Here is a 70,302-nt window from a genome sequence, read left to right on the forward strand (position 1 = left end):
GCCAGGCGCTGTGCATTCAGATCAGCTCAAACTCCAAGAGCTCCTCATGCACTGGAACAGCCCTGGGCAGCCAGGTCCTCCAGCAAGACTAATCAGGTTGGACAGACAGACCAGGATATCGATGCAATGAACTGTAGCCAACGCTATGATTGGCACGAACCTCGATTTATGCATAAGGAAAAGCCTGGTGAGGGGGCTACTTTAAATAAGCCAGAAGGATGGTATCAAGCCCCCCTTACCCTGGTAAGCAGGAGATGGGGCCATCTGGGGAGGTAAGGGATGGGTGTATGCTGGTTCACCATGGCACAGCCCTCTCTGTATAGACCAGAGGCGCTTCCAAACTTTCAAGTGCATACAAAGCACCTGCGGATTGTTCAAATGCAGCTTCTGACTCAGCAGGACTGAGGAGGGGAGGGCCTGAGATTCTGGATTTCTAACAAGCTCCCAGATGATGCCGATGATGCCAGAACAGAGGAAAGCCTTTGGAGGGGAGGAGAGGCAGGCGGAAGCAGAAGCAGGATGAGAATCAGCGTGTGGGGGAGGCCTGGTGGCAGGAGGCGCTTTGACTTGCACGAGGACAATGGCAATGAGGACAGGCAAGGAGAGGCGGTCTCCACTGCTGCGCTGGATGCGCCCCAGCACCACTTACACAGTTCCAATAAAAGGGCTCCATTGTCTCTCCCCACCCCCACCCCCCACACTTGACCTTGAGTTCCTCTGGGCAGGGACTGAATCTCTGTCATCTGGCCACACTTGAAAGAGCCCAGGAAATCCTGGTAGAAAGGCTTTTTAGGGATTCCGGCTTCCCTTGATCAGAAGTGGGAATAACCTTGGTCTTTCTAGGAGCAGAAAAAGACTTGGGGTGAGCATCCACTGACAGAAAATGTCCTCTCCCATCCAGCTGGGGTCTGCAAGCTCCAGCTCCAACCCTACCTCGACACTAGAGATGGGCAGTCCCCCGCAAGCGCACACAGAATTTGGTCCTGGCCAGAGCTGGCCACCCGGCCCTCCAGGCCTCTGCTGCAAGGCACAGACCTGCAAAGATGGGAAAAGCGAGGTCTGAAGAGGTGACGCTTTGTTTAAGGCTGGGACAGCCAGAGGACAGGGCCGTGACGTGCCCTGCAGCCTCGGCTCAGGGCTCCTTCTACCTGCAGGAACCTTTTCCTTTATGAGCCCGTGTGGAGTCTCAGTGTGCTTTCTAGGGGGCAGAGGGTGCTTTCTTCTGAGATCACCCCCCCCACACTTTATGTCAAGTTCCCTTTCTTGAATGAAATGACAACAATTTAAGTGTTGGAAACAGTGTCAGTCACAGTTGCAAGAGAGATTCTGTTGATGAGTCTGTGAAATCCAAGCATCTGGGAGGGACCCCTGGGGCTTCTGCAGACTCCAGCACCCTCCTTTTCCTTCCAGAGTGGCACCCCCTCCCCAGCCCTGCCTGCCTCCCTGGGGGCACCAACCTGGGTTTCCTATCCTGCTCCGCCTGCAAATCCCTCATTCCTAGTCGTTCAGGAACACACGCGTGTGCACCTGAATTTGTTAGATTTACAAAAGAAAAATTGATACAGCTTTTAGGGCCCAGATGTTTCAGCCACTTAGAAGTTTCACTTCAAGTTCATTACATTTAATTTTTTTCCAAAATGTTTTGCATTAACTGAACAGATCCTTTTCTGTTAAACTGTGCTGCTCCCCTTGGCAGCCGCTGTCCTGTCCATCTGTCCAGAGGCAATCCTTGCTCCCAGCCCACAGCTCTCTGGTGCTTAGACTGAGATGGCCACGCAGGTGAGACTGTGTGAGACCTTCCTCCTAACTGTCCTGCACCGTCTGACCATTTAGGGGTGGGGGCCTCTCGGGGTGGGATTTTAAATGAGCGGAGCTCATGTCCAGGGATGTGGGAATCTCGTTGTGACAAAGGACTTGACTCAGGCGCCAGAATGGGATGCTAATGGTGACCCAGCTTTTGTTCTTGGGGAGGACTGGCAAACTGAGGAGGGAGGTAATTAAAACACAACAATCAAACCAACCTTTAAATAGTAACTTTTAAAAATATAAAAACAGCTCATTACAATGACTTTTCATTTTCTTTTTTTTCTTCAAGAATTAACTTTCTTCTACCCTGCCCTCTCTCACGGCTAAAGCCTTCCCAAGAGCTGGGAGATGAACATCTGATACCGAGAGAGAGTCTAGAGGCCCCCGCCCCCGCCTCAGAAAGGTACAGGGCGCCGCTGGCCTGCACACCTCGTCGGGGGGCTGCTCGGCCATGGAGCAAGGTCACTGAAGGACAGGCAGTTCCACCAAAGCCCTCCTTCCTTCTCACCAGACAGAATCACACATTATAAAATAATCCATAAAAATGCGGTATAAAAATTATCTTCCATATGCTACATCCACCGAGAGCCCACCACCAGGACTCACGACAGCCTTTAGCTTTTCTTCAAAGGAAGAAAAAAGACCAAAAGGGGAGAAACAAACAAAAACAACCCTAACGCCTCAGAACATTTTGGTACCAAAACGTGGTACCTGCGGGAGACGATATTCTAGCTGTAACCTCTTTGGGCCCCGAAGAGACTAAAAGAAATCACCAGTGTGACAAGCCCCCTGCCTCCCTCCCCCAGGTGTGGGGGCTTATGATCCTTTCAGACTTGCAACCCTGTAGGTCAATACACTTTCCCCCCATCTAGGGAGAGAGAAAGGGGTCATAGGCAGGAAAGGGGGGAGAAGGCATTTTATAAAAGGATATCACTTCTAATTATTTTTATTCAAATTAAAAAAAAAAAAAAAAGCACCCACATCAGTTGCTATTTTTCTCTGGTAGCTCCCTGAGCTGAGTTGCTATGCTTTCCTCTAACTTTTTTCCTTTTTAGGCTGTGTCTGAAGATTAAGAAGCCGGAGAGGGAGTCCCTTTGAACTTCCGTTTCTCTTTACAGTAGCCAAGTGTGCACCAAAGAGAGAGACTGAGGCCGAGAAGGAGAGAGAATGAGCCTGGGAGAGAGAGACAGAAAGAAGCAAGTGACAGACAGACACCTGAGAAAGAGGGAGACCCAAGAGAGGGCAAGAGGCAGGCAGTGCCCAGGGGGCCTAGAAGAATCTGATGGCCGCTGCTGACATTCCCCCCGGGCTGACACTTGTCTCAAGCACTGTGTGTCTGTGCTGACGATCCTGACACGTGTCAGACAATTCCCGAACCCCTGCGGAGCTGCAGGCATTCCGGGGGTGTCCGGTGGTCAGTCTAGTGACCGGCTGCAGTTCCCGCCCCACCCCAAGTTTTCCTCCCCATTCCACTCCCTCCCCATTTTGCTCCCCTTCCCAGATGGGAACGTCTGTTTAAAAAAAAAAATAGCCACCACCATGAGTGGATTACAAATACAGCAGGCGAAGTACACAGCGAGGGTTTCTGGCGGGAAGGGGCCTCCTCCCCCACTGACCAAGTCCGAGTTAGGAGTCTGTTATTTACATTTTTCACAAATCTTGCGCGCTGCACAATCGGGAGAAAGAGAGCCCTCCTCCCCCTGCACAGAAGTGTGGTCCACTCCAGCGCCCCCGCCCAAGGCAGGGGCAAGGGGAAGAAAGAGATTCGGGAGGGCGCCTGTGGGAGCCGGAGCCACGACCTACAAATCCGTCTCTTCATAGCGTCTGCCAGGACTGTTGAGGAGAAGGAGGAAAGGAAACATCCATCCGAGTCTGTGAGACACATCAGTCCATGCCCAGGAGTCCAGCGCAGGACAGGGCGGCCTGCTCAGCCCGCTGGGGTGCAACCTGGGAAGGCGCGGCTGCCCGTGCCCCCTTCTCCGCCATCCGCCGGGGCCCTGGGCCCGGGTCTCACCGTCAGAGCTGAGTCTGTTTCTCCCAGAGTCTGACAGCCCTGTTAGAGTCCTTGTTTAGTAGATGACCTCATAAACTGTGGCCTTCTTGTCACCAGAGCCTGTTACAATATATTTGTCATCCGCCGAAATGTCACAACTTAAGACAGACGAGGATTCTTTAGACTGGAGAAGGAAGCAAGGAGGAGAAGCAGGAAGTCAGGGTGGGTGATGGGGGAGAAGAGAGACAGGCCTTCATTTTTTCAGCATTTCCAGACTATTTGAGCTAATGATCTCTCCCTCTTTCCAGAGCTTCAGCCCTGAACCCGCCACGAGAGACAAGGCCAGGAGGTTTAAAAACCCAACCTCAGGGACCCCCTTCCACCTGCATTTCCATAAGGAGAGGCTCACTAACAGGGCCCGATGTGAGCTTTAAAATAAGTCATAAAGTTCAAAAGAGAACAATAGAGATGAGCTTCTCTTCCCAGTGTGAAAATAGGAAGTGTTTCTGAGCTGAGAGTTCTGAGCAGGCCAGATGGCCAGCCCGGTGATTTAATAAAAGGATTTGCTCTCCGATCCCTGACGCAGCCAGTGTGACTAGAAACACTCCGAGCGTTTTATGCCTGACGCTGTAGACACGAGCCATTTCTAGCATGAATCTAGGAAAACAGTTTGCTGGCTCTGTATGTGTGTGTGTGAGAAAGAGGGAGTGTGAGTCTAGGAAGGAGTGTGTGTGTGAGAGAACGTGTATGAGGGGTGTATGTGTGTGAAACAGCGTGAAGTGTGTGTGTGTGAGAGGGTGTGTGAGTGTTAAGTGTGTGTGCAGGGGGAAAGAGTGTGTGAAAGAGGGTGTGCGAGTGTAAGAGTGTGGGGCAGTGTGCGTGTGAGTGTGACAGGGTATACTATGGTGTTGGGCCCAGATCTTGAAAAACTGTAAAATGCCTCTTCCTTGGCTCCCGTCTTTCTCCAGGCCCATCTTCTGCTGCCCACCCGTCCCCGCACACTGAATTGTAGCGATGGGGATGCTCACTTATTGAAGAGTTAACACTGCCCTGAAAAAAGACCTGCTTGACCACCCAGACGACCTCCTGTGCGTGCTCAGTGCACAGGCCAGAGCGAAGGGCACGTGCCTCCTGCCCTTTGCTCCTTGAATCTAACAGTAGCTCCCGCTTCATTGCCAACAGCAGCAGAGGGTCCTCCTGACACCCCACGGCCCATCCCTTGGAGAATCTGTCCTCTCCCCAGAGTGCCATCAGGTGGGGCTGGGACGGGGCCAGGCCCTGCTCCTCCTACCTTGCCTCGACTGCGCCAGCACCACCCCCGGCCCTGACTCTGGGTAGAACAAGAGGGGGAGGGGGCTGTGGTGTACCTGGAATATGCTGGCTCCATATGGGGTTCTCCAGGCGTTGAGCAGGTTATCCTTCCCAGTGCTCACAAACCACTTGCCTGCAGGGAAGGGAAAGGAACCCTCAGTGTGTGGCCAGCCGCCCTCCACAGCAAGACTGGCCCCAGCCTGCACCCCGGCAGCTGCCCCGGACGTGACCGGCTGCCATGGAAACGCAGCGTGAGCTCCTAACCAGTGCTTAGCAGGAACATCCTCTTGCAAGAGGCATTTTGCAAGTGAGACACTTAACAGGCACATGGACACCCAGGGAATGGCTTTCTCTGTAATCAAGGGAGTGGGAAAGAAGAGGCTGGGATGAGAAAAGAGGATGGAGAGTTCATTACAATGCTTACATCCCCAAGATTGTTTTTAAAGCCATCAAGGTCAACTGACCATTATAAATTCTACTGCCAGAACGTGGTAGGAGATATTGGAAATAGCCAAGCGCTGAGAACCCGGGCACCCAGCTCAACACAGAGTTTGCAGGACCCTCCCCCTGGGCAGGGATCTGCCGTGGCTCTACATGAGTCAACTCTCTGAGGCTTCCCACAGCCACATAGCAGGTGCTATTTCCTGTATACAGAGAAAATTATATCGAAGTTGAGAGAGGATGAGCTGGGCTCAAGGTGGCTCAGCTGGTCAGTGAAGGGGCAGATACCGGAGCCCGGGGCCACTGGCTGGCAAAGCTGTCCTCTCAGCCCCTGGAGGAGAAGCCTGCGCTGCTGCAGGAGCCATTCCTTTGCCCCAGGCCAGCAAGGACTGGCTTCCGGCCTTGGCGTACTAAGTGCTCAGCACCCTCTATGCATCTAGGGACGAGGGTCGGGGGATGGGAGCCCCAAAGGGTGTGGGGGTCACCGGCCGGGGAGTCAGGGTGCCTGGTTCCCAGCTCACCGCGAGGCTCTGCCCGCTTCTGAATGCCCCGGGCCCTGCTTCTGCACGAGGGCAGGGAGCCGACCCATCCGGCCAGGCTGTGCCCCGCTCCACCCCCCTGACCCCACCCCTCACCGACACTCACCGCAGTAGGCGAACTTGAGGGAGAGCACGCAGCTCTCGTGCAGGTGCAGCTGGTACTTGTCAGGCTTGGTGTGGTGCAGCACCTCCACGTTGCTGCTCTCCATGCCCACGGCCAGCCACTCCCCCGTGGGGCAGTAACCCAGGGAGAAGATCTGTGGGGGGGGGGGGAGGGGGAGAAAGGCATGGTCAGCCTCCACTGCCCGGAGAGCGCGGCGGCCCTCCAGAGGCCTGCTCAGCTTATCGGGGGGCTCAGAGTCCCCGCCATGCCTCCCCATCACCTCCCTATCCTACCCCTACCCTTTGCAAAACAAGGACCCCCTCACCTGGCTTTATAATCCAGGGGAATGGGATGATATTTTTAATCTCCATTTTATTATTTATAGAAAAAAAGGAAGTAAATAATACATGTAACATTAAATATTAAAGTAAGCAATAGAATGATAAAGAATAATAATACGAAAGGATTTCTCTGAGCCAGGTTTTTGGATAAGGCCTTTAGCAGGATCACATCAGGCGTTCACGTAAGACCCACGACGTAGCTACTACTAGTCCCCTTAGAGGAATGAGGACACCGAGGTCAAAGGGCTTCAAAGCAGCAGAGCCAGGAATCCAAGACTCGTCTCCTGTGTTTCATTGCTGCTTCCTCCAGGAAGCCGTCCATGACTGCTCTGGTGGGTGCCACGTCCCTCTGCAACCACCCCCTCGTGAGGGCCCACTGGGGCCTGGGGGGAGCAGGAAGCATGCTGCTCCGGGCGGCACACCTGGGAGGTGAAGTCGTGCTGCTGCAGCTGCCGGCCTTCCCGCAGGTCCCAGGAGCGCACAGTGTTGTCTAGGCCCCCTGTCCACAGCTTGGTGCCGTCGTGGGAGATGTCGATGCAGCTGGCCCCATCCGTGTGGCCCTGGAACTGCCTACGCGGGCCAAGCAGGGAGGAGAGGTGAGCCCCAGGCAAGCCCAGCTCGTGATCACACCAAGCACCTGGTGCCAAGGCAGGCTGAGCGGTCTTTTCCCCCGGGCCCCCTCGTCCACGCTTTCCTGGACAGGCCACAGAACCTCAGGCAGGGCCAAGGTCAGGGCAAACCACGCCAGGCGGGGTGGGCGCCTGCCCGAGAGCGGGCGCAAGCTGGCCGAGCCCCGCGTGGTCCCACTCGCCTCACCTGACCAGGGTCTGGTTGTGCAGGTCCCAGACGGCGATGTTGCCGTCGCTGCAGCAGGAGAAGCAGACCTTGGCGTCCGGGCTGATGGCCAGGGCGTAGCAGGCGGGGGCCGAGGACGTCAGCTCCGCCTTGATGCGGGGCGTGGGCGAGGCCAGGTCCCAGATGGTGAGCGTGCTGGCCTCGCCACCCACGATGAGCGTGCGCCCGTCGGGGAGCAGCTTGCAGGAGCGGATGTAGTTGTCCCTGTTCTGGGGAGGGAAGGGGCGCGTTGGACACGGCCCGCCTCCCCTCCTAAGAGACACGGCGCGCCCTCGCTGGCCCTGCGTGCAGCCTTCCCTCTGAACGCCGCGGCTGATGGGACCTCCCCACCCGTTGTTCACAACCCTCCAGGTGCTCACACATTCCTTCACGAACCCCAGGAAGGATTGTCCCGCTGGATGGCAATGCTGAGGCTCAGGGAGGTCACCCTGCTGGCCAAGCTGCTCAGCCGACCCACGGCTAAGCCAGGCCAGCGCCACGGGGCCCTGGACGCCAGCTGTGGAGAACCCCTGCCCCCCCGCTCCTCACCAAGCAGTCCAGCTGGGAGATGGGGCTCTTGCTGCCGGGCTGGCTGATGTCCCAGATCTTCACGCAGCCCTTGCCACCCGTGTAGACGTGCCGCGTGGGGTTGCTGATGGTCACGGCGCACACCACCTCCCCGTGGCTGAGGGTGTTGATCTGGCGGGCATGCCTCGGGATGCCAGGCCCTGCCAGGGCGTCGTGGGGGAAGGGCACGGGCTGCATCTGCCCATCAGCGCTCACGTGGAAAGAGTATGCTCTGCAAGGGCAAGAACCATCACTTCAGCCACCCCCGCCTCCTCGGTTCCCACAGGTCCCAGTTCAGCCCATACCGCTCCTGAACTGGCCTCCTGCCTCCACGCTTCCATCTCCTCGCGTCTTAGGGAAGCACTGCTCTGAGCAAGTTGTCTCCTACCCTGGGTACCAGAGGCTACTCAGTGTCTACCCACGAATCCCAAGTCCCCTGGCCTGGCTCCCCTAGGTGGGACAGCCTGATTCCTACCTTGACTTTCGTTTCCATTTGGATACCCTTGCTCCAACCCAGTCACCAGCTCACACGTGCCCCTGGAATGCCCTTTCCTGTAATCTACAAATTCCCTACTAGGCTGACTCTGAAAAAGGCCCAGCTTAAATGCCACTTCTTCCTTGAAGTCTTCCCTCCTACCCCAACTCAAAGAATCCTACAGAGGGGTCAGCTCTCAATTCTGCAGGTTTTGCTCTGACTTTATAGCAGAGTGGCAAGGTCAAACTAGGAGCCTGCCAGGTCAAGGAAATGAGTGGGCAGGCCTTGGCTTTTCTTTTGATAGATGAGGGGAAAAAGAAGTGTTAGTGTAAGGAAAACAACACAGCAGGTGCCCGACCCTGGGCCTTAGGGCAAGGCAGGGAATGCTGGGGACCGCCTAAAGTGTCCCATGTCTTAAGTGTTAGCAGTGACTCCACCTGCCGACCAGGCACTGCCATCCTAACTGAGGGTTCTCCTCTCCTACGGCCTCCTATCATAGGCATTTCCCTGTAGGCTCACGGCCTGTCTAGGGTGGGCTCCATGGCCAAGCCACCTCGTCACCCACCCGGGAAGCCCATGATAGGCCCTGGTGAAAGCAGATGAGAAAACCTTCCATTAACATGGTGGTCAGGAAGGCGAGCCACATCGCCTGCCCACCAGCAGCTCTGGAGGCACCTAACGTTGCCACCGACTCGTTGCTGGGGACGCCTCCCTCCAGAACCACCTTCCAGGAGGGCCCAGAGATGCCATCTCACTGACAGCATCGGGAGCCAGCACTAGTAGGGAGGGAAGCCTGCTTGCACCCGCCCCCCTCAAGGAGTCATGGCGCCCATGTCAGAGCCAGGGGTGAGCCGGCTAGTTCAGGCTCCTGTGGGCACCCCCTCAGCTGACGTCAAGAGTCTTACCGAGGACAGTGTATCCCGTGTTAAGTATCAGGCACTGTCCTCAGTAGTGTAGGTGTTCCCATCTTTTAATCTGCACAATAACCCAGGGAGGTGGAGGCAAGGGAGGGAGCACGTTCTCCAGGGAAGGGAGAAGCTAGACACAGTGCCTGAGGGCAGCGGTGGGGGGATTTCCTGCAGGGAGAACCAAAGCCGAAGGGGCAGACGGGGCCCATGGGAGCTTGCTGTGCTTGGGAGTGGGGGGCCTCAACGTCTGAGGTGGTGGCGCTCTCCTGGAGCCCACGTGTGGACGTCACCGTCCGATCCCCGAGGCCCGCTTTGGTCTCCCTTGAGGTGGAGCCCTTGGGCTGTTAGCAGTGTGGCTAGGCAGCTCTTCTGGGGTTGAAGCCAGGCCTCTCCGTGCCTCCAGAGGGCCAAGACCTCTTCCCCAAGGCGACGTCCAGCAGGGCAAACCCGAGGTGGGGGGGGGGGTGCGCAGGGGTCTCTTGCCCTCCCACGAAGCACGCAGTACGTATAGGAGGAGCTTACGGTTTTCCACCAGGAATGGAGGCGAGGCTTGAGGGCAGGCCCGTGGCCCGCATGGGAGGGTGGGGGTCAAAACCAACCTGCAAGTCAAGACAAGGCCAGCCTCACTCGGGTGCTGCCGTCCTCCCCCACCCCTGGCCCGCACCGCCTCGCCTTTTCAGGACCCAGGAGACAGCAGAGCAGGGCTCACTGCTTCAGAGGAAACGGCGGCCCAGGAGGGCCAAGTGCCTTTCCCAGGACAGTGACAGCTCTGGGGTCCCCTCTGAACTGGCACCCTCCACCCCCAGCCCCATGCGTCTCCCTGATGTACCGGCAGAGCTGGCCCTGCCCTGTTTCCTCCCCTCCACAGGGGTCCCAGTGGGACTCTCAGGTGGAGAAGAGGCCTCCCCGGGTAAAGGAGGTAGAGAGAGAAACTGTCTCCCGACAAAAGACCCTTCTCTCTCTGCCTACCCAAATACTAACTGTTCATCAATAATCATAAAAAATAGTTTTCACAACCAGTCCCACTGACCTAACACCTGCTGATGGAGGTCACTTAACTCATCTGGGGATTCCCACCCCCACGACAGCAAGCCTCGGGCCACTGTCCCAGCCAGAAGGGGGAGCTGGGGGTGGACCGGGCTTGTCTGACCCTCAAGTGCCAGTCCTTTCCGCAAGGTCTCCCCCACTCTGGACAAGTGTTTCCTCCACGACGTGGCTGTCTGATCGTGAGACCCCCTTCCATATGGAGGGAGTGCCACCCAACCCCCACCCACTCCCCGCTCGCTTCCCAGCCCCCAGAAAAAGGAGCCAAAAAGTCTACGTACAGCTCCAAAGCTCACCATTGGCGATCGGCCATAGGCGGCGGCGGCGGCAGCGGCAGCGGCGCTCATCTGGGGAGGGATGTTGTGCAGGCCGGCGTAGGCACCAGGGCTGGTGAGCGAGCCGTTCATCTCGTGGTGGCTCATCATGGCAAAGGGCGCCGCGTAGGAGCTGGTGATGGAGATGGGCGTGCGCAGGGCCGAGGCTGTGGGGAGGCGGGTGTCAGCGGGGAGCGGGCCTGGCTGCCTCCCCACCCACAGTGCTCCTCCCTCCTTCCAAAGCTGCCTGCTCCAGGAAGTCCTCTCAGACTGAACCCACCCAACTGGGACCCCCAGCTTCAGAGCCCAAGGAAGTGAGAGCTGGGGGACGTGCCCACCGCTCTTTGCCACAGGCCATGGAAGCCAGGGAAGGGCTCTGCCGGTTCAGAGCCTCCCAGAGCTCGGTGCCCTGACCTGGCCCATGCTCCTTCCATCTGCCCCCCCACCAGTGGTCCCTGGGAGCAGGGCCAAAGTACCATCTCCTCCTCCTGCCTGACCGTGAGCACCCAAGGGAAGGCCCTGGGGGAGCCCCAACTCACACTCCCTAGGGTCCCTGCCCCACAGACCCCCGCCTCCCCCCCAGTCAGCCCTATCATGCCTACCCATTATACCTATCGGGTCCATGCCCTGCGGTTTGCCCGGCATTGACCGGAGCCCTGGGGTGGTACTGGTGCCTGGAGTCGGGGCGTCATTCCTTGGAGTGGGTGTGTTGGACTTGAGCCCAGGGGTGGAGGATTTGTCATTCTGAAAAGGGAAGGTGCAGAGACCAAGGGGCGGTAAAGATTCTTTCCTGCCAAGAGCTGGGCAGCAGAGCCGGCCGATGCCCTGCGCCCATCACCACATGAAGCGCAGCCAGCCCCTGTTAGGAACCTTCTGTCACCAACTACTCCATCACTCCCCGAGATCACTCCCACTTGACTGATGCCATAGCCAAGGCTCTGAAATGTTAATTAACCAGCGCGGGGCCCAGCCAGTGAGAAGGAAAGCCACGATTTCAACCGGGCCAAACCCCAAGTCCGTGTTTTCTCACCCCACCCTTCTGTCCTCCGAGAAGCACCGTGGCCCATCTCTGGCACCTGCACAAAGTTCTCTTCCACCCCACCCCACCCTGCCCATCCTAGTCCCTGCCCCAAGTGCTAACAAGGTCTTGAGGCACTTTTCTGGGAAGGAAAGGAAATTTTGGCTGTTCCACCCTCCCCGGCCTCTGCCGCTCTGGGGGCAGCCCCACATACATGACCAAGGTCTTTGGTCTTGGAGGAAGGCGTGCTGCTGGATGAGGCCACCGAGGCGGGGCTGGTGGGGGCGTCCTTTTTCAGGCCACGGGCCTTGTCCAGCCCATTTTCAGGAGGGGAGTGTGCTGGGCTGACCCGGGGCGTCGCTGGGTCCTGAAAACACAAGTGATGCAGAGACGCGCTGAGAGCACCAACTAGAAGCTTCCCTGCTCTGAGGATGGGAAGAGAGGGTGCAGGGGGTTGAGGGTAGAGGGGTAGGAGAAGGGGCTTGGCTGAAGGACTGGGGACCCCAGTGTGGGGCCAATTGGTTCTAAGAATCTAGTCTGTCCCTTTCACTCTATAGATGGAAAAGCCGGGGCCTGGGGTAGGGCAAGTGTCCTGCCCAAGATCCAACACAAGCTTAGCCCTTGGCCTAGCAGATTCTCTCCAGATCCTCCTTTCCTTCTCAGGCTGATCATCTGGTTAACTCACAGTCCTCACCCCTAGATCCCAGGAGGGAGAGAGAGCAGAACTGACTTGGAGGACCCTGGGAGCAGAGCTGGCCCTACCCTGGGATGCCTGGGATCTCTTTCTAGAGAAGCATCCTAGCAAACCCTCGGTATCCAAGGGTGCCCAGCCCCTGGCAGCAAGGCCCTGCCCTGCTCCTCCTGAAGGCCCCAGACCAGAGGCTGCATCCCCTGGCTCAGGCGGCTGGTAATGCACAGACGCAGCTGAAACACAGCAGCTCCCACCCTGGGAGAAGCTGTCCTAAAGCACCGCAAACCAGGAGCCTCCCTGCTATGCGGTCCTGCCCTTACCTCGTTGGAGACATCCACCACCAGGTCATCACTCTTATCCCCATCACTGTCCTGCAACCAAGAGAGAAGCCAACTGGCCGATGAGGGGCCACACCTTCCCCACCCCACACAGCCCCAGCCATCCCCTCCTCCACCAGCCAGCGAGTGGTAAAGCCTGGCTGTGACTCTGGACCACAGCTAACCCCAAAGGCCATGTTCCTTCTGTGCCACCCTTCTGCCCTCCACTGAGGACCACCCCAGCTCAACGGCAGCCTTCCTCCAGGGGGTGTCCCCTTGCCCCCCTCCCCAGCTCCCACAGCTTCTTGGCAGCCTTGCTGAAACCGGCCTCATTAGATTTCTAAGTGTCCCGCCCCCACTCCCTCCCATCATCTGCCTTTAACTTTCTCTCTGAAGCCAGAAACTTCACTCCAGCTCATTTTACATTTGCCACTGTTTGCGAGTGAGGGTGCTAGTCTCCGCTAGTCCTTTCCACCACTCTGTGAGATGATGACTGGCCTCGTCTCACAGAATGCAGCTAAGGCTTCACGTGGGCAACATGCCCAAAGCCACAGAGCAGCCAAGTAGCCCAACAGGGCCTGGCGCAAGCCCAGAGCCCATGGCCGACTGCTTCCCCCCAGTACCACATGGTCCCTTCCCTCTGTCCCAGCTCTCAGGCTCCACAGCCTGGCACAGAGCAAACACAGGGCTGGCACTGCCACTGGAGCCTCGTGTACCAGGGAGCGTCACTACATATGTGACAAGGCAATGGCAAGCTGTGGCTGTGGGGCCTAAGTGGCTGAGGAGGTGCATGCAGGGGGCAGACTGTCAGGGCCACAGAGGTAATGCATGGGGTACCAGAGATGCCCCGAGCAGATGGGATTCAGGGAGGGTCCCCGTGGAAGTGCGGACAACCTTCCTGCCCATGCCTCCCCTGCCCGTACTCACAGGGGTGTGCGGCCTCCCCCAGGACCCTGCCCAGCCCTCCTCGGTGGGGCTGCTGCTCTTCCTTCCACCATGTCTGACTCACCGCCCAACCCCAAGAGTGTTCAGGCCTGGCTGGGCCCCGCGGACCCCCTGCCTGCCCCAACGTGCCCTGCCACGTACGTATCGGCTCAAGCTGTCCTTCTCCTCCGCTTTCCGCTTTTTGGCTTCCATGCTGTAGTCTGCGGAGCCCCGGTGCTTCTCGCTGGCCCGGAGACTTTCTGAGGGTGACACCGAGTTATTCTGGAAGCAAGAAGGGGACTCAGGGTCAACACCTTTGGCTGAGTGTAACAATTCAGAGAGACACAGCTAAGTAAGTGTGGAGGACAAAGAGGGTCACACACGTCCTGCAGATCTCGGCTCAGAGGGAGCCTCTCCAGGGAAGCCTTCCCTGGCTCCCGGAGATGCCCTCGGAGTATGCCCAATTCTCTTCTGCAGCAATGCCACCCTTTAATAAAGAATCTTGCCACGTCAGCGACTGTGGGCTCACAACGGCAGGGTCACACCTGTTGCGTTGACCATTGGCGGTGCCCGCCACATATATCTGCTCAAAGAAGGGTTAAGTGGAATTTGCACTGTGTCTCACAAGATGGATCTGAGTTGACAAACTGGGGCCATGAGCACTACTTCATCTGCTGCACCCAGGAGGACCTAGGAGACTGGTGAGGCAGGAGCACCAGGCTGCCAGCAGGCCTTCCTGAGTGTGGGTCAGCATTCTGCCCCCTCACCCTCTTCTTGTGTGGCCTCCAACTTCAGAGAAACACCAAGGTTATAAAGAAACAGAATGTGACCGCAAAGCCTCTCTCTCTGCAAGTTGGGGAAAGGCATAAAGGCAGGTGGAACTAGCCCCTTGGTAGGTGCCCCGAGAGGCTGGAAAGTAGAACCTAGGTCCTCCAGCAGAGAAACCCAAGCTTTTCAGGCCTGGAAGAGCCTAATGAGTTTTCCCTTCAACTATAAAGCAAATTTGGATGAAAATGGTTTGGATCTAGAGGCCTGGGAAGATGAGCAAATGGCCCAGGCAAGAGCACTTGCAGGCAGGCCGGGGAACAGAGCTGTCCGAGAAGGGCCTGCAAGAGGAAGAACTCACTCGTGGAGGCCCTGGTGGCCCCAGGACAGAGCACATCATGTGGACTGGGGAGCAGGGAGCGGGGAACTGCAGGCGACCAGATAACATCAGAAACAGTGGCCCTCGGGAGGCTGCTGAAACCTGCTCTTTGTGGAAGCCCAAACTAGACCTTTGCACACCCACTCACCCGCCTGCCCCCAGCCAGGCCTGGCGCTGGAAGCCAGGGTGAGGAAGAGGCAAGACACAGGCCCTGCCCTCCGGGAGCTTTCAGTCTAGCTTTAGGGAAGGAGAAGGCAGTGCATCAACCATGCCCACGCGGCATGGGCAGCATGACGAGGGCAAGCGGAGGCTCAGAGGAGAAGGGCGTCAAAGGCAAGTGGGATGAAACTTCTCAGCTCCCCGTTTTCCCGGGGGGCCAATGCTGGCTCAGAGGCAAGGGTCACCGGGAAGGGAGGGGGCTGGACTGCGGGTGGGCGGGGCGCTCAGGGAATGGTGCAAGAACCAGCCCCAGAACTTAATTTCCTTTCCTAAGCTGGTTTCTGAGCTGCCCTTCCCTGCCAAGTTTCTGCCTGGAGCAAATTAAAATGGCAGAGTTATCAGCCTTGAAGGAAAAAACGGAGGTTATAATGGAACTGCAGCTCACCCTTCCCCACAGCCGGCGGAGCGGGGGCGATGCGCCCAGCCGCAATTCAATTAGCCGCTGCGAGCGCCGCAGAAAAATCACCGTCCTGTCCTTTCATTACCTCCGACGGTGGCGGCCACCCCGCGCTAAGCATCACACGCCCAGCCCCTCGTGCTGCCCCTCTCGGGAGCGGAGGGGAGGGGGCGTGCCGCTGCTCGGGGCTCCCCTGGCGGCCCAGGGCGCTGCTCCGGAGAACAGCGAGCTCTTTCTTCGCAGGCAGTCAGGCTGAAAACCCCCACCGCTACCGAGAGTCATGTCAGGCATTTAGCGGCATCGATCCAGCCCGCCTCTGGCTGGCAGGCGGCCAAAAAACTAAGTATTTTTTATTGCTTTGGCTAGGCAAGGAAATATGAATGAAGCTACCTCTAATTGGACTCCGGGCTAACCCCTCTGGGACAGCTTCCAGCCCCTCCACCCGTCCCTCTCCCACTCTGACACAGCCCCGTCCTTCCTGCCATAGGCCTCATCTGTCAACAACCCAGTTTCCAAAGGGCTGATTACTTCCGTCTACACCCGCCTGGAAATCACCACACACACACACACACACAATCCCGGAGCCTGGCCTCTAAGCACCCAGCCCACCCCCCCCCACCTCAGGATGGACTCTTGATTCATTCCCATGTGGTCCCCCAGTGGCCTGCGGGTGCCCCCTCTGCTCCGACGTGCGTGGGGACAGGGACCACTGCAGAATGGAGATCTCGGCTCCTGGGGCTTGCTGTGGGTTTCTTTGAGCAGGTAGCTTTCATAGATTGGGGCACAAAGCCAAAAGCCCATAGGAATGATGATAAGGATGGTGCCAGGGCTCAAACACTCCTTTCACTTTGCAGCAGGTCACAAACCCTTGTGTTCCAAGTTGTCTTCCTAATGAAGCGGAGAGGTTGGCTGGGCTAGGAATTATTCCTGGATTAAAGGAACTGAGGCGCAGAGAGGCCAAGCAAACGACCAATGGCCCACCAAAGCTGGGGCAAAAGCCTGAGGGTCCGATCCAGCTCTTCTACAAACCAAAACGCCACCACTTGAGGTTTAAACCTAAAGCATTCAAACTGGATTTTCAGCTCCAATTATTCCTTTCTTATGTATACGGATGTTCCTGGGCCCAAATGTGAACCTGGATTTCTGAGCACATAGGCAAGTCGAGGGGAGGCGTGAGAATAGCTTAAGGGGGGACTTAAAACCAAGTGTGGGCAGAAGGCTGAGAAGGGGAGGCAGGTCGGGGTGGAGCGGGGCTACCTCAGGAAGCGGTCTCGATGGTTAGTTAACTGCCTGACCTTCCGAGTCCTACTTAACACAAGGTAATAACCAAAGCCATTCTAACAGATTAGATGGCCCAAGATACAAGGATGGCCATGAGGAATAAAATAGCTTTGCTAATCGCCGGAGGATTTTTTTTTATCCAGACTCCACTGTGCTTATTCAGAAGGCTTATTCATTTGAAACAGAACCTCTGAGCCTCAGTGTGATCCAGAAAGATTTACAACAAATCTCAGAGCTGGCAGCCACGCAGGCGGCCTGGCCTTAATGCTTGCTTGCTAGCACTTTTGTAAGCTGAGTTAAAGCCCAAAGCAGGAGGAGGGACCTCAGGTGTTCAGAGGAATTGAAGAGGATAGCTGGGGGGTGTGGTACAGCCCCAGCCCAAGACACCTTCACAAACTGCCTGGGAGGACCCAGGGCTGGCCCGGTGGTCTCTCTGGTTAACCACCCATCAGATAAAAGGGAGTTAGTGCTCACTGAGCCCAAGCTCTTTGTTGAAAACTGACAGTCCTAATGCCTGGAGGGAGACCCAAGTTCACTCTCACTATGTGTCAGCCACCCTTATTTCAAGATGATATACCCCCTCCCCTGGTTGGGATAAAAACATCATCAGCACTGAAGCCAGGTCTCCTAGGTCAGGGCACAAGTTAAACATAACAAAACCTCCCGGGCTTCAACCCACAGAGTAGAACATAGAACCCAGAAGGCAGGTTTGCAGTTCTGGGAGCCGGCCCACCGCAGGGCCACGAGCCCACAAGGCCCCCCCTCCCAGCACCCATACCCATCACAGGGGGGCCCAGAGCTCCAGCACTTACCGCGCTTGATTCTCTCTCTTTGGGGAAGGCAGGCCAGGTCAGGAGGAGGGTCAGGGTCCCCAAGACAAAAAGACAAAAAAAAAAAAAAAAAAAGAAAGGAAAAAGGTCAGTCTCAGTCCCTTGTGGTTTGCCAGTTCACAGGTTTTAAAACGGGCAGTGGGCCTTGCTCTCCAAGCCGCTGTGGGTCAGCCCAGGCAGGGAAGTCAAATCTAGTTTCAATTTGGAAATTAACTTCCAAGTGCTTCCCCGCCCTGCTAGGCCTGGCGGAGTTGGGGAGGCCTTTGCCCTAGCTCTCCCTGCCATGCCAACCAAGAAGCGCACCAAAATTCCTGCTTAGCAGACTCAGGATTCTAAGGCCCCACGCTTGGAAGGGATCATGCTATAGGCAGAGAACCTGCAGGATCTGGGAAAGCTAAGAAAATCATGGCTTAGGGGAAAAAAAAAGGAATTTGGGAGTGTTTTTGTTACACTTGGTCTTAAAATTAATGCTGTTCTCTGCTTTACCAAGAAGCCCCTGGAAATGAAGCCTTTGATGATTTGTTCAGCCACGTACGAGCTCCCTGGTTCTCATCTCCTGCCTCTACCATGAGGACCATCCTGCCGTAGGGACAAAAATCTTGTGCTCCCACTCCCATGATTTCTACTGCCTGTGGCCCAGGCCAGGGCAGGGTGGGACACGCAGTGCCCTGGCACCCCGCAGGGTGCTCCGCAGGCATGGCTCCTGGCATTCACTCTCTGATGGGAAACACTGCAAGGTGACACCTTTTAAAAAGGGGCCCGTCAAGGACCCAGGCCCTTTCTTTTCCCGATCCAGAGGACTCCCTCCCAGTCCCTACTCGATGCCGGCTTCCAGGGTCCTGGTGGTGGGGGCCCAAGTGAAGGGCAGGGGAAGTAAAAGTTCTGCTCTCCAGCCCTCCCAATCATCTCCCTGCTGGATGTGCTCTGCTCCCTCCAATTAAAGGCAGTCAACTAACAAGACTGCTTGAGCACCAACTCTGTACACCTTTTCCAAAAGCTCCTGGGCTGGTGAGACATATGTGCTAAGGAAAACACCCAGAGAACAAATGGTCTTGGTGAGGACAAAACATTCCCCAGGGACAGGACACATTTGGAAAGCAACAAAAGGACCAGTCTTAGGATCCCAACCCTCAACTCTGGTGGGAATTTGAAAAAGGCCCCCTGTGTGGCCAAGGCCCCATGCCCAGCTTCCCCCCAAACCCCTCCCTGCTCCCAGCCCCAGGCCGCACCTCTGTGGTCAAGTTCATGGTGATTCTTCTCATCCTTCACCGTCAGGTGGGCCTGGCTGCCCAGGGCACCGAGCGCCAGCAGCCCCGAGCTGCTCCCCGTCACCGGGGGTATCCCTGGAGGCTGGAGGCCCGATGGGTGGGGTGGCAACGGGACTGGGCCATGTGTGGCATGGGAGAGGTGCTGTGCCTGGAGCTGCTGTTGCTGCAATGAAGTGGGCGGTGAGCACAGCTGAGCAGGAGAGGGGAGGGAGAAGCAGGCAGGCCGCCTGTGAGGGAGGGGCTCTTGCCATCCTCCGGCGCTTTCACGGGGCAATAGGGGAAAAACTCCCAGAACCTTTGCCCCCAGCTCAGTCCACATGCTCATCTTACTGAAGGAACAGTCTGTTAATGGACCACAATTGCGATACAAGGTTTACGTCTACAAACATTCCACTCCCCAGTGAGGACAGGATTTCTCAACGTGTGTTTCCAAGACGGAGATAAATAATGCACGCATTTAGAAACCACACCGTCATCAAGGGCTCCCTCTCTGTCCAAGGGAATCCAGTTTTATGCTCACTGCACTCACCAGGTTTGCTCAAGCTCAAATGCCTTCAAATGCTAGCAGCCAGCATCTCCCACCCTGAGGCCCTATGCCGGGGAAGAGTCCCCAGTTCTGGGAAACTCCATGCCTGGCTCAGAGCTGGCACAGGCTGTAGCAGAGAAATCCTGAGAGTAAGAAGAGCTGGGACCAGTAGAATGAGAGCTCTAGCATTGACATCACAGTGGAGAATGGACAGAAAGAGTGGAGCCCTGGAACTCCACAGACCAGGGTTCAAATCCAAGCTCTGGCCCTTTGGCTGTGTGACCTTGGGCAGGTTCCTTCCACTTCTTCAAATTTCCTTATCCATAAAAGGGGGAAAGTAGCACCTTCCTGAGGATTACTGTAAGGTAATAGAAGGAAGAGCACCTAGCACAGGTGACTGCTCCTTAAGTGATCATGATGGTAGCTAACACTTACTTGTCACTTACAAAGGGTCCTCACTGTTCTAGAAACTTCACATGCATTAGCTCGGTATTATCATCAATGGTGAAGGCAACGATCCTCCTGTCTCCTCCCCACCCCAAACCAAGGACTCGCCACCCTGGCTCCCAAATATTAACCTTGGGGGCTTTCTCTCCCACCCCACTTCCCACACCCAAGTAACTGGCCCGGGCAGCCAGGCTCTCCCCAGCAGTCAGGGGAGGAGGCCTTCTCTCACTGCTGATACTGTGCCGAGACCCAGGGCCATTGCAGGGTGGGCAACACAGCAGCCACATTTCTTAGGCTCAAGATAATTCTAAAGGGCCTTGACTATGTTAGTATCAGCCTCCTCGCAACCAGCACAAGAGAACTAACATTTACTCAATGCCCAAGAGAATGCAAGAATGCCTGAGCACTTTCCAAATACTTATCTCTAGCTCCTCCAACTCCTGGCAAGGGTGAGATTATGCCCATTTTACAGACGCCTAGGAAGCTGGAGTGGGCAGCCAATAGCTGGCCAAGGCGCAGATCTGTCAACCATGCAACCTCATTGAAAGACTTCCTAAGGAGACCCCCAAAGCAAGAACAGTGGGGGTGGCACAGAGCAAAGGTCTGAAGAACCATAAGGCTTTATTCCTGACTAAGGGGCTTGCCTGTCGATGTGAACCAGCCTTCCAGCAACTGCTAACAGACCATGGGAAAAAGTGAAGGCCCACAGGACACAGTGAAGGCCCACAATTCTGGTTGCAAGTGAGGTTCTAAGAGTCAAGTGTTTGGGGTCAAGGATTAAAGGCCCCGCTCTCCCCTCACTCATCTGCAAACTGCCAGTCTAATCCCATCCCAAAGTGCCACAGCCGCCACTGCACATCTGGCACTGGAGGGCTCTGCTTCTTGGTTCTGGTTGAGAGGCTGGCACCCACGGTCCCAGGACCTCACTCAAGACCATCAGCGGTGACCCTGGGACGTCTGTGGCTAGGTGGATGCTGACGGTGGGCCCTGGTCCCAGCATGAACTGAGCTCAGATCTGCCGCAAGGAGGGCCTGGGGCTGGCACTGTAGGCATCCAATGCAGAAACTCAACCCCTCCCAGCCAAGGAACTCAAGGCTCCTCAAGGGTAGGAACTTCCAACTGAGGCGACCAGCTTTACTTCTTTAAGAAAATGTCATTTCACATCTTATTACAAAAGTAATACATGCTCATTGTTTTTTAAAAAACAAAAGTATAGATTAAAAAGTTCAAAGAAATCACTCTTCAATCTTACTGCCTAGAGGAAGCTACTGTTAATCTGTCTAGATTTTCCTTTATAGAAGTCCACAAATTTATAAATGCATGTCTATCTACACAAATGGGCAGTTATATGTCTTGGGTTTTAATTTAATAGTGTTCTGAACCAGCAGAGAGACCGACTCATCTTTTTAAATGGCTGGGTAGTTTCCCTGCTATGACAGGACCATATCAGCTTCATCTAGACACCCAGTTTCAAAGGAGCCTCCAGCAGTGCTCTTTGGTTTTAGACCAGTTATTATTGCCCTTTTATCCTGCCAGTGGTAACTACTTTGGTAAAAGCCCAGAAAGCAAGGATTGGGGCATTTTACTCACTTTTTAAAGTGTTTAGCCAGTAAGGTATCTTGAGGAGGAGGAGATACAGGGAAAGGGAGAGGAAGGTTTCAAAGACACTAAAGAAATGGCTTGTACTTATCCCTTTACAATCTGGGCACATGGCTAACTCCTTCTATGGCCTGGGGATTCTCAGTTTCTAGAAATTTGTTTCTAGAGAAAAAGCTGATTGAAGATTTGTACCCCATGGAAAGATTCATAGAGAAGTTTCAAACACCCTGATCCTTACCCTTAGTGGGATTGGTCTCCTCTCTCACCCAGCCTTCCAGGCTGAACTCCCTGCCCAGTTCAAACGCTAACCCCTCTGGGAAGCCCTCCTCATCTTCCTGGTATGAAGCAGTTGCTCCTTTCTAAGAGTTCTATCTGCATAGTCTCTGGAGCCAGACAACCAAAGGTGGACTTCTAGCTCTATCCTTTATCAGCTATGAGACTACAAAAGTCCCCTGACCTCTTTCTCTCTCTGAGCCTGTTTCCTCATCTGCAAAATGGGAATTAGAACAGAGCCCATCTTTTAGGGCTGTGTGAGGATCACATGCCTTAACTTCATGTGAAGGCAAAGTAAGTGCTCAACTAACACCAGCAGATAGGGTTATATTTATAGTCCACTCATACTAATTTTTTTCTTAGTTAAGTGATAGTTTGCAACTTATAAAGTCACACCCTGGAAACCACTGAGCTCCAGGAAGACAAAGACTTTGTATTATCCATCCCAGCACCCTGAACAGTGCCTGCTACATTTGGTTCAGGACACATCTGCTGGGTAAATAAGTTAGAATGTTGCAAAAGGACTGCATATATGGAGAGGCTGTGCAATGAGTCAGCAGTGTGGCTCTGCCAAAGGCAACTCTCTGTCCCCCAAAATCTGTGCCTCTTCTCGAAGGCCCACTCATACTAATTTTTTTCATAGTTAAGTGATAGTTGGCAACTTATAAAGTCACACCTTGGAAACCACTGAGCTCCAGGAAGACAAGGACTTTGTATTATCCATCCCAGCACCCTGAACAGTACCTGCTACATTTGGTTCAGGACACATCTGCTGGGTAAATAAGTTAGAATGTTGCAAAAGGACTGCATATATGGAGAGGCTGTGCAATGAGTCAGCAGTGTGGCTCTGCCAAAGGCAACTCTGTCCCCCAAAATCTGTGCCTCTTCTCGAAGGCCCAGGACCAGAGGTGATTCTGACCTGGTAGATGCAGCTAAACAGTTAAGTGTAAGGAGCGCCAATGCGATTCCAGCTTCCCTGAGATCCAAACCAGTGAGCCAGCCTCAAAAACCTAGAACGCGGCAGCAGGACTTTAGAGAGCAATGACTTTCAAAGCTGTGGAGCTTCCCAGACTGAGAGGGCGACTTTTCTGCCTTAGCATGTCAGGCAGGAGTATCTTCTTTGCAACTTCCAGCAAATGTGAAGTTTCTCATCTTCAAGTATGAGAGGAAGAAGTTCCTCCCAAGGTCCCCTTTTGGTGGTTTGAAGACACAGGACTGGCAGGGCGGGCCTGGAAAGCGGGTACCCAAAAGCCAACCGGTCAGGCTTCTCGGGGAGAGAGCAGATGCCAGGGCCTACTGGTAGAGGCTCTGCTAACACCATTCTTGGAAGCAAGAAAAAGTGAAACAAATGTTTTCTCCCTAAAGGGTCAAGGGGATCGGCATGGGGCACTGCCAGCATCAGGCCCTTCCTTGGCTGGCAAGCGGGGCCACAGCCCCCTCAGGCTACATTTCCACTCCCTGAGAAGTCGAGCTCCTTTCTTGTCACCCCTCTGGAAAAGCTGCCCCGTCTGCATCATGTCCCCTGGCTTCAGAGGACGATGTGCTGAGCGACCTCCGAGTGGGAGGGTGGCAGTGTTTCCAAGTGGGGAGCCTTCCCCAAGGTGGAGAAATGAAATCAACGCCACAGCCTGAGGAGGGCCCCAAACCCACCGCTGTGCCACCGCCTGTCTCTAGCTTCCACTATTCCTTCCAGTCCCAGGACTTCTCCATCCATGACATGAAAGGAAATGGACAATTGCCGCTCCTCCAACCCCTAGAGAGGAACCTGCACTCAAGCCCACCCACGAGTGCGCCCTTCTCCCTCCTCCAACATGTTGTGCCTGGACACGGGTGTGCCTGAGACATGTCCTCAGGAGGGTGGGACACACATGCACCCCCTCCTCCACGTGAATGCCAAGCCCCTGGGGCCTGAGCTCAGACGCCTCCGCTTCCAGGGCAGGCCACCAGGGAGGATCCGGCTTGCAGAGGAAGTAAGGTGGTTTATGCACATCACTCTAAGCCTTTGCTAGCTGAGTTAATGGTTTACTTCTCAGGCCCTCCACTGCGTGAAGCTGTGGAAGCATTTCTGGGGTCAAGACCCACTGAGGGCTCCCACCAGGAAACACAGACAGGGCCCTAACTGCCCTTCCCAGAAAGGGAGTGCAGCCCCTGGCCCACACTTGCTCCTTTCTATTTCCCCACAATTCCACAATGAGTTGAGCTTTCATGCTCGACAACAGCTTTTCGTGCTCACAAGACCCTTGCTACCCCCATTTCCGAGTTGAGGAACAGGCTGGGAGGGGCTCAGTGAGTCCACTAAGCCAGGAGCAGCTAGAGGAGGGCCCAAGGTGAGCATCACTCTCCCCCAGCACAGCGGCCTCATGAAAGAAAGTGACGGATCCTAAACACCTTCTCTTTGCCATCCTTCTCCCACATGGGAAAGTCAATCAACTGATGGATCTCGCTCATCACCATCCTGGAGTGAATGTGAGAAGCTTAGGAAGGGGTTCAAAATACCCTTTGCAGTTTGTGACAGGCTGCTGCAGCCCCCCTCCCACCTCTGTTTCAAAAAAAGAAATCAAGTTAACTCCTGCAACTGCCTCAACCACTAAAAATTCCCAAGGGAATACAGACCAACTTATCAGTGCGCAAGTGGAGTGAGAGCCCACTTCCCCACTTCCATTCAAAGACCTTGGAACCCAGCAGAGAGCAAAGTAAAAAGTGGGTTCTGCAAATGGCTGATACATCAGTGTACGGGGTCTTTACTCTGCCAGGGAAGAAGAGAGATTCTTCAAGTCGGTGACCAATGGCCAACATTTCCCTTCTCATGCTCGAGCCTCTTGTCACTGTAGGATCTCCTATAACTTGGATCCCAGAAGGAAGGGTTGCAGCCTAGAGTAACCAGGTCCTGCCAGGCCCTAGCTAGGAGACAATTTTCCAGCCTCTCTTCCCCAGGTGCACACTCCCTGCAGACCAGCAGGGACATGTGGGCCTGGCCAGCAAAGCTGGCTTCCGCTGTGCACCCCTACTTCCCCTCCCCTCACACTCCAACCCAGCCTTGGATGCCGGCTTCTCTCACCAGAAAGGGAGACCCTGGAAATACTCTAATCCAAGTGATAAACACTCCACTAGCTGTACCCAGGCCCATGCCAGGTATAACAAACTGACCATTCTGAGCTAAGCTGAGACACGGCCTCAGAATCCATCAACTCCATGCCCTAGAGAGCCGCAGTCAGTGACTGGAGCAGGTTGCAATACACCACCTGCCCAGCCCTGGCCTTTTCACAAATGGGGAGATGAAAGAAGCCACGTGCCCAAAGCCCTCCTACCTCCCAGGTGCCAGAAGGCTTCTCCTCCCCGAGTGGCCAATCCAACCTCACCACGGGGTAACCACTAGTTGCCAGTAAGAACCTACCCCCCCCCCCCCCCCCCCCGAGTCTACTCCACTGCGCCGCGGGGCCCTGTTCCCTTCAGCCCGGCCCCTGCCATCGTTCTCCCCCTCTCCCTGCAGGCAGCTCACTCACCGGCAAGCCCCTCCGCTCTCCTCCAGGAGGAGGTAAAGAACACCCTGACTAGACCAGCGGCCTCCTTCACTGGATGCAGTCAAGCACAGCTCCCCAGTGCAAGCACGCCTCAGCTGTCCGTGATTCCTGCCTTGTGAGGCTCTGTCAGGCGCGGCGATTAGACGGCTGCCTGCTTAATGACAGGGCGCTGGCTGCATTCACTCAGAGCCTGGGAAGCAATTGCCTTGAAAATGGGGGTCACAGGCCCCACTCGTTGGCTTTAATTGAATTCCAATATCTGCCTCGAGCTGCCTTGACCTAACTTGTAGCTTCCTAAATACTACTTAAAGGAAGCGGAGTTAATCCAAGCAGCGCTTCTTCCCCAATTTTACTCTTTCCTTGAAACGTTAAAAAGATTTTTTTTTTCAAAAGAGGATTCTAACTCCAAAGAGGGAGGAGAGGGGGAGAGGGGAGTCCACTGAAGCCACTGCAGGGAAGGGAGGGCTTGGACTGGAAGCCTTAAGGAGACTCCAGAAAGGGGATGGAGGACAGGAGGAGGGGCAACCCGGAAAGCAGAGCTCGCCCCGCACCCCCTTCTAGCACCGTCAGCAGAACCCTCATCGCCAGAACGCTCGCCCTACGTCTGGTCACTGAGCTGGAGGACGCAGGCCTCGCGGGCGCTCAGCTGAGTGGGGAAGAGCCCTGGGCTGGGATTCAGACCTCAAGCTTTGCAACTGTTCATAAATCGCTTGCTCTCTGGCCTTCTCTGTAAAACCAGGGCATTGGGCAGGAGCAGTTTTTCTCAGTCGGGGTGATCTGTCCCCCAGGGACATCTGGAGACATTTTTGGCTGTCACCAGTGGGAATGAGGGCGGTACCATGGAACACCCTGCGATGTGCAGGACAGTCGACAAAAATTACCCAGCCCAAAATGTCAATAGTGACAAGGTTGAAAATCCTTGGCTAGGTCATCTCTGAAGAGCCTTCAAACCTTAAAATACTACGATTCCCCACCTTGGACGTGAGTTCAAGCTCAATGGCTCAGAAGACTGAACTTGTCCTGCTGTGCCTCTTTCCAGACTCCTCTCTGCCCCTCCCCACAGTAGGTACAGGGGTCTGCTCCAGCACGAGCCCCGGCGGCGTGACCCACGGTACCCCCAAGCATCACTGTCCCAGCATTCCTAGTGGGAGTTGGGAAGGTCCAGAGTGGGGAGCCGGTCCAGTGCCCTCTTTTTCAGGTAAGGACACTGAGGCCTGAGCAAGAGAGGAACCTGCCCAGGGTCACACGGGGAAGAACCGTGACTATGACACCCATCTCCAGGCTTCCGCCCCGGGCTGGAAGGTCATGCCACCGAGCAGGACCTCCCCCTTAAAAGAGTGACGTCATGTAAGAACAGAGGGAGAACAGACACGAGCTAGGATCCCCAAGGACAGGGCGGAAGAGACCCCAGCCAACCAGACCACCATTTCCCAAGCTGACTGACTATGCTCCAGAATGATCTGGAAAATTTCAGGAACAGAGATTCCCAGTCCCACCCCCAGACCTACAGAGAAAAACTCTGGGGCAAGTGCCTGGGGTGCTGTACTATACGGAAGCTCCCTAGGAGACTGACCCGGCTGCTCTGGGGACTGGGAAGCAGAGATCTTGCCCACCCCACTTCATTTTGGGACCTGAAGGTAGACCCTGAGGTAAGAGCCCTGTCCAAAGTCACATTGAAAAATACCTACCCCCCAGGTGGAATATTCCTTAGCCTTGCACCAAAGCAGGAGAAAGATGGTGTCTGAATCCAAGAAATCCACTAAGGAGGCAGGCCAGGCAAGGGCACTAAGAGGGAGAGAGCTTGGCTTCCCCCTTTCCCCTCTCAACAAAGCACTCTCAGCTATTTTTCCCTCTTCCCAGGTAAGATGGGATCTCTAGAAGGTCAAAAAGGCCCTTCTAGGTACCCTGGCTGAAATTCACAAGGGCACGCAATTAACCTCAGCCAGGCAGCGCAGCGCACGGGGCAGCAAGGCGCCAGCCCGAATTCCACAGCACATTTCACATAACAGTACAGCAGAGACGGTTCTGATCCCAGGTGGCCAAAGAAGGGCAGACTTTTGCCACAGGAGGCAGTAGGGCAGACGGGCCCTGGGGGAGGCATGAGGAGGCAGTCAGCTACTCTGGTCAGTCAACCTGGCTGCAAAGGTGATGCCAGGCTCCTGACCCTGGCCAAGGGCGGGGTCACCAAAAGCCCGGGAAGGAGGGGGCTGATGAGTTTTGGAGTCTGCTGGATTTGAGGTAGGCCAATATCTGTCTAATTGGGGTTCTGGGAGGCAGTTGGGGAACCAAATGCGGCAGGAGCCCCAAACGGGTCCAAGTCCGTGAGATGCTTGGGGAAGCCAGGGCTTTGGGGCTGCCTTTCTTTGAGGCCAGCTAAGGTCAGGGTTGATCTCTGGTTATGGTAAATGAGAGGAATAAAAGGGCTATACACACGGTGAGAGGCAGATTGGGGAGTCCACGTACCCCGATGATGGCGTTCAGCTCCGTCATGGTGACCTGCTTGGCGCGCTCCACCGCCTGTGCCACCTGCTGTTGGTGCTGGAAGGAAAAGGGCACGGGTTAGAGGAGGCCCTCTCTCCAGTCAAGAGGGACGGGCACAGGGAGGACCCCTCACCAGCAAACGTGCCCCTCCAGGCCACGGGATATGGGTGATTGGTGACCTGTATTACCATTAAACTTTTTTCAATGAGCATGTTTTACTTTTGAAATCAAAGTTTAATATTTTAAAGTTCTAAAACATGGATGAGCTCCAAAGGATGGCCATTAAGCGACCACCTCCCTCAACCACACAGACAAAATACCTTTCTCCTGTGAATTTGAATACAACCTGGAGAGTAAAAGATACTATTGTATGATTATTAATTTCCTAAGTGAGTTTACGAGATTGAAATCATGGGGGATAGTGTCCTATTCTTAGGAGATGCAGCAAGCGTAGTCAGTAGTGAATTGTCAGATGACTGCACCTTACATTCAACGAGTCCAGGGGACAAAACATATGCATCTATTCAGAAAGAAAGGAAGCAAAACAAAAACAAAAATCATCTAGAAAGAAAGAGAAAAAGTAGAATTTTTTTTTTCTCTAAAAATCCTCCCACAGAGGGAACAAAAGTGTTAAAGTTCAGTGTGTGCCCTATCCCTGGAGGCAGCCCTGCCCCTGGAGGTGGTACCTGCCGTGTCTATTGCCCTGTGTCTATTGCCCTGTCCCCGGGCTCCAAGCTCCAGGACACAGCCATACCCCATTCTCAGGTGAATGCAAGCATTGATCGCTGTTGGTCTCAGAGGCCCAGGACAGGAGGAAGGGGCTGGGTCGGGGGTGGAAACAAGCATCCTGACGCCCAGGTTAGAGGGCATGAGGCCTGGACCGGAACAAGGCCCCCCGAGGTCTGCCCTGCACCGAGGAACCTCCTCGGAGATGCTTCCCTTGAATCGCCCACTAAGCCCAGCCACCGCGCCAAGTGAGGGTCCCTTGGGAAGTGTGCTCAAAAGGCGATGTGATGAACCAGTCACACCTCTGGTGAGGACACTCTGCCTAAGGCTGGGGTCCCCTTTGGGTACTGGTTCCGCCTCACCGGGGGTGTCTACATCACTGAGTGGCCAGCCTTCCTTGCTTTCATAAGTTTCCAGGTAGGGGAATTTGGGACATGGGGAAGAAGAGGCCAGACATGCTGGTTTGGATGGGACACGGGGGCCCAGTGGTTACCCACTGCCCAGACACCTGCCAGGACCCTCCTCTCCAGCCTCAGGTGGGGGGGTGGCAGAGAACCATTTCTACCAGAACATCATTGGTGCCTCTGATAGGACCCCCTACCCCGGAACCCACTGCAGAGGGCTCCATCAATCCCCAGGTCATCAACTTTGGTCACTTCTGCTGACAAAGTTTGAATGGACAGGGTGCTGGGCCCAAGGCGAGACCTGGGGAGCCACTGGGCTGATCTGGGAAGAGGAGGAGGAGGCCATAAAAGAAGGTCTTACCTCTTGTGACAGGAAAGGCATGATCTGTGCTAAAATTGTGTTCAGTCTCTTGGCAATCTCTGTCTGCAAAGGAAAAGGGACCACATGACGCTCAGGCAAATAAATCAAGTTACTAAAATGTCCCCAGCAAGTGGAAGTGCAAACTTCTCCCAAAACCACAGGCCCTAATGACCAGCCATCCCTTCCACCCTCTGTCCACCTCTTGTCAGGAGGCCCTCCTTAAATCCACAGCATGAAGAAATCTCTTCCGATTCCCCTGCCTACATTTCGGGGAGTTTCAATTTCCTATCAGAGGTGGTCTATAATGTTTGGTTCGGAATATAGTCTTCATCTTCCGGACGGAAGTTCTGAAAACAAAGTAAAGTAAAACCAAGACGACCCCCCCAAATCCCAGCAAAACCCATCACAAGAGTGCATGGCAGCATGGCGAGGGAGGCGGCTCCAGGGCAGCAGTGAGACAGACTCCAGGCTCCCAGGCAAATCAGGAGGTGGTGGTGGAGCTCCTGGGTGGCATGTGCCAAAGGGCTCCCTGGGGCCAGGCTCACATGCAGTGATAGTGGCTTAACGGTCTCTTCACCCACACTACTCTCTCCAGCCTGAAATCCTACCATTTCTTAGGGCAAAGTATTCCCTTCTCTAGGTTAACTCATTAGCTCCCTAACCACCCGCAGTGATTATCTTAGAAAGGCAGATCAACTCTTTCGCCCCACCCCTAACTCCCCAGGAAAGACCATCAACTCTTCTCCACCAGTGTCCTGGGTGAGCCCCAGGCTGGTCACCAGAGTTCAGATCCTGAGTGATGCTAAATGGCTAACTGCGTCCAGACAGGGAGGCCTACAAGCACTGACGGCTGACTCTCAAAACAGCTTTTCACTTCTCATTCTGAGTCCTGAGCTGCCAGGACTGGGGTCCCAGAGCTGACTTCAGATCTTTCATTAGCACATAGCAAACTTGGAGAGCCAGAACCAGGACAACCACCTTTAAATATCTGGGATCATTTGCATGTCCAATGTGACTGGATGAGAAATCTAGTGCGTGGAAAGTGAAGAAACGATGCTGTCTAAGGTCCCTGGGGGGATTCAGATTCCTGAGGCTGCATCCCCCACCCCGTAAGGACACTCTAATTCGTGAAGAGAGAGCTGTTGTTCACCAAAGAAACCTGCTGGACTTTTGCAGCCCCAACTCCCGGGGCTGCCGGTTCCAGTGGGCAGGGCGCCCCAACATGGAGGCTTCCCAGGACATCAGGGCTCCTGGGTGAGGACTGGGGACCCCTGCTGTTAGTCTCTGCTTGGAACAGACCCGGGGTTTTTGGGCAGGTTCCACTTGAGGTGGAACAAGTCTTTGTTGTAAAGACTGTCCCCAGGCAACAGACCATTTTTGGCCAGAGAACTCTTTGTGGGGAAGCTGTCCTGGGCGTTGTAGGATTTTTTAGCAGATGCCAGAAGCATCACCTATCAGGACAACCAAAGATTTCTCTAGATACTGCCAAATGTCTCCAGGGGGAAAAATCCCTCCTCCCTGTATCAGCACTACTGCCATTTATCATGGCTTTAGGTACTAACCTGACCCGTGCTTTTTTCTTATTTTCCAACTTTTAAATCATTAAGCTGCCTCAAGTATTTTTGGAAGGAAGCAAGCTATATATGCATTAACACATAAATGTCTGTCATTCATACTATAAGGAACCTGAGAAGATTATGAAGTAATCACTATACAAATGATTAATATAGTTAAGTGGGGAAGAGTTCTATTTGAAAACAGGGTCAGCTCTCCCTTGTTTTCCTCCTCCAAATCACCCGATGGTGGGGAAGGAGGATGGAATGTCAAAAGTGAGGGCTGTATACAATGGTTCATCTGGAAACCGACAGCTAATGTGGATCTCAAGCCCAGACAGACAGAGAGCAAGGCCTTCACTCATTCGGCAAATGTCTACGGGGCATTTGTTATGAGCCAAGCATTAAGGATACAAAGATATGATAAAAACAAAAACCAAACAAAAATAAACCAAATAAACCAGACTTGTTGCTTAGGAAGCTCACTGGTCCTGGCCCTCCCGTTTCAAATGGCCAGCGCAGCAATGCCCGCCACAGGGGAGGGCTCGATAAATGTTTTGGCCCAACGATATTACAACCCCCTGCATTTATTTTTCAGTTGTGTTGCACGGCCCCCCGGCAGGGGATCTGGGCCTGCCCCAGTGTGAGCAGCCTCTGCGGGAGGGGCCAGGGAGGACAGAGCCTTGACACGTAATTGGGAGGGGGGCAGGCAGCGGCAGAGCTCTCACCAACAGGGTGTAACAGCACGGGCCAGCCAGACCACAGCGAGCCACTGGGTGACTCTCTGGCTGCTGTCCCCTCCCACAGCCAGGAAGGCAGGGGGGTGGGCTATGAAGCTCCCCCCCGCCAGCTCTCCCAGGGGATAAAAGTGTCCCTAGCTGTGGCCTACTTTCTCTGGCAAGCAGGTCAAGGGTCAAGGTCTTAGCAGTTGAAGTAAAAATTTTTCAGTGACTGACCTTCCCCTTTCCCACCGCCTTCAGCAAATAGCATTGTGGGAGGCCGTGGCCACAGGCTTCCCACAGGCGGCATCTTCCAGCAGGCGCTGGTGCACAGCCCAGCATCCTCCAGTTCTGGGAAGGGACCTGCGGGGATTTCGTGGAGCCGCGCCCAGCTCAGGGCCTGGCATGCCGGCCACCGTGTGATCACGGCCAGCTTGCTCAGTCTCACCCCTCCACCGCAGGGCAGCAGCTCCCGATGCGCTCACCCGCACCGCAACGCGACAAACCACGACAAACTGGCATCCAGACAACACAGGGACGCGGAACCCTCCCCAGGCCTGGGGTGTCAGCACCAGGCAGTCTTCCCTGGGGCCCAAAGGCTAGTCAGGACTGCCCCGGGCCAGGGGCGGCGCAACGCAGGTTTTACAAGTGGAGAACTTTTTTGAGGGTGGCGAGTGGAGGAGAAGCTCCTGAAAATGGAAAGTTGGCCAGACCGAACCACTCCTAACAACAACGAGAACGGCTAACAGGCACCAGCACCCCAGCTGCCAAAAGCATTTTGCACGTGTGGACCCACAGTAAGCCCCTAAGGAAGGCATGGATTAAAATTCCCATGTTTTCAGATGGAGAAACTGATGCTCAACACTTAAACAACTTCACTATTCAACGTCCTCCCTTTTCCTAACCCAGAAGCCAAATTTCGACATTTTTGAGAGAGCTTAGAGAAATACTTTTGAAAGAAAAACTACTGGCAGGGTTAATAATTGACAGCATTTCCTATTAGAACAGCTGTTGAAACAGCCTTTAATCCACCTCAAGCAAGCTCTAAACATCAGTTCCAAAAAAGAGAGAAAAAATGAAAAACCAAGACGCACGACTTCAACCATCGGGACAGGTCACAGTGCATGAGCTGGAACCAGATCACATGGGCCAACATTCCTTTGGGCGATTCAGCACAATGTGCTATCAATCAGGCAGCCTTGGTCTGAGACCCACTGCCCTCCCAACGTCTTGGTTCTGCAAAGCTGCCACGAAAGGAAAGGCGACGGATGCAAGCCCGAGGGGCGGGAGGACGGCTTCCTGGGGAAAGCACTTAGGAACAAGGTGTTCGGGGAGGCTGGGGCCGCCTTTGAAAGCTTCTTTTCAAGTTGCTTCAAAGAAGGCGGCTTTGCTGTGGAAGAACATTGTTCCTCGGGAGGAACTAATCTACGAGCCACAGACGGCAGGACAAGTTCAGGGAGACGGGCACAGAGGGCCTGCGAAATTCAGAATCTGTGCTACCAACTGGGCGCTGGGAGCAACATCTGCCCTGCATCTCTGTCGAGATTGTTAGAGAAATAAATAGCAGAAAACAAGGTAGTGGGGGGCACGAGTAATTTCCTAAAGAGCAATCTGTTCAATGCACTTTAGTGGCTCCCATTTGCATGATCATTAAAGCAGGACCTCAAAGCATTTTGCTGTAAACTGAGGTACTCGTGCATTCTGAAAGTAGATTTCTCTAAAAAACTCGCTATCTGCCATTACTTCAGAACATCCTTTGCCTTTGGCCCATGACACTGAGTCAGGGAGATGAAACCAGTTCCTGAGCCTCCCCCGGGGCAACCTCTCACTCCTGGGTCCTCGGCACCCAGCCAGTCCTTTGCCTTTATTTTTTTATTTAGCTGAGGGTTGGCAGCCACTTCCAGGAGACAGTCTCCCAGCTATTTAGCTTTAACTGCCTGGTCATCTGTACCTCAGAGAATGCACGCTTCATTTAAACCTCAGCCAAATAAAACCAAGAAGAGGGAGGAACCAGTCACCTGAAAGAGCAGGCGACCCTCCTAAGCTATCAAGAAATGGCCCAGCTTCTACTCCCAACTTGGCTGCTACCTCACTCTGTGGCTTTGGGCAAATCACTCCCTTTCTCTGAGCTTCAATTTTGTCATGTGCAAAACAAGAGGCCATCCAGTTAACTTTTAAGATCTAGGAGCCATAATTTAGCTTTAGAATGCTACACAACCCTGAATTGTTCTGTGGCATATCATTTCCTCCATAAAGTTCAGTAAAACATAACTTCACTTGAGTTTAAAGGACAAGTAGAAGAGAGCCAAGCCACCTCAAGATGTGGATGGAGACTGGCCAGGGTAGGGGGCTACACTGGATGGAGAGCTGGGCTGGGGCTCCTCCCTAAGAACAATCTCCACAGCATGAACCACTTGTTCATCTGCAAGAGTGTGGCTCTGTCACAGAGCCTCCCGGCAAGGGCAGGGATGTCAGCTCTGTGTCAAGCATCTACTGTCCAGATTCTGTGATTTACAAGCGAAGACTGATTAGTGAGCCTGACACAGTTTGGCAAGGATTCTTCGAGACATTTCTTTTAGGGGGAAGCAATTGCAATTCCACGTGTTAAGAGAGATGAGGGGCTGTCTAATGCTAGTAACACTTCTAAAACATGGATTTCTTCCTCGGAGAATCAGGGCAGTGTCACGGCAAGAACACCGTCAGGGCGCACCTGCTGGTGGATATGTGTGAGAAAAATGAGATGAGGAAAAAGACACCCGCCTATTCTGATACGTGACTTATATTCCAGAGCCACGCGGAAACGATGGGCTTTCATCCCAGCTCTGTGTGTAGCATGCTACGTGACCTTGGCATACACAAGTCTTGGTTTCTGGGCCTCAGGTTATTCCTTTAGAAATGTGTACTGGGGATGGGATCTCAGGCAGCCCTGGGGTTCTTGAATTTTAATCAGGTTTTACTTGGCTCTGTCTGACTCCTGGGGTGTTCAAAGTGAGTTGCTTCATCTTGAGTTAAAATCACAAGGCCACAGGGAGGAATTGGGGGTGGGGGGTTGTGTAGAAGAGGCAGAGGCTCCAGCCACAACGTTCCCAGCAGCCTCGTGCCACAGTCACCCAGCAACCAACAATTGGAAGATTAGGAACAACGAGTCCTGGGCGTTTTAATTTAGAATATCCTGTTGCACTTCCTAGGCAATCCTAAATTGATAGGCCCTCAGTGACTCAACTACAAAATGACATTCCTTGCCAGGCACTTTCTCCTGGTCGAGCTTGGAGAATACTGAAACAAAGGAAGCAGGTGCTTTATTTCAGAGGAAGGGAGATCTGCAGACCTCCAACAAAAGCTGGGGTGGGGTTCTCAGGCCCCATTCCATGCCCTCCATGGGCTCAGGGGGAAAGCAGCACCATAGGTAAGCAGGGGGGGTGAACAAATGATCCACTTAGCAGCCGTGGGAGATAATGACCCCTGCTACTCTTGGGGCTGGTGAAGGTTTGCATCACAGATTACTCAGTGATGGGTGAGCCTCCTTAAAGGCCCTTTTAGCACTGACATATTGATCAAATTATATATAACTACAATGCCATTAAATATTTATTCCTTCCGAGGAAGCCTGCTGAATTCTTCATGCTGGGGGGTGGGACAAGAAGGGCCCAGCCCTCAGCATGACCCTGAGCATCCACCCCCCGGGGGAGGGAGGGGGCTGCAGGCCTGCCTGGCCTGGGGGAGGGACATGGGCACGGGTCCCTGTGGCCTTCACGCGAGGGGACGGAGGATGGTGAGGACACAGGGCAGTGGACAAATGGAAGGCGAGGAGTCTACGGGTTCTGGGGTGGGTCACCATTCTTCTACGCATGACCCTGAAGGAATTCCGCCTTCCCTTTCTCTGACCACCAGAAATCTCAGACATTTTCTTCCAAGAGTCCATGCTGTAAGGGAACTTGGAAGCAGTGAGGCTGCGCGAGGAAGCTGGGGGGAGGGGGGGGCAGGATGAAGCAGACGGGCTTCTGACCCTGGAGTGAGGTGGCCACGTGGAGTCAAGAGACCTGCACTACTTAGGCAAGAAAAAGAAATAAAAGGCATCCAAATTGAAAAGGAGGAGGTAAAACTTTTCTATTTGCAGATAACATGATCCTATATGTAGAAAGTCCTGAAAAATGTACACTGATGCCTCTAGAACTGATAAACAAGTTCAGTAAAGTAGTGGGATATAAGATCAACATGTAAAAATCAGCAGTGTTTCTGTACAATAACAAGCAATCTGAGAAGGGAAATCAAGAAAAAATCCCATCTATCAAATATCTAGGAATAAGCTAAGGATGAAAGGACTTACAGACAGAAAACTGCACAATACTGCTAAAGGAAATCAAAGAAGACTTAAATAATTGGAAGAATATTCCATGTTCATGGAATGGAAAACTAAATATCATTAAGATGCCTATCCAACCCAAATTGATTTACAGATTGAATCCAATCCCAATAAAATTTTCAATAGCATTTTTTTACTGAACTGGAAAAGCCAATAATCAAATTTATTTGGAAGGGTAAGGGATCCTGAATAGCCAAAAACATCTTGAAAAAGAAAAATGAAATTGGAGGCATCACACTACCTGACTTTAAAGTATACTAAAAAGCTACAGTGGTTAAAACTGCATGGTATTGGCACAAGGATAGACATACTGACCAAAGGAATCAAATTAGGAATTCAGATACAGACCTGTGAATATATGGCCGACTGATATTCAACAAGGCCACCAAGCCCACTCAACTGGGGCAGAATGGCCTCTTCAACAAATAGTGCTTAGAGAACTAGATATCCATATCCAAAAGAAGGAAAGGATCACTATCACATGCCCTATACAAAAATTAATTCAAGATGGATTAAAGACCTAAATTTAAGAGCCAAGACCCTTAAGCTCCTAGAGATAATGTAGGGAAGCATCTACAAGATCTTTTAGTAGGAAATGGTTTCATTAACTATACACCCAAAGCACGAGCAACGAAAAGAAAAAAAGACAAATGAGATCTCCTCAAAATTAAAAATTCTGCCCTTCAAAGTAGTTTGTCAAGAAAGTAAAAAGGCAGCCTACTCAGTGGGAGAAAATATTTGGGAACCATGTATCTGATAAGGGACTAATATCCCAGCATATATAAGGAAATCTTATATCTCAAAAATAAAAAGACTAACAACCCATTTAAAAAATTGGCAAGACATTTGAATAGATTTTTCCAAAGAGGAAATACAAATGGCTAAAAGGCACATAAAAAGATACTCAGCATCACTAGCTGGTAGTGAAATGCAAATCCAAACTACAACAAGGTATCATCTTATACCCATTAGACTGGCTGCTATTTAAAAAACAAACAGAGAAAACTACAAAAGTGTTGGAGAGGATGTAGATTAGGAATACTCATCTCCTTCTGGTGGGAATGTAGAATGGTGCAGCCATTGTGGAGGACAGTTTGACGGTTCCTCAGGAAGCTAAGTATAGAACTGCCATATGATCTGGCAATTCCACTACTAGGTATATATCCAGAAGAACTGAAGGCAGGGACACAAACAGATATATGAATATCAATGTTCGTTGCAGCATGTTCCACAACTGCCAAAAGCTGGAGGCAACCCAAGTGTCCATCAATGGATGAATGGATAAACAAAACGGGGGATATACATATGATAGACTATTACTCAGCTGTAAGAAGGAATGAAGTATTGAAACACAAGACAACGTGGATGAATCTTGAAGAACTTATGTTGAGTGAACTAAGCCAGTCCCTAAAGGACAAATATTGTATGATCTTGCTGATATGAACTAAGGATATTGAGCACACTCACAGAGGAAGAGTCTGGACAGATAGGTTACCAAGAGATAGAAAGGGAATAGAGAGTGGTGAGCTGATGCGCAATCTGTGCAGAATCTACGATAAGGTGGATGGGGGTGGCTGGGCAGTTGATGGGGGAGTGATGATAGTGCAGCGTTGTGAATGGGTTGACAGTGCTGGAGTGTGAATGTGCGTCTGAGTGTGAGCAAGGCTGGGGGAATGGACTGGGTTATCCACAGTGCAAGTAGGGCTGGAGGAAGGAAGAGGTAAACTCTGGGGAGGTTGAGGACTGAGGTTGAGAATACAATTGTGGGAGTGTTCTTTTAGGAACAATGGGAGGGGAGGGTGTCACTGGTGCAGGGTGTACGTAGTGGGGGGATATGTGGGAAAGGGTGCGCCTTGGGCATGCCTCTATGGAATATGAATGTGTTCACGTGGTCATACGGTATTATCTTAGTGGGCCAAGACCCACACAATAACCAACAAAATATTTAATTCCCATCCTGGGGAGTACAGCTACCTTCTCAAATAAAGTGGCAAGAATCATAGGCAGTGCCTAATAAGAGAAAACAGACCAATATGCCAAGCTCTCAATATTAATATTTATACTTATGACTCTTATTCATGTAAAATTGAAACTTAGACTAATATATCTATTGCTGAAGAGTTACCTCCTGAAAACCTCCTTATTACTCAAATGTGGGCACTTCCTAAGCCAAACTCAGCAAATAAACTCACTAACTTACCCCCCACCCTGGTCCCGGCATGGGACATGACTCCTGGATATTAGCCTCCCTGGCACCGAGGGATTAATACCAACCCTAACCAGTGATGCATTTGGAAAAAGACCTTGACCAAAAGGGGGAAACATTAAATACAAAAGAGTTTCTAGGTCTAAGAGACTTCAAAGTGAGTCAGGAGGTCATTCCAGAATTTACACTTTTGCATGTCTCAGGCAGATTTCACTAACTGCCACAGAAAACAAAGCCTCAAACAGCAATGCTCCTGAGGGCTCTAGAGACATCCGGACATTATAGGCAAGGCATATAACCCCATGAAATCAGCACCCTGTTGGTGGCCCTACCCTGAAATATATGATAACCCATTTTCCCATGTATAATTTCCCTACAAATGACTCTTCTACCCCTTTTATTTGAACCTATAATTAACACTATAACTGTTAAAAGATACGCTCCAGAGACTTAAATCTTCAGTTTGTCCAATGCTGGTTGAGCCCTGAATTTCAGCAGAGCTGTGGCCAACACCTACTCTCCAATTCATTGGACTTGCCTAGGACAACTAACTAAATAATAATAATAGAATCCCCATCCCCACAAAATAAAGAGTAACTATAACGGTAAGCAAAACAGTTTCTTCCACCTGCCCCATAAGATCTAAGCCCCCTCTCAATCTGAAGCAGAATGGGCATCACGATCCCCAAAACCCTAAGACTGACAAATGAACAAACATAAGAGGGCAATGCAACCACAGACCAAAGTAGATTTATTATTGAAGTAACAGAAGAACTTGTAATAAAGTTCTGATATAAAGATAGTGGTTACCAGAGGTTCTGAGGGGAGGGGGAGGAAAGAACTGGGAGAACATGGGGCATTTTTACAGCATTGGAATTGTCAAAACCTATAAAACTGTATGGTGCAAAGTGTAAACCATAATGTAAACTACAGATCTGGGCTAGCAGCAATGCTTCAATATCTGTTTATTAAATGTAACAAAGATACCATCCTAATGTAAGATGTTATTATGGGGAAAATGTGAGAGGGGACAGGGGGAGGTGAGGTATATGGGAATCCCCTACATTTTCTATGTAACTTTCTGTAATCTAATACTTTTTTTTAAAAAAATTAAGTTTATTTTATAAAAAATAAGAAGAAACTTGCATTCCAGCCCCAGGTCTGTCTTGCACTTAGACCTCAGTTTCTGTGGCAGGAAGGGGGCCGAGCTGGAGTAAGTAAAATGCACATTATCTCTCAAAACTGAAGTTGGTTCTGTGTGTGGGTGAGCTCCCTGTCCTCAGAGCATTCAGTGATGACTCAACAGGGCCATGGGAGAAGACACAACTCCCCAGGAGGCAAGTGGCCTAAATGACAGCCCAAGTCCCTTTTCGGTTTTAAGTCTCTAAGACTTTCATTTCTCAAACTCTCAGTTTCTATCTACCAGGCTTCCTGTTAACAAGATCCAATAATCTTTAAATATTTGTTCTCTTTAATTTCTCGATTCCCAAACACATTAAAATCTGTTCGCCTCCCACCCCCACTGTGGGGGACGGCCCTCAAAGAGCTTTCTTGTATAGACAGAACAGGGAGAGCATTTTCAGATTACACCTTCCCCCAACACTGCCCATTCATTCCAGGAGCCACCCCCATCCCTCCCTCCCTGCCTCTCTCTCTCCCTTCCCTCGGATAACCTCTTCTCCCCTCCCCCATCTTCCCTGCCAACTCCCATCAGGAGGAAAAATTCTCCATTCATCCCTGTGGGGTTGCTATGGTAACCCCCAGACACCTAATCCCCCTTGGAACATTATGCAAATCTCCTCCCCTTGTCCCTCAACAGGCTGTAAAAGTCATATTTTGTGTGCAGAGGCAGCTCACTAAATTTTTGGGGTCCTCCATAAGATCAGTGCTACAAACGAAAACACGGGCTCTGACTTTTTAAGGACAGGGTAACACAGGTGGCAGGAAAAGAAAATGAGGTGGGACGTGGGGCAAGGGGGAAAAACGGAACAGGCAGGGACAGAGCCCATTCTATCTACCCCACCATGGAGTTGACAACCAAAAAGCATGCGCCTTCCAGTGGCCTGGGACCTCCAGGCTAAATTTAAGGGTCCCTGCTGCCTCTCTTCCCAGACGAGGGCTGCAGGAGTGATGGCATTTGCATTAAGACTTGCATAGGGCACAGAAATCAAGATCAGTTATTTAGAAACATATATGATTTGCTCCCTCTCAAAACGACCTCCTAAACCATCCCCCAACTCCACACGAAGTCACAGGAGGTGAGGGCTCAAAGAGCCCCAAGGAATTCAACCCCTCATTTTACAGATAAGGAAATGAGGGCCAGAAAGGGCAAAGCGCTGTCACAGAGCAAGCCAGTGGCATAACTGAGTACCCCACCCCCCCACCCCGCCCGCTCCACAGTCAGTATTCTGGCCCCTACACTAAGGGTTCTCAACCCGGGGCCATTTGGTCCCTCAGGGGACACCTGGCACGCCTGGAGACAGTTTTGCTTGTCACAGCCAGGGCAGTGCTGCTGATGCACAGGGCGTAGAAACCGGGGATGCTGCTAAACATCCTACAATGCACAGGGGCAGGCCCTCACAGCAAAGAATTACTCAGCCCAAAACGTCAATACACCAAGGGGGAGAAACCCTGACAGCACAGGGCTGAGGCTGGAGTCCTCCTGAATTCTAAGGGCTCTGCCGGGGGGCTTCCCAGCACTGGAACCAAGCCCTGAATACAGCTGGGCCTGGGAGCGGGTATATGGGAAGACCAGAACTGTGAAGCCTGTGATGAAAAGACCATTCATTTCTGGTTCAAAACCACTCCTGTCCACTTTTAAACCATGAGCAAGTCATATAAGCTCCTCAAACCTCAGTGTTCCTTTCTGTTTAGTGGGCTTTATGGTGCCTACACTGCAGAACTGGTATGCAGAGAAAATAATTTACTTATGACAATACCAAGGACCTTGTCCTTACTCTTTGGGGTCCTGACAACCTTTGGGACGCTGTCCCGTCGTGAGAATACCTTGCTGAGATCTTTCTACACGCCAGGTACTGTACGAAGCAGTGAATATGCCTCATCGCATATAATCTTCGTCACACTCCCTGTAACTGCACTGTCTGATATATGAAGCCACTAGCCACGTGTGGCTATTTAAGTTTAATTAAAATTAAATTTAAAACTCAGCTCCTCAGTCACGATGGCCACATTTTCATATGCTCAGTGGTCACACGTGGCTGGTGGCTACCGTATTGGGCAGCACGGATATACAGTATTTCCATTATTGCTGAAAGTTCAATCAGGCAGCTCTGCTCTAGCAGGTTACGTATTATCCCCATTAGAGATGAGGCAACTGACGTTCACGGAGGTCAGATAACCTGCCAGAGTCACACAGCCCGTTAGTACTGATCCCAAAGCCTGTATCTTAGCCATCAGGTCATACCACCTCCCAGCTCCTGGGGTTGTGGATCTCTGCACCCAAATTCCTCACATCTCCCTCTGAGAACTGGTTGACTTCTGATGGAGAAACTCTGAATCCATCAGCACGAAGGTGCCAGTAAGAACTGGCTTATCAGGGATCCACCCCACCCACCACCACTGGACCTGTGCCCTGTATTCCTTGGCCCGATGGGAGTTTAAGAAAGGCGGCTAGTCAAGGGGATAGTGAGGGACGGTCAGGTAGAGGTCCCTGAAGAAGCAGGCTAATGGGTAAGAGAACAGAGAAAACCCAGAAGGGCTCAGAGGAAGGAATTTCTAGAGAGGCTTCCTTAATAAGTCCCTGTAGGCTGGACTCCTTGGTGCCACACATAAATACCAAGTGTCACGGAGGCCAGTGTCAAGCCAGCTCTTTGCGGTCTCCAAGCCAAGCTGCTTCTTCCCATTTCAACCCTGGTCTCATGGAGACCTCTGTTTCTCTGGGATGAAGTATGAGGGCCTAAAGGTTGAGGAGCAGGAGACAAAGCAGTACTATCCACTGACCCAAGTTCCTCTGGAGTTGCTCCTTAGTTCTTCCACTCTCAGGCAAAGCAAGGTAAGGAACAAACTATAGGGAAGCAGATGTGGCTCTTGACTGAGCTCCCACCTACCACATGGGGGGGTCTGTGGTTCTGTTTCTGGTGCCTCCTAAAGAAGACAGTGAACTGGCGTGATGGGCAAGCATGTCAAGCTGATACAACAAGATGACACAACAAGAAACACAAGAAGAAAAATATGACGAGAGACAAAACAAAGCAGGGAGCAGAGGTTCCCAGTGCCTCTAAAGACAGCAAGCTGACGAGACAGGCAGGCAAGGCAAGCTGACACAATGAGACACAAGAAGAAAAAACATAATGAGAGACACAACAAAGCAGGGAATGGAGGTGGCTCAAGTAATTAGGCACCTCCCTCCTGCAGCGGAGGTCCCAGGTTCAGTTCCTGGTGCCTCCTAACAAAACAAGGAAAACAACAGACACAGCTAGTGTAAACAATGACAGGGTGGGGAGAAATAAATATTTAAAAGAAAAATGAAACAGACTATAGCCCTCTCCATTGGAGGGGGAAATGAGAGGAAAGGACTCCTTCTAGCAAAAGGGGCAGGTAAGGGTTTGAGGCCAAGCTAAAGCACTCACTGACCCAGCAGTCTTGACTGGCTTACCTCCTTCATCTCCCTGTTCTCACCCTGATTCTATTCCCACCCAGCCATTCAGCCCCTCGCTCCACACAGTTGGTGTCACCTGCTGTTTCAACAGGCCCACCAAGTCTGCCCCCTCCTTCTTCCTGGGCAGAGGCCAAGCCTGACAGTCCCTGTACCCAGCGCCTATCTGGGAGCTAGGATTTACTCTTGCCCCTTGTCTACTAGCCTGCACTGAGCCACCCTTCCCACTGCTGGATCACAGCAGGACAAAGCGAGTCAGGGCCAGTATTTATTATCAGTTTCAGGTCTGGAGTCAGGGAAGATCTGCTGAGGGCTCTGCCAAGGGAGTGGGAGGAGGGCGTCTGCCTCCAGCTGGCTAGCTGGGGGGTGGAGGATCTAGCCAGGAAGAGTTCCACCCCCCACCAAGTCACTCTGGAAATTCTAATGAGTGCTACAGGACTGGTGGGAAGAACTTTCCCTACGTTTGCGTCTCCATTTGAGGAGAGGCCCAAATGCCTTCCTGCACGAACTCAAAAAGTAATTTCTCCCATTGGGCTAGTGTAGTTTTCATTCATAATTTAAAAAGAAAAGAAAAAAACACTGGAGCTGTGGACAATAGTTACCAAGGATTTAAAAGGATAATGAATAAGGGCAGAACTCAGAACTCCATGCTGAACAGATAAATAAGGAGGAATAAGCAGAGTGACTAATTTCCCTCCCAGCCACGGACCCTCTCTTCCTGCTTAGTTCCTTCAAAATCAGCATGCTTTACCTGTCTTTCCCCCATTCCTTATTTCCCCATCTCTGCTTTATCATCTGTCCCTCCCACTTACTGCTGTGTCCTCCTCGTTTCTTCCCCTTTCACATCTAAACTGTCTGAAAAGACAGATGAAAATATGTTCTAAGATACATGAAAGACATTTTTAAATAAAGGTTTCTGAAACCTTTTCACCCCATTTTACAATTACAGCTTCCACAGTCTCCAGGCCTCTCTCAGAAATCCCAGAAAGCCTTGCATCCTTCCCAGGGTATTTAGAAAATTATAGTCTCTAACCCAGAACCTAACCCGCCCTGAGTTCCCCATAAAATGCACAAGGTCACCCAGCATGGGCCAAGCTCCAAGTGAGGCTCAGCACTCTCGGGGCACTCAGCCTCACCACTCCACCCTTCCCACTGCTCGAATCTGAGAAATCCTTGCCAGATTTCCGGCGCCCTGGACGCATACAGGTCATCTTCACACCTCAGGCCTTCATGCCATGCTCTACTGCTTTCACCCTGTGTCTCTTCTGTTTGTCCTGGACCTAAATGCCCGTTATTGTAATGACCTAAGAGGAAAACATCGAATCTTCTTTGCAAGCAATAAAGTACTACAGAAATATGAAGGGGCTATATTATTATAATCTATATTATTTGGGAGATGAAATTTTCAAAGACTTTGTCCGCATGACAACTGGGATTATTTGATGGTGGTGGCGGCAGCTGCCCAGGGACTCCAGGCCCTGGCTGGGTGGTACACATGGGTCAATGGAAGGGACCTTCCTCCAGACCCCATGGGTTCCTTGGCCTCCCAGGCTCTGCCCTGGAAACCTGGCTTTCGATTCACCCTTCAAAGGACACAGCCTGTAAAGTGAAGCTTTGGTGTCAGCAGGGTAAAGGGAACCTCTTCCCAAGGGCTGTGCTCCATCTTCAAAGTAACGCTGAGGTCAGGGGAGCTGGCTGGGGCGAAGGGGCAAACTGGAGCTGTTTGTTCTTCGACAAATCTTCAGGCTGAGCTGGTGGGCCTCTTAGGCTCTGGAGCGCATTAAGAGCCTCCACTTAGGGACACAGAGAGCCCTGCCGCCCGCCCTCCTTGTTTCTCAGGGAGGCCCTCTTGGGCCCATGAACTCTGCAGAATGAATGGACTCCTGGAATCTGACGTGGAAAGGACTCCGAGGACTCGGAGGACCCGGAGCGGCCCAACGGCAGGCTCAGCCCTACCCCCACGCCCCTTCAAAGGCGGCCTCCGCCCGGACATTCAGAGGGACTGGCTGACCATTCAGAGGGACCGGCTGCCTGTGCAACCTCCTGAGCAAAGGGGAGAATTCAAAATTAACACAGCTGAGAAGTGACACTCTCCCAGACCTTCTTGAGAAATGCGAGGTCCAACAACCCTCAGCCGGGAGCCACTGGTTCTCAGACTGCGGTGATGTCTCCAAGAAACAGCCACCAAATGCTTCTGATTTAAGAGGCCACAGGAAAGTCCCTCTTTCCCAAGTTTCTCCTTAGCCCCAACTTGTAAGGCAAGAGAAAGAAAAGGAAAAGCCAAGGGAGGAGAGAGAGAGAAAAAGAAGGCATCTTGAATGTGAGTCTCAGGGAGCATTTGTTGAAAACAAGATATTGTCCCTTTAAGCATATAAAAACAAGGCCCTTGAGCACAGTTCTCACTCTGGTACACAATTATGGGTGCTTTCAGCTGTCTAGCACTACTTCAAGTGCTCTCTTAAACCAGACTGTCAATGGCATGTTGAAAGCTATTTTGCTGGCTGCTATCGTTAATAGCAAAGTGAAGAGCTGGGCTGATGAGAATTAAATATGGGGGAGGGGGCAGGTCATAACCAGTCATTACAGAATTACCAACAGGAGAAAGGAGACAATGCCACTTTAGGGAATAAAGTTCAAACTGGTCTATTAGGGTGGGGGAGCAGGCAGGGGAGGCCGCAGATGACAGAGCGTCCTTGCCCACACCCCCTCCAGGACCCCCCCACCCCCCGCCGTGGCGGATGGACTGGGCCAGCTCTGGAGAGCCTTGTGGGAAGAGGCCTGGTGCCGGGAGCCACAGATGTGAGTGTGAGGGCAGAGGAGCCTTGGAGATGGCTTTGCTGCACAATGTCAACACTTCAACTCACTTCCCGAATACAGCACCCTCCCCCCATTCCACAGACTTGTGGCTTTGGGAACACAGCTCCCAGCCTTTCCACAGGCTGCTGCCACCCCTGGAGAGCTTCCACTGCCTGCTTCTGCCTAATAATTTGGACCCTCCCTTGAAGGTTGGGCTCAAGTAACAGCCCTTCTGCAAAGTCCTCTCTGACCTGACTCCCCTCTCGCCCAGGAAGAATAAGCTGTTCTGTCCCGGGTTCTCCCATAACACTCATCCAAGTTAGCACTTACCTCACTGCACTGCAATTATTTATTTAGATGCCCGAAGCTGCAGTTGGGGGGATGGTATCTTACTTGTCTGTGTAACCAACCCCAGTGCACATTCAGCCCCTAACACTGTTTTGGGAGTGAATCTGAGCACCTCATTTTACTGGAGAAACTGGATGTTCAGCTACAAAAGAAAGCCTACAGAGCCAGAGGTCAGCCCACAACTAAAATCCCACTTCCTATCCCCAGCTCAGAACTCTACCCCCAGATAATCTGAGTAATTCAGAGGAAAGAAAAAACAACATGTTTACTGACCACCTATTAAGTGCTAAGTGCTCCAGACAGCGTCTGTAACTACAAACATGAGATCATGAGGTGAGAGAGGACCTCACACCAGTAGCCACCACGGGTCAGGGGAAATACTGCTGGGATGTGGCCTTGTGTGGCCTTGTATGGCCTGGTTGTGCTCCCTCACCTCAGCCCTTGCCCCTATATTTTGTACAAACAATTGGCTATAGAGAAGAACATTTTCCTGCACAGACACACCCCATGCTTACACTTCTGCCACTAGATTGCCACCAGCTCCTGACCGCCTCACTCCTCCCCAGCCTCTGCCACCAACAGAAGGTAACTAACTCTTTCTTGACTGGCTCCTTCGACAATGGAAACCAGCCTCTGACATCAACTAGATCCTTCCAACACTAGGTGGGGGAGAGCCCAGGGAGGAATGCTGGGCTCTCCAGCGGCTTCTGACCCAGGATTGTTTAAGGCAAGAGGCCTTGAGTTAGAAGCCAGGTTCTCATCACGCTGTTTCCTTAGCCTGTAAATAAGGATAGAGAGAATATTTTTCCATCTCCCAGCGTCATTCTGATCGTCAAATGAAGGAGAAGGACAAGGTGAGAGAGGCATATAATTCTGTACAATTCCATCAACAACTAGAAAAAAGAGTTGCAAAGAAGCCTGGGGTGGAAGGTAGTCTTGAAAGGTGGGTGACTTCTCTCTAGGCGGACAAGACAGGATGAGGGGAGCTATGGCACAGCAGACCCCAAAGCTGAGCCTGTGTGGGCCAAGAGTGACAAGGCAGGAAAAGTTAGAGGGAAACCAGGCTGTAGCAAGGTTCTTGGACACCAACTCTCTGGCCAGAAAAAATGATACTCAAAGGAACTTCTACTACTACCCTCAACCCAGATGCCACACAAAGAGGCACTAACCTGGCATAAGGACCCACATTCCCTCTGACTTTGAGACACAAACTTTTCTCCCTACCACGACAGACTCAACTGATTGGCAGGGCCCCTGTAACCTCACTCCCTGGTGGCTCCCTCTGGCCACCCACACCTTCACATGGTCGTAGCACACCCAACTGTGGTGGGACCAAGAGGTCTTCCGGCCCAGCTCCTTAATACGCAGCAGAGAAGACCCAGAGAGGGGAGGCGAGTGATGAATGGAGATTTCCCCAACTCACACACTTCAGCCCTGTGCTCATGGCCACTCCCCACAGCTTCGTGCATTCTCAGGTAAAAAGTTCATAGGTTCTACCACCTTTTCCTCGCCCATGAACCTTACCTCTGGGATGGCTGGTAATACATCCGGACTTATTACTACACACATCAATCATTAGATGTGCAAATAGCTGGCAATCCAAATGGGAACAGGACTGTGGGCAGAGGGTTCAGCTGATATGGTTATACAACCTGAAACTGGGTACTTTGGACTTTGGTTTATCTCTTCAGATGATAATGCAGAAAGAAGCAATAACAATTAAAGATAGACAATCCTATTAGTTAGTCAAGGAGCACTTTTCATTTCTCCAGTCTTGTAAAAAAGAGAGCTGGGGTCGGGAGGGAAGGCTGTGGGAGCAGCTCTGCTATTACCGTGGGACTGTATGACTCTGGATATACCAGCTCCCCTCTCAGGGCCTCAGTTTCCTCATCTGCAACTTGAAAGGTTTGGATCAGAAGCCAAAGAGCTCTTCCAATTCCAGGAAGGGCTGCTCAGTTTACAGAACCGAGTGGAGTATCATGTTGTCACATGACGCCGCCCCCAAATCAAAAGACCTCAAGTCCACTTTTAGCACATCAGCATCCATGGACGTAGGGCAAGAAGACAGCCTGGCGCGGTTTCTTACAGCATCAGCGCCTCATATCCAACATACAGCAGTTGTTCTGGAGCCCTTGTTTCTAAGCTGGCTTTGTTATTCCTGGCTGACATTGGAAAGCCTCTCCAAGAGCAAGGCGGGGACGGGTGCCGCACTGAATCACCCTCGCCATTCGGCCTGGATGCAGGGGCTGGGTGCAGGTGACTGCTCCAAGCCCCAGGCCAGCCCCGTGCTTCTGTAATCTTTGCTTTACCAAAATTAGGGAGGGAGGCAGAAGAGTAGGAGGAGAAGCCATCTATTACTTCTCAGGGATTTGACAGCTTGGAAAAAGAGAGAGAAACAGCCAGAGAAGGAGCCAGCCACAGTGAGCTCAACCTTTCGGTACAATGAAAATGGGCCGAATGCCCCTCACCAGGCGACCTCTGTCGCTCTTCGGGCCCATCTGGCAGAACGTGAGGGTCCCAGCTAATTGGCATTTCCCAATAGAGCCAAAAAATAAGAGCTTTTAAAAAACGTGACTGCTACACTTGTCAAGGTGCTAGCTCTGTAGATCATCTGTTATATAAAAGTACAGACAGTCCCCGCCCCCACCCCAACCGTAAAGATGAAGAATCCAGCCTGTTTGTTCCAGGCAGAGGTAATCACACGAACAGTCAAGACTAGAGGGCAGGACACTGCATGAATAATTCAAGCACTCCAGTCACTTGATTGTGTGTGCAGATAAAACACCAGTCAACCGCTAAACAGGTCAGCTGATAAACTTGTTTGCTCAGGCCTAACCACCATCCACCAAATGCACCCAAGACCCACACTGCAATGAGTGGCAGGGTTTCTACAGCAGCGCCCTCACAAGCCTGGGGCGTGGCTAGCCCCAGTAGGTCAGGGCTGCTTCTCAGGGCCCGGTTTCTTCGCCACCTCACCTCTTTGTTCCTACACAGCCACAGGGCAATTTCACCCAACTCAGGGATTGCCATAAACCCACAGTCAGAGCAGTCACAGCCCACACTTTCATGCTGGGAAGCAAACGGGTGCAACAGCCTCAGAATTAGGAAGGCAAAGGTGAATGGCAAGCAGGGAATCCAGACGCCAGGACGGGAGTTCCAGCTTGGCTCCTTGCCAGCCCCTGAAGCCTCAGTCTCCTCATCAATAAAAAGGGCAGGGGAGCGGATGTAGCTCAAGTGGGTGAATGCCTGTTTCACCATGTATGAGGTCCTGGGTTCAATACCCAGTACTTCCTAAAAAAAAAAAAAAGGCGGGGGGGGAGGAGCAAAGAAACTCTCTGTCCACTGGCAGCTGAGAGAATTAAATGAGATGATGGAGCCAAACCTCAGGCATTCTCCCCCTAAGAGCCTTGTTTGGGGAATGGCCAGAAGTCCCAGATGTACACAGCCGCTCTTTATACAAGCCCTACCACCAAATGCATTTAAGATGTTTAACTCTTCCTTGGCTTGGAGTGTCCCCAGGACTTCAAGAACAGCTCTGCTCTGCCTGCCAAGGTGGAGTCCTTATGCCAAAGAACCATCCACTCACAGACCAGGGAAACACCACCCATGCAGACTTCAACATGCAACGACATATTACACCTTAATTACAGAGCTCTTAGGATAACTGCTGCTATAAATTTTAAACCTGGGTGCAATTACCCTCTTTAAACACACCCAAGATACTAAATGCGCTCAGGAAAGTAACAAAAAATAGAAGGGGTGGAGAGAGAGGAGATGGCACCTTGCATAATAGCCCGAGGTTCCTTGAATACCTGGGGCCCCAGGTTCCACTGGTCAGTTCTGCCTAGTCCATTCTGGTGAGGACACACATCTTTACCTACAAAGCAGTGTCTGTTTATTATTACGTCTGTGCATCAAGAAGGAAAAAGAATAGCAGCCTTCGTGTGCCTTCCTACGGAATTAATAATCCTTCAATAAACCACAACCTGGCTTCTCACATTGCTCAATAAATTCAGGCCCCTTTCTGGCTGCCCTTCACCCAACCCTGGGGCTCCCTACAAGAGGGGAAAGGGAAGTACAGATTAAAACACCTCTGAATCAAGGCACTGAAGCAGGCAGGAATCTGCAAGTGCTCCAGGGGTCACCTGCCCTGGGTCCTGCCCCCTTAAAGAACAAAAATTTAAACCTTGTAAACGACTGTTAATTTAGAGCAGAAAATCCATTCAAGTCACGGTCACCAAAGGCCAGAATGAGTCAACAGCCTTCTGAGATTTCAAGAACACCAATTGTTAAAAAGAACAACCGGACTGCGCCATTTATACGTGCCAAGTCAACACTAATCGCAGGCCAAGCCAAATTATAGGCAGCCTCTCCTCCTTACACAAATACACAAACAGGCCTCTCCCACAGTCCAGCCCTCACTGGGACTAGCGACTGATATGCACCGAGATAAAGGGTGTTTGTATTTGCTGGGTTTGAGGTATACTGTTATTAGAATAGAGACAATATGAGGTAGTTTACATATCCATCAAAGGAAGAAAGGAGTAGCAAAACTGGTTTGACTTCAGGATTTCAAAGCTGAGTTCAACTCCTAGCCATCTCAAAAGTCCTGGCAAGGAGGCCCCTGGGCAAGTTACTTCACCTCTCAGCTTCAGCTTCCTTCTCTGTAAAATGGGAAGGCGGCTGCCTTTAAATTAAACTAGACAAGAGAAAGCTGCCTTAAAAATGCAAGACAGTAGCGTTGTATTTCACTCTGGCTGTATATTTTTAAGCAGTTAGTGGCTCTGCTCCTTTAAATTTCAACAGCTCAGTTTGGCTTTTAAGGCTCTTGAAGTTTAATCTTATCAAGGCAGAACATCACATTTTTGCAAAAAAAAAAAAAAAAAATCCAAAACCCTCCTGCATTTCCTCTTGAGAATTTTATATTAAAACAGATAAAAACAGCCAACCACCTCTGGGCTTTCAGAAGTCTGTTTTTAGCAGATTCTGGAGGAGGGACAACTTTCCCTTCAGTCCTTTATCCTCCACCAAGATCCAAGACCAGGGCTAATTTCACAGGCTCCAATGCTAAAAGCTCAGTATGTCTAAGAAATAAGCAAAGCCTCAGACCTTGCATTTCAAAGACTGGGTCCATTCACTGTCAAGAAGTGGGAGCAGCAAGTCTAGGCTCAGTTTCCAAACAGGAGGGGACATAAGAATTCTACAGATCAAAGTTAAAAAAAAAATTTTAATGTATTTTCAAAGAGAAAAGAGCTTACCTGCTTGTGCATTTCAATGTTCAAGCCATAGGACATCTCATAATACTAAAAGTAAACAGAATTGCTATTAACAGGCAACCAAAAATCTGTTCACTTTTCAAATTCAGGTTTTTCTAGGGAAACTTTTAGCCAAATCGTATTTATGAGACACCTTTGCTAAATTAGTTTTAAATGAAACCCCAAAGCCAGCTCAAGAGGAGTTTAAGAGCTGACAATGGGGAAGTGTTCCTCTCTCATCTCACCAGAATAATATATATACACAGTAGTAAGAGCTCGAGCCCTCCCTCCAACAAGTACCACATGTGCTATATACCCTGTTTAGTCAAGGTTCATGTTCACAGAGACTAGTGTGTACGGTGGGACCCTCTTGTCCTCTGAGAGTTATTTAGCACTGTGTCGAAAGCCTCTTCTGTGGAAAGCAGTGCAGGGAGTGGCGCTTAAGTGCCTTCCATGCCCTCTCACACACGGAAGATTTAAACTAGCTGGGAGAGACGCTGGGAAAAGAACAGATAATCCACCTACAGCTTCAGGACTGAACAGATTCTCAGCGGGTGGGAGGTGGGGGGGGGGCGGAATCCCCTGAAGAAGAGAGTGCAGGGAGAAGGCTTTTAAAAGCCTCCTCCACTCCCCAGACAACCCCAGGAGAAGGAAAGGGGTGGGCAGAGAGGGCTTCTAGTCCTCTGGCTAGATTCCAGGACTGCAAAGCAGAAAAGTTTCCAAACACCCCCAGGAGGTCTCTAAGAGATTTTTATCCCGCTCTGAGATAGGCTGAACCAGGCCTATCTTACCAGCCAAGACTCGGCAGCCAGCCCCCTGGGAAGCCTTGGAAACACAAATTAAAGCAACACAAAGGTAGTGCCGAGGTCCGTGTCTTAGAATTTGGGTGCCTCTTTCTGCCGAGCTCTGATCTCACCCACCCCACTCCAAGCAGCCGGGGCTAAGGAAAAGCCGGGTCCGGAGCGAGGGCGCTTGGATTACACCCGGTTCCCAGGCGCTTCCCTGAGGCGTCTACCCAGATCCCGCCCTCAGTCCCCCTGTCGGGGGGGTCGCTGCCCTCCCACCCCTGGGCCGCCTCTCACCATCACATAATGGCGCTGCATCTCGGTCTTCTCGTTGGCCAGCTTGTCGTACTCCACTTTGAGGCTGCGAGGGCAGAAGGAGCCGCTCAGGCCTGGCGCCTGCACAGCCTCCTCAGAGGCCCCAACCCAAGGAACTCTGAGGGCCACTTTTCCACTTTCCTAACACCATCCCAGGTTACCCCATTATCCCGCAGCCTCGGGGAGGAGGGGGTATGAGTCCCCGCCACCCAGAGGGGGGTGAAACAACTTGAAACTTCCCGAGGCCCAGAGAATGGAATTACCGGGGCTCTGAGTATGTGCGTATGTGGAGGAGGGAGTGGGGGGGCTTCGGGGGACCTTGTCGCTAGACCGCGACCTCCAGGACCCGGGGCGGGCCGGCCCACAACCCCGACCCGCACCCCGGGGTACCCTGCGAGCCGCGCAGGGAGCCGGGAGGCCGCAGGTTGCAAAGGGTTAAGGCGCCGTGCTCGCAAAGGGGAAAGAAGGCAGCCGGCCGCGGGTCCCGGGCAGGAGCCGAGGCGGGGACGCCCCCTCACCGGCAGCCTCGAAGCGGTCCCCACCGGCCTTACCTGTGATATTGAGCTTGCAGGAACTGGAACTCGTCTTTGATCCTGTCACAAGACTCAGCAACCGTGAATTTAAATCCCGGCTGCCCGGGTTGATGCGGAGCCTGAAGCCGAGCAGGACGAGATGGGAGGGGGGCGGGGACATCAGACCCGGTTCAAAGCGGCCCGCGCCCCTCCCTCCGCGGCACCCCCCACCCCCGCCTGCTCCCAACTGGGGAAGAAGCCCCCTCACAAGCCGGAACCTTCCCCGCAAGTTACTGATCTCCACCACCGGGGGTAGGAGAGAGGGACGGGTCCAGTCCTACCTTCCCGGCCGAGGGACTCCTATCTCTTTCGCTAAGGGGATCCCATTCCCAATAAAGACGGGGGCGGGGGAGGTGCGCCGGTGGAGTAGGGCGCCTGGGGAAAGGGGGCGGGGGAGGGGAGGGTAAAAACAGCTCGCGCTCTAACCCAGGCAGCCCCCCGCGCCACTCGGGCGGAATTAACCTCCTCTCTCAACGGCACCCCCCATCCCCTTTGTGTGAGAACACAGACATACACACAAACACACACACCATAAAGGTAGCAAGGAGCAAAATGGAGGTGCCAGATAAACTGCCTCGTTTACCCTGCTCTGATAGATGCTTAAATAAATCGAGTTGCAATTACTCACCGGATGTCTGCCTTGCGGATACATGGCAGGGAGGGGTCGTGATTCCGAGAGCGTGGAAGCGCGGAGAGCCCGGGCCGGGGAGATGCGGGGGAGGGGGGAGCCGAGCCCGAGCGGGGGGCGGCCGGGAAACCGAGAGCTCGCCCCCGGCCCCCCCAGCCCGCTCTCGCAGCGAAATCCCAGAGTCGGGCGCCCGCCCCAAGTGGAGACAAAGAGCCGCGGAGCAGGCGGCAAAGTCGTCGGCGGGCGCGGGCTTTGTGCGCCTAGGGCTCGGTGGGCTGCAGCCGGCCTCCTTCCCTTTGCCGCGTAGAGAGCGTCAGAGCCCGGGGCCGCGCTGACATCGTCTTCTCCCCAGCCGGTCCGGCACGAGGTCCCGAGGCCGGGGTTACCTCCTGGGGCGAGCGCGAGCCCCCTCCAGATCACTTAGCCCGTCGCGCCAGTAGAGGGGCGCGCCAGGGCAGCCCGAGCATCCGGGGCGCGCGGGTCCGATCCCAGAGGCGGTGGCGTCCGGAGCTCGCGGCGAGGAGGAAGAGGAAGGAGGCAGGCACCGAGGTGGCGGTTGGGGGCCGCGAGAGCGCCGGAGGGTGAGGGTGAGAGCCCCGCACCGGCGCTTCGACGCCCCCCAACGGAGAGGGAGTCTGCTGTTCTGCTACTGCCGCCGCCGCCGCTGCAAGCCCTTCCCAGGGCCGGGGAGGAAGCTCCGGGCTCAGTAGGTGCAAATCAGCTGCTCTAGCATTCTAACTCCAGCGGGCTTGGGAAGCCTCCGCAAAGGGGTCCTTGCTGCTCCCAGCTCCAGCGACGGGTCTCCAGCCAGGAGCTCTCGGCGCCACCGCTGCCTCGGAGTGTGCAGACTGGAGAGCGCTGGAGGCGAGACGCAGCCAGAGATCCTTCTATCCCCTCCGCCGACTTTCCTCTCCGCGCCCCACAAACCCCCAAAACACAACACCTCGACACACACCCCCAACACACACACACAAAAACACACACACACACACACACACACACACGCACACCAAAAAAAAAAAAAGTGTCCCGGACCTTGCGGATACCACACACAGACAAGCGAGGGGGACGAGCACGAGGTATGAACTGCCGCGAGAGCAGTTCCAAATAGGGACTGAAAAGTAACAAAATAATGTGGCAGCTTCACCCGGCGCTGGCCAATGGGAGCGCGGAACCCCCACGTGGGGCTGCCGGACTCGGCCTGCGACTGGGCGCCGCTGGGCGCGACGTCACAATGCCCTCTTGTGTCTAAAACTATGCATGAAAAGTAGCAATCAGGCCCAACCCGCCGGTGACTTTCGCATGGGAGTGGAAAACAGCGCTACTCAGATCAGGAATTAACCGAAAGACATATAATAAATATATAGATATATTATAGTCCCGGGCTGCTAGAGTTTTTGTTCCTCCTCTTTTTTTTCCCCCACGATCTATTAACAAATAAGTATTTGGCGGGAGGGGGAAAACGAGAAGACAGAAATAACAACTAAAGAAAAAGACGAGCTGTACAGTCCTAAAAACCTGTGGCTGGTGGTAATGTATCAGTTTATTCTGCAGTGGCGGCAAACGATTCCTCCCTCTAATCTCATTAGGTCTGCAAAGCAGCACAATTAGATACTATAAAACAAACAGAATCAATTTGTCACTTTAATGTTTTCACTTCACAAGATTTAGGACCGATAAAATGGTGGCTCCCAAAGTTGACTCTTCCCCCACCCCCTTGAAGATTTGCTAGGAACTGACGGTGTCCCTTTTTAACTCTTTCTCTTACTCCCGTTGCCCCCACCCTGCTCTCCTTGTCTCAGTTCTTCACCCTTCTTTTCAGAAAGTCAAATAAACAGCGTCTTTGAAGTGCGGCGGCTGCCCGCGAGGAGAAGTCTGAGGAACTCTTGCTTGGCGGGCAGCGCAGATGGAAGGGCCCGGCGGCCCGGGGACAATCTGCTACAGCTTGTGACTGCCCCACTGGGAGATTTCGACCCCGACGAAGCGAGGGCCGCCGTGGGGACTGTAACGTTCTCGCCACAGCCTTGCGGGAGGGCTCCTAGCTGCGCGCCGGACCCCGGGAGCAGAGTCCGGGATTGGGCTCGGGCCCTGCACCTCCTGGGCCCAAGAGTTCCGAGTTCCGACCGGGTTTACTCAGCCTGCTCGCGGCCGTGCTATACAGCGTTGGCTGAAGCCTGTGGAGGAGCGTGTGGGCGTCCCCGTCACCAGCCCCGGCGTCCCGGGAGGCGCAGACGCTCCCCGACCGGTCGGTCGCGCGCCCCTGGCCCACCCCAGCGGCCGCGTCTCCGGGGCTCCCTGCGCTGTCCGGCAGGCCACTCGAGTCCGGGGTTGCTGAGAGCCTCCGTCTCCTGCGCTGGGGGTTACGTTGGGCCAGACAGTTGAGGGGGGAGCGGCCGCGCCCCCGCCCCCCGCGGGTACTCCCCAGCGTCTCTGCGACCCCGCCGGGACCCCGCGGCTAGCAGCAGGCGCGGGCTTCGCAGGCCCTGGGCCCCGCGCCCGGGAGACGGCACCGGGCGCGCGCGAACCGGCCGCGCGCGCCCGGATCTATATTTTCCCCTCATTAGGAGCCCGAGGTTCGCCTTTGCATCTTAATGAGGAGCTGAGAGCTCGCGGGCGCTCGGAGGCCGGTGCGCAGGGAGTTACACGTGAGCACTCGCCTCGGAGTCGAGCCTCCCCGCGCCCGCTCCGGCCGCCAGCCCCGAACCGCGCTCCCCTATTCATTTATTTATTCTCCTAAATAAAAACATAAATCGTGTGCGGCGCGTATCGAAGAGGGGGGTAGAGAGAAGCCCGGCTCGACAGATGCGAGCATCTGGCTGCAGCATTCATTAGACACAAAATGGCTTCTCTTTGGAGCTTCCTTTTCCCCTCCCCCTTCCCTGCCCTCCCCCTTACGTCACGGGTGGGCGCATCGGCTTCCTACCCGCCCCGCCCCTTTCTCCCTCCTGTCCCCACGTGGCGGCCGTCAACCCCGCCCTCGAGGGAGGTCTGGAGGGCCAATCACAGGCTGCCGAGAGTCTTCTACGCCAGTGATTGGCGAAAGCGTCAGGAGCTGTCAGTCCGAGACCGGAGCTGTCAGTCAAAACCACGCGGGGTGGGGGAGCGCTGACAAATGCCGAGGCTTCTGAGCCTCCCGCTTGCAAATAGTGCTTGGAATGGCTGCTTAATTAGCTTTGAATGGCTTTTCCTTCCAGCTCAAACAATCTGTCACTACCATGTGGTATAAAGGAGCCATGCATAAAAAAGTAAGCAGAGGCTAAATATCAATTTGATTTTGTGTATCAAAGGAATATTTTATTTTTCTCCCTAGTAATGAAACGTATCAATTTAAATAATAAAAGGTAAAAACACACACACAAACCAAAAAAAAAAAAAATAAAGACAGAAAAAATGAAAGGAAAAAAAATAAAAGAAAACCCAAACTCCACGGCCTTCCGACTCCTGCGCCAGCCTGAAACAGGTAATTTCTACCGCCTACGGCCCACGTTCAGAAGGACGCCTGAAGATTTTTTCCCCCTTTTTAAACTCGCATTTAGTGTTTTGTTGTTGTCCTCCCAGAGTCTAGGAGTGATGGGGGAAGGGTGGTCTGATGGGGGGGGGGGTAGGAGCGAACTTTAAAGGGAGCTCTTTGAAGCTGCTAATCAAAGTGGAGGGGGTTTTAAGACCCTGTAAACTGGGGGTCCACAGCATGTCCCGATTTGGGAGCCGGGGGCCCGGGGGGTGGGGGGGAGCGGAGGCGGTGTGCGTGTCGCCCGGGTTTATTAAACACAATGCCTTCAAGATGCCAGGGGCGCGGCGCGGCGTCCGGCGCTCTGCGTCCTCGGCCCAGGCCCCCCGAGCGCCCGCCCGCAGGCTGCAGAGGCGCCCCGGGGCCCCAGACCAGGTCTACGCAGAACGTGGGCGGGAAAGCACTGCAGCCGTCTCCGGGTCTGAGTTTCTCCGGCTCTGACGTCCGCGCTTCTGGGGACTTTTGTGTCTCCCCTACGGCCCCACGAACCCGAATGCTCTTTCAGAGCAGACCCATGTCGAGTCCACTTGCGAGCCGCAGGGCCAGCGCGCGGCCTGGCACTCGGGAGGAGCCTGGGACTGTTTGACAACCGAACTGCGGAGCGTGAGCGACGTGCTGGTGCCGAGCGCCGCCCCCTCCGCGGAGCCCGGCGGGAGCGGTGCGCCGCGCAGCCCCAAGAGCTCGTTCGAGCGCTGACTAGGTACAAGGCACGGAAGGCCCTGCTACCCTTTATTTATCTTCACCTCACTCAGGAGGGAAGCGGCCAGGCTGGTGGCCACATTTTGTAGAGTGACAAAGAGGATGAGGAAGCTCAGTAATGTGTCCCAAGCTGGACAGAGGGTTAGGATTCGAATCCAGGGCAGTTGGCTCGATAGTCTAGCTTAGCTGGTTCCCTTGGCAGCATTTGCTGAAGGAAAGGTATGCGTTCATTCATTCGTTCACTCATTCATTCATTCATTGCCAGCCCTGTCCGAGGGTCTGGCTGTGGAGCGATAGGCCCACCTCGCCCCCACTCGCTCTGCACCCAGCGTCACTGCCAGCTCTCCGGGGCTGCCTGAGCCCTGAGCAGGAAAGAAGGCGAGAGGCAAGTAACCAGGCCAGCACCCCTTTAAGCTCCCCGCCTCTTTGCCGCCCACCCCCACGCCATCCCACAAATTAGGAAAAACAAGGAGCAAAATAAATTTCTTTTATGCTCGAGAAAGAGAAAAGGAAAAAAACAAAACAAAACAAAACATATACAACACCCTGTCCCAAGCGCTTGACAATTATTTTTAAAGAAGGGGGGGGGGGGGAGTGGAGAGAAAGAGTTCAAACGTCTCTGTCTCCAGTTCTAATTGGAAACGTTTCAACTGTTTATGTTACAAGAAGTGTCAGGGTCATTTGCTACCGGAGAGCTGACTTTTCATTGGCTGCTTAATTGAGTACCTCGGAGTCCACCCCACGTGGGAGAGGAATTCCTGGCACATTAAAAAAAAAAAAAGTCATCCGGGTGAGATGGAAAGCCCGGCGAGGATTTTCGGAGGGGAGGTCCCTCAGCCTATCTTATTTGGGTTGCCTGGTGGTTGGTGGACAGTTGCCTGCCTGCCCCAAGAACCACTACTCTGGTTCTTGAAAAATGATTGTCCAGTGCTTCAAACAGGGTGTTAATATATGGTTTCTCTCCCTTTCTCAGAAATTAAAGGGGTCTGACTCAGCCCAGTTACCAGGCTGTGGTCTCCTATTTGAGGAAGTGATCAGTGACTTGGGTGGGGTTGAGAACCTCGAGCTGTCATCCCTTCTCCAGGGCCTCCGCTGGCTTTGATTTTTCAGAAGCCTCACATTGGGACTGCCCAAAGAGGAGAAATATCTCCTTCACCTACCCACCTGCCTTGCATTGCTTCTGAAAAATCCCTCTGATGGTTGGGCTTTGTCACCACTGCTAGGGTAATTTTGTCCCCCTTTCACCCCCCAGTCCCTCTAGTCACCCCCTCCCCACCTTTCTCCACCAGCAGGCACCTCACCATAGAGCAAGAGGAAGAGGATTTTATTTATGTAACAAACTCTTACTAAGTGCGTATCCTGTGGCAGACACCGTTCTAAGTACTTGGCAATATTAGCATATTTCATCCTCATACCGTGAATGAAGCAGGTACTATTAGTATCACCCCAACTTTACAGATGGGGCACCTGGCACACAGTGGTACCCTGACTCCCCTAAGGTTACTTCAGTAGCCGTTGAGAGACTTGAATTCAGGCAATTGGGCCCTAATGTCCATGCTCTTAGCAGCACACCCTGCTGCCTCCAATAGCTTGGCTTCCTTGGAATGTAGATGACAGCCAGCTGTACACTGGCACAGGCCACAGGAATCTAGAGGGTCCCAGAAAACCCCAGAAGGAGCCCACAAAGGGCTCATCCCGAGCCACCTCCTTTCAGGGAAGGGGATTACAGCTCTGGGAGGTCAAGGGACTTCTTGGGGTCTCCCAACTCCCCTTCTAGTTTTCTGGCTGGGTTCAAGCTCTGTGACAATGGGGTGCGGGAAGTTGTTATTTAATCTCTCTAAGCCTCCATTTCCTCATCTATAAAGGAGAGATAACAGTCCTGTTCACCTCAGAGGATTGTTTCAAGTTCTATGGAGATAATGCAAACCATGTGCTTAGTACAGAAGCTAACATATTAAGTGATCAATAACAGTTTAACCGTGCCAGCCATGGCATCGCCGTCCACCATCCGGGTGATTCAACTCCTAGCACAATTTCTGGGTGCCTGTAGAAGCAAAGCAGGTCTAACGTTCTGGCTCTAAACGAGAGTAAGCCAGGCCATAGCCCCAACCTTATTCTAAATATATGTAGCCAAGCTTCAGCCAGGCCCAGGTGGAAATACCCAGCAGCCCAACCCTGAGCTCCCTAGAAGGCCTTTGGGAGCTCACCTGGCCTTCCCCTTCTTCACTGGAATTCCCATTCTTTATTATCATCTGCAGATGACCTTGGGCATGCCTGCTGTTTCTGGGGTGTGTGGAGGGGGGAAGAGTGGAGGAAGAAAAGGCAGGAGAGGGGCACGATTCAAAGCTAAGCGCTGGGCGATGTGGAGGTAAATGGAGGCAGAGAGATAATCTGATCCCAAACTTGACCTGCTGGAGGTCACAGCATTTCTGAGACCAGCCATAAGGAATATATAAAGTAGTCCAATTCTGAGGGAGGACAGGAGTTGTGAGAAGAGGATTCTGAGGACTTCCTAGAAGGGTAGAGCTTGAGCTCAGCACAGAAGGATGAATAAAAGTTCCAGTGGGCAGAAAAAGTGAGGATGAGCTAACCAAACCCTCTCTTTCCCCTCAGCCTTCACTGGGGTGCTTTCTGCTTCCTTGGATCATTTCTTTGTTTTGCCATCTGCCAAAGGTACTTTTATTTCCTAATGAAGGTTGCTAAGAGCTTACTTCCCCACTCCTTACCCTCACTCCTATTTCAATCTCCTTATAAAGGGTACCTCTGAAGGCCACTTCCCACTCCACCTTGAATCACCCGAGAAGGTCAGGCCAGAGGGAGACGTTTGTCAGTGCTATGAGGCTGCACCAGCCTGGGCATCAGGAGGTCTGAGGGTCTGTTAGATACTGGGCTAGACCCCCACTCTTTTGGGCTCTAGGTTTTCACACCTGTACAATGGGGAGAATGGAACCTGATTGCTTACCTGAAAGCGTTTACAGAAAGCCTGCTCTGTGCAAGTCCCCTTTGGAAGTATTAAAATGTAAGGGACGCTCTTGCCTTCAGGACACATACAAGGACAGACAGCTGATAATTTCGGGCTGTGCATAGGCCCTAAGAATGGAATAGAAGGGATGGCAGGGAAGATGAATCAGGTAAGCTGCCTGTAGAGAGTGGATCTGGGTTTTGGCTGAGTGGAGAGGAAGGAGGATACCTCCAGATAGGGGTAAATGTGTCCGGCATGATGCTTGAGAGATTGCTGGGGATAGTTTGGTTTGCTTGGTGGCCCAATTGGCAAAGAAAGCAACCCTGTCTCTCCATGGAAAGCCAGACCACCTGGCGATAATTTACAATGAGCCCCTTGAGTCCACCTGGGACTTTGTGGGTGGCAGATGTATGAGGAGAAGTCAGAGAATGTGTTTGTTCACCTGCCTTTAGCAGGAGCACAAAACCAGAAACATTCTCCCAACACCCCTCCAAAGTCACACCGAAATGCATCCCTCTGTTCCCAAGATGCACTTTGCTGACCTCTATTGACTAATGGTGCAGGGTTTCCATGCCTCATGCCTGAACTGGGTAAATATTTATCGAAGTGATTGGGCGTCCTAATTAAGAGATTTGTGCAGTTTCTTTCTTTCCTTTTTAAGGAGTCAAAGCTGAGACTTAAGAGATTAAGAAATATTTTGGCAGTATTAATGCATCTAACTTCTCAGGGGTGGAGGCCCATGCTGCAGAAACTACCCAGGCCAGCGCAGGATGCATTCTGCATCAGGTGGCTGATGAAGGCAGGACTCAGGCTAAACAACCGTGCTTCTGGGTCTGAGGGGAGGGGGTAGTTGCCTTACAGCTTTTATTTCTTACTTCCAAATCTGCTCTCAGCTTCATGCCTTTTCAGTCAATGAATTTATAATACGAATGTGCATTTCTCACATGTACGCAATAATAGGGGATAATTTGATTGTTTATCAAGTGTGATACCAGTGCTCTCCAATGGGAATGATTTTGATCCCAAGGGGACACTGGACAATATCTGGAGACATTTTTGGTTATCACAACTGGGGGTGGTGGGTGGGGTGAGGCTGGGGAGACTACTGGCATCTCATGGGTAGACGCTGGGGATACTGCTTAGCACCCTACTATGCACAGGACAGCCCCCACAGCAAATAACTATCCAGCCCAAAATGTCGCTTCTGCTGAGGTTAAGGAACGCTTACATAGATTCTCTCATCTAATCGTAGGGTAAGGTTTCCATGTCCCTCTTTTATAGATGAGGAAACTGAAATATGAGAAGGAAAGTACAAGAAGAAAAGTGTCATGTGGGCAGGAGGGAAGAAGCTGGTTGTCCCCTTTCCCTGTCCTTAGCTCTCTCTTTATTAGAAAGCAATGAAAATCCACCAGCTCTGAGAGTCTACCTTGTGTAGAGTTGAAACCACTTTCAAGGTTGCCCTACAAATTAGAAATTAAGGATCATCCACGTAAAGCCTGTCTATGGAGGGCTGGCTCTAGACAAGGTCCTGGATGCCCTGACAGCTCCCACATGCAGGAACCACAGGCCTGGGCCCTCTAGGAGCACGCATTACACTGGGAAATAGTCGTAAAGCAGCCTTTCGCCCTGCTCTGAAAGGTGGAAGGCTAAACAGGATGAGGTCGTTATGAAGTTTTTTGGGGGAAGGGGATGGCCTAGTAATTGGTGCAGCCAGGGAAGTGTGCACTGGAATGAAGTTGGGAGGCAGAGAGGGGAGGGAAATGAAGACTCTGAGGGTTACGTTGTGGGTCAATACTAGAGTTGATGGGGAGGGGTCAGAAGAAGGGATGGGGGCACTTCAGTGGTAAGAAAGGAGAAAATAAGGCATACAGGCTATGACAGATTTTAATGTTGGAATAGAATACAAAAAAGGCTCGTTTTGAAGCCTAAAGGTCCAATTTATTATTTGACTACTGACTCAACACAGCTCATCTGCAGAACGAAGCCAGGTACAAGCAAACAGGCACTACCGTACTACTCTTTTGTGTTGAAAGCTTGAAGCCCTGTCCCATCCATGGACTCATAGTCAAGACACAACAAGTAGAGCTGGGAAATGATCTCCATTTGATAGGCGTAGAACCTGAAGACCAGAGGGAGTCATGTGGCTTGTCCCCACTCTCCTGAGTTGATAACCAGCAAGTTCTGACCAGAATTAGGCCTTCTGACATTAGAAGAACTCTTCCCATAAACCAGTCTGGTATTCAAATTATGCTTCAAGGGGATCCTGGAATCTTCAGAAGCTAATGGGGTGGGGCAGAGAAGGGAAAACAGAGTGGCTCCAGGGATCACTTGAACCAGAACAGCTCCGATTTTTATCTATTTTATAGGTTAGGCTCTACAACATATTTTGTTTGGGGGAAAAGGGGAGGGGGTTTCTAGGGCTAAAAAAAAAAAAAAAGCTTTAAAATCACCAAATTACAATTCTCAGCTGTGACTCTAGGATTCTGCCCTTAGAGAGAAAGGCTCCAGAAGTCCTATGTGACGATGTCTTTTATCAGAAGGCCTTGGGATGATTTCATGCTTAGGAAGCCCTTTGGCTCTAATCCAGCACCTCATTTGCTCGCGTGAGGCAGAAGTGGTCTAAGAAGAAAGAGAAATGGGAGACGTTGAGTGCCTCACTCATACCCCCAGAGCTGGTTGGTGGGGACAGCAGACTCAAACTCAGGTCTTCTGGCATGAGAACTGCTGAGTGGGAGATGGCTGGGCAGCCCAGAAAGGGAGAGCTGGAAGTTACTGTGGGCTAGCCCCCTCTTTCACAGAGGAGGAGATGGAGACCCAGAGGAGTGGAATGACCTGCCCAAGGGCACACAGCTCCTGCGTGGTGGACCTGGCATTCCACACCAGCCTTGTCCATCTACAGAATCCATGCCCATATCCATGGCATTACCTGACCCAACACCACCCTGCCTCACTGATCCATCATTCCTTCTTGCCTCAAAGGTCCTAGTGAAAAAATGCCCTGCTCTCTGCTAGGCAGGGGACTGGCTGTTTCTGATACATCATATAATTCGTTACCTTGCCCTACCAGCACTCATCATCCATTCCAGCCCTCTTTCTGGGCATCTTCTTGTACAGCACCTGGACAGCTAAGCACTCTGTCGCCAGACTCCCTTGTTGCTAGGGTTCTGGATGAGAACACAGCTCCACTGTTAGATGCCCTTGAGCAAGACTGGAAAGGAACAGTAAGGCAGAGACCATCTTCTGGCTAACGTGTCCGTTTTTGGCTGGTGGGCATGTTTGTGGAGGTAGTGGGATTTTCTGCACCAGTGTTCCGGGTCTTATCACTAGCTTCATAAGTATCAACAGTAAGTTGTGGGAAAGCAGCCTTGGCCCAATGGATAGGGCATCCGCCCACCACATGGGAGGTCCATAGTTCAAACCCTGGGCCTTCTTGACCCGTGTGGAGCTGGCCCATGCGCAGTGCTGATGCGTGCAAGGAGTGCCGTGCCACACAGGGGTGTCCCCCATGTAGGGAGGCCCCACGCCCAAGGAGTGTGCCCCGTAAGGAGAGCCGCCCAGCGGGAAAGAAAGTGCAGCTGCCCAAGAATGGCACCGCACACACAGAGAGCTGACATAGCAAGATGACACAACAGAAAGAAACACAGATTCCCATGCTGCTGATAAGGATAGAAGCGGTCACAGAAGAACACACAGCAGATGGACACAGAGAGCAGACAACTGGGGGAGTGGGGAAGGGAGGAGAGAAAAAAAAACAACAACAAAAATACCCAGTAAGTTGTGTGTGTGCGTGTGTGTGCCCACGGGCATGTGGACACGGTGGGGAGGGGTGGCAGCAGTTCCCTAATCTCTGAATTTCAGTGACCGAAAACAAGTATTCTTGAAGTCAGTAGCCCTAGGTGTGGCTTTCTGTTCCCCCTCCTCCTATCTTTGTCAGAAGAGGCAGCCCCCGTGCAGATGAGTTCTGTGAAGTTCTAGGGGTGGTTTCAGGAAGTGCAGCCTCCGGCAGGCTCCTCAAGCCCTGCCAACGGTGTCTGAAGTATTGATGCTTTCTATGAAATTTTTCTATTTAAAATAACTAGACTGGTTCTTGTTTCCTGCACCTGAACCCTGACAGATGCACTCCTCCTTCCAGCTCCTCCTTCGTGCTCTACCAATCTCTGCCAGATTTGGGCATGTGGGTGTATTGTGTTTCATTGCTGTTTACCTGTTTCATAAGAATGGTGATGTTGAAAATAGCCATGACTCACGGCCATCAGGTGAGTGCATTGATGGATGAATCTGTGCAGCCTAGCAAAGGGTACATTGCAAAGGCTGTCAGTAGACAAACGTGAGTTAAAACCCTAACTCTCCTATTTTTTTTGCTATGGGAGCTCTGGCCAAGGCACTTGTTTTTGCTAAACCTCAGTTTCCTCATCTGTAAAATGGTGATAAGATAGTGCCTTCCTTGTAGGGTTGTTTTGAGAATTAAGTGGCTAATCCAGACCCACAGCAAGCCTTCAGCAACCATTAGTGGTTCTGAATGAATGAGGGCACACCAATTGCTTTGTTTCAGTGTGTTCAGACTACTCAGCCTCTTTATCTAAACCTAAACTCAGATTTCTACCCAGAGCCAGCAATTCTCCATCCCCAGCACTTAAATAAGTTGCACATTAATGGGGCACACGGGAAAAAGGGAAGCTGGGGACTGAGAGCTGGAAGTCAGCATTAATCAGAAGGCCCTTGGAGTCCTTACAAAAGGAAGAGGCAGGCATGGGTGGGTTTTCCATGGGACATAAATGTGTGTGTGGGGGGTGTGCTTACTCACCCAGAGCTAGCAAGGGCCAAAGACCAGCCCACAGCCTCCCACTTTGTGGAGACCAAACCCACAGAGAAGCTGGAAACCAGAGCTTGGTTGCCCCTACTCTGGGCATGCAGGGATCCTCTTTGCCCATGGTGAGGGGGAATGAGGCCGGATACAGACAGGAAGAACCGACCCATGACTGTGTCTTGAGGCTCAGTCTAATCCTCGCTGCTTGCTGAGGATCAGCAGAATGGAAGGCTGCAACCGATTTGGTCACCAACACCCAAGGGGAAGTGCAAGCATGGTCCCCCTCCCAGATGATATACCTACATGCCTGATTTTAAAAACGGCTCCCCAAAAGAAGCTGAGGGGGACCGGCCGTGCAGATAATTTGAACCTGGATGGTTGGTGGCCTTGAGAGCCAGGCTAAATGACCTGGCTTTTATTTTGGAGACACCCAAATCACTGGCTGCTGGGTGTCAGGCACGTGCTCAACCGTTTACACAATTGTCTAATCAAACCGTATGCCAGGTTGCTGTGGAGTGCTTTTGCCCAGACCCCACTCAGGACTGAAGCCCCATTCCTCGGCAGCAGAGAGCCTTGGGAGCCACCAGCACCAAGCTGAGTTCTCCTTCTAGAAGTGCCCTCAGTGGAGGAGAGCCACCTTGCCGAGGTAGGCCCCATCCCAGGGAAAGCTGGTGTGCAATGATTGGTGGGATGTGGAGGTATAGAGACCTGGTGCCCTTGTCTCAATGTGGGGCAACTCTGAAAGGTCACCCCAGCTCCAGCACTCCCCATGGGATCCACGGAGGCCTTTGTTGCAACTACATCACAGCCCACCTTCCCCCCTGGCGCATCCTCCTGCCTTCACTCCATAACAGGTGTTGACCCAGAGCATGCTTCTCAATAAACCTCCTGCACATGCGCATTCTCCACCTTAGGGTTGCCAAATTCCGCAAATTAAAATAAAGGATACCCTGTTATATTTGAATATTACATGGGCCATACTTCTATTGAAAAATGATTTGCTATTTATCTGAAATTTAAATTGAACTGTTTTTCCTGTATTTCATTTGGGCAAACCCCAAGTTTGGGCAAACTGTTCTTTCTCAGAGAATGTTCTTTGGGGAACCTGATTTATAACAAACCCCGTAAGGTGGATACTATATTGCCCCCATTTTAGAGACAGGAAACTGAGCCTGGCAGAATTTAGGGTCAGATAAATCACCATTTTCAAAGCACCCCCTCTAACTAGGACTGCAGCTCTGGAGAAGAGGTTTCCACCCCGGGTTTTCCAGCCAGCCTTCGCAAGGCCGGGCTGAACGACCCTGGGGAAGAACGTTTTAATCAGCCACCTTGTCTCGGTCTCTCTTGGCCTTTGCTTTCATTGTCAGAGTCTGTGTCAATAGCTGGAAATCCAGGCAGCAGCACAAGTAGACATTTCGCTCCTTCCCAAGCAGAAATTTCACAAAGGGCAGGGCTCCCCTCTTTACAAGGAAAACAAACAGGTCTCCAGGCTCCCAGGGGCTGGGGGTGGGATGGGGCAGAGGGACTTTTGGGGGAGGGGGAATGGGCAGCCAGCTGGCTCAGCCTGGCCCAGACTCCCACCCTCACTAGCTTCCCACTTCCATCTGCCTTTCCCAGTGCAAACCCCGACTGTGGGGGACCCTCTCTTCTGCACAGTACAGCTGGCTGAAGCCTAGTATTGTTCAATTGAACCATAGCAATTCCACTCCTTCCCTCACCGGTAGCCAGGGTGATCCAGGCAGAGCCGGTTCCGGTTCCATAGCTCCCCTGCTCCCAACCCTTCCATGGCTCCCTGTAGCCGTCTGCTGTGCACTTTCGCACCCAGGTCCTTGCTCCACTGTTCCCTCCTCCCCGAATGCCCTGTCTTGTCTTGAGCTAATGAAATTCCATCCATTCTTTTTGTTTTTTTAAGGTTTATTTATTTATTTCTCCCCCCTCCTTCCATTGTCTGCTCTCTGTGTCCGTTCACAGTGTGTTCTTCTGTGTCTGCTTGTATTCTCATTAGGTGGCTCCAGGAACAGACCTGGGACCTTCTGGAGTGGGAGAGAGGTGATCTAGGCTCTTTTCTTCTGTGAAGGCTTCACTGTCCCCCAGGTCAGAATGAGTCACTTCCCCCTGGAGCTCCCATGACACCCTTGCTTGTGTCTGTTGCCCGCCCTCACCGCAGGGTGTGCTGCCCTCTGGTTAGCTGGGTTCCTGTGGGTTCTCTCCTCCTAGACTGTGAGCGCTCATCTGACCTTCCTGCAGCACTTTACAGTTTATAAAGTAGTTTTCACATTCATACTCCCTTATCCTCTTGGATAGATGCTACTGTCCCTATTTTAAAGATGAAACCATAGAGACCTGAGGGATTCCCTGAAGGGCCCATGGTCAGCGAGCCAAAAACTGCAGGGACAGGACTCCAGGGCCCAGATCTTCAGATGGCAATGCCACCGTTGTTTCCAGCAAAGGCAGGGCTGTGATCTTAGGATCTTATATGTGAACACCACCTAGCTCAGTGGGTAGGCACACTGCAGGCACTCTTAAAGACTGCATTAAATGTAGCTAAAGCAGAGATTAAACGTATCAGGGAGTGGGCAGCTTGGCTAATGTCTAATGGGGTGCAATAATGCCAAGAGGAACTCCTTCCTCTGGCCTGTCTCCCCACCCCCATCCAGCTCCGCTTAGGGGATGCTTGGGCAGGAGTTAGACTTCCGGTCCTGCCCACTTCCTCTTTAACTGGAATGCTGGGCCGGGTGACTGGGAGGTCAGCTTCCAGGGAGCGCAGTAGGAAGCTACCATTATTGTGCCATCATCGGAACGCCAAGCGGAACTAGGATTGGGGCAGTTGGGGTGTTTTCCATCTCCAGGTGGCCCCAGCAACACCAGTCTACCTGGAAAAGAGGCAGCTCTAGACTCCCCCACGTCCCATGGGCCACCCTGAGGGCAGGAACAGGGTGAGGGCTTCCACCCCGATCCTTCAAAGTGAATCCCAGTTTCCTCAGGAAATTCGAGTGGCTGTACCTTCCAAGCAGACCCCAAATCCCACCTCTTCTCACCCTCTGCATTACTCCCACCAGGTCACCTCTCTGCTTAAAACCCTGCCCTGGCTTCCCATTTCTCTTCAAGAACAGCCTAAGCCCTTACAGCGACCCACCCCAGGCCCTCGGTGATCCGGTGATCCGTCCCCCTGCCCCTCTGCCCTGCCCTGCCCTCCGCTCCAGACACACTCTGCCCTCCTCGCCTTCCCTCTGGCTGTCCCCTCTGCCTTAAGGTCTTCCTCCTGGAAACCCACTTGGCTAACCCTCTCTCCTCCCTCAGCTCTTAAGAACCTCCCCTTCTCCATAAGGTGTGCACTGGCTGCCCTCCTTAGTACTGGAATCTGTCCCCACTCTGCCCCGGGCACTCCAGAGCCCCTCCCTGCTCTACTTCTGCTTTCTCCGCTAGCACTTTCCTCCTTCCAGCAGACCACAGGACTCACTTATGTCACTTCTGGTCTATCCCCTGCCCTGGCATGTCAGCTCCATGAGACCAGGGACTCTTGTCTTATTGTTTGGGCCCAAGTGCCCAACACAGTGCCTTGGCTTGTGGCTCATGCTCTATAAATATTTGTGAATGGAACTGATGCTCTGACATGTGGATGCTAATAGTCCCTAAATTATCAGGCTGGGTAAGAATTAAACCCATCTGGGGAGAACACTTCACCTGGAGTGTAGAAAGTGTCCCAAAGCTGTTATCCAAATATATGTCTATAAAGATAAAAGGTGATGAACCTGTGACTCAAATTCTTTTGACCAAATTAACAAAGCCTTTGAACTGATGCATGCAGGAAAGAGCATCTGAACTGTTGAAAACATTTAAGTTAAGAAGAGTCAAAAATATGTCGACTCTTGCATCTAAGTCTTTTAGTGTCATGGGAGCAGTCAGACAGGCAGAGAGAAGCTCTTGAACGTTTTTATTATTAATGTTAAAATGAGCAGCTGGAAAGATAGAAGGTGCCAAGGGGCATCTCCAGTGACAGAGGGGCAGGGTACTCTACTCTCTTCCTCCTCGGGGGGATCTGTTCTGTGGGTGGGGCCTCAGCTGGCAGAGCCTGGCCTTGTTCCTGCACCACTGACTCCTCACCCAGGGGGTGGTGGGTGGGTGACTCCATCTGATGTGGAATTCTAGAACAACCTTGCTTGATGGAACGTAGAGATTAGTCAGTCCACCCCCCCTGGTATTTGTTTTACAAAGGAAACACCTGGCCTTTGCCAAGATCTCACAGAGAGACAGAGGCCAGTAGCCTGTCTGTATCCGTCTCACCATTCTTCCAGCTACTGTGTATTTAAAATCACAAAGCAGGAGTCAGTATCTGGTAAAGGACTTTTCTTTTTTTTAATGAGTTTGTGAGATGTTTCAATATGGAAAGCCTTACACAGACGTTTTCATGCTTCATTTGATGGTGTTCTTCTTAAGTCACCTTTGTTGCCAAGAATGAAGTGATGTGAAATTTAAGGTGCCCTGGAAAATCTGAGATACATGATCATCTATTTGCATTTTTCATTTTGACAGTTACTTATCGAGGACGTATTATGTGTAAGTCTTGGGGATGTACAAGAGACATTCTTTGCCTTCAGCTGGAGCTCGGAGTGGGTTGGGGGTGTTGTGTAGAAGAGCACCAGGCAGTACAGAGCGATGCACAGGTGTTAGGGAGCCATCACCACCCCCGCACATGGAGTTGGATAAGCTGAGTCTGAAAGCTCACCTCTGCCACGTAATCACGTGTGGCCTCAGCCAAGTACCTTAACATGTCTTAAGCCTCAGCTTACTGCTCTGTAAAATGGGGCTAATGATGCCTACCATCTGACTGCTATGAGATTTTTTTTAAAAAGCCAGTGAAGTGCTTGGCACTGCCCCTGATGCAAAGTCAAAGCTCCGTAAGAGCCAGCTCTTCATCGTGTTGCTGGAGGAGACGGGGAGGCTTGACCTCTTACGGGGTTCAGGTGGAGTCAATGGATGAAGAAGGAAGAGGAGTGGTGTGCCAGGCTGCGAACAACGTGGGCAGAGTCGTGGAGCCTCCAGAAAGAGCTGACGCAGGAGGTTTGGT

At 52.4% G+C, this 70,302-nt stretch overlaps 1 protein-coding gene across 17 annotated transcripts; it reads right to left on the reverse strand.

Annotated features, from left to right (window-relative positions):
• Positions 1 to 2,018: 2,018 nt before the first annotated feature.
• TLE3 (TLE family member 3, transcriptional corepressor) lies at positions 2,019 to 54,376 on the reverse strand. 17 transcript variants are annotated; one of them, XM_058294425.2, is made up of 20 exons: positions 53,259 to 54,363; positions 52,610 to 52,710; positions 52,041 to 52,104; positions 50,962 to 51,006; positions 29,104 to 29,166; positions 27,595 to 27,669; positions 18,727 to 18,928; positions 17,480 to 17,496; positions 13,789 to 13,908; positions 12,706 to 12,756; positions 11,909 to 12,061; positions 11,288 to 11,420; positions 10,659 to 10,843; positions 9,841 to 9,917; positions 7,918 to 8,167; positions 7,351 to 7,598; positions 6,957 to 7,104; positions 6,197 to 6,347; positions 5,167 to 5,243; positions 2,019 to 3,983 (listed from the first exon to the last, which is right to left on the reverse strand). In XM_058294425.2, exons 1-20 carry the CDS (start codon positions 53,280 to 53,282, stop codon positions 3,876 to 3,878), a joined length of 2,292 nt encoding a protein of 763 aa, XP_058150408.1. In that variant the 5' UTR covers positions 53,283 to 54,363; the 3' UTR covers positions 2,019 to 3,875. The 17 variants fall into 17 exon arrangements, with proteins under 17 accessions (XP_058150408.1, XP_058150406.1, XP_058150407.1 ...); XM_058294423.2 differs by having other exon boundaries at positions 10,644 to 10,843; XM_058294424.2 differs by having other exon boundaries at positions 11,279 to 11,420.
• Positions 54,377 to 70,302: the final 15,926 nt, after the last annotated feature.

The sequence above is a fragment of the Dasypus novemcinctus genome, chromosome 3 (assembly GCF_030445035.2).
Source record: "Dasypus novemcinctus isolate mDasNov1 chromosome 3, mDasNov1.1.hap2, whole genome shotgun sequence".
NCBI classification, from domain to species: Eukaryota; Metazoa; Chordata; class Mammalia; order Cingulata; family Dasypodidae; genus Dasypus; species Dasypus novemcinctus.

Bases quoted from the DNA above. Each gene is read 5' to 3' on its own strand.
- TLE3 (XM_058294416.2), bottom strand. From the start codon at position 53,282: ATGTATCCGCAAGGCAGACATCCG. The intron at 52,105-52,609 runs GTAAGGCCGGTG...CTGCCCTCGCAG, and splicing joins CTGCAAGCTCAATATCACAG to CCTCAAAGTGGAGTACGACA. The intron at 10,844-11,278 runs GTAGGCATGATA...GCCTCCCCACAG, and splicing joins GGACCCGATAGGTATAATGG to CCTCGGCCCTGCGCACGCCC.